The sequence below is a fragment of the Orcinus orca genome, chromosome 13 (assembly GCF_937001465.1).
Source record: "Orcinus orca chromosome 13, mOrcOrc1.1, whole genome shotgun sequence".
NCBI classification, from domain to species: Eukaryota; Metazoa; Chordata; class Mammalia; order Artiodactyla; family Delphinidae; genus Orcinus; species Orcinus orca.
Window position 1 is genome coordinate 18,957,031 of NC_064571.1, and position 72,089 is coordinate 19,029,119.

The following is a 72,089-nucleotide window of genomic DNA, read 5'->3' on the forward strand; positions in this document are numbered from 1 at the left end:
AAATGCATCTACAGTAAACCTAGAGGTAACATTATATTTAATTCTGGAAGACTGAATTATTTCTCCTAGGATTGTGAACAAAATGATGGTGTCTGCTCTCACCAGTCTTATTCAACGTAGTGCTAAGAGTATTAGTCAGTGGAATAAGCAAGAAATAAAAGATTTCCAGTTCAGAAGGAGAGAAATAAACCTGTCCCCATATGCTGATAGCATGCATAATTCTTGGAATAAAAAAATCTCAAGCAATCCATAACAATATTTCTAGAGCTAATAAGTGAGTTCAGCAAGGTTTCAGGATAAAAGTTAAACACAAAGCCATCAGTTGTATTTCTACATACTAGGAAAAAAACACATAGACAATGATATTCAAAATATAATACCATTTATAATAGGTCCCAAAATGAAATTCTTTGGTGTAAATCTAAAAACAAACAAACAAAGATAAAGCTTGTATAAGACTTGTATGCTGAAAACTATATAATGCTGATGAAGGAAATCAAAGAGGCTGAAAATAAATAAGGAAACATACCATGTTCATGGATTGGGAAAATTAATGTAGTAAACATGTTAATTCTCCCCAAATTGATATACTTCTTTGACACAATTCCTATCAAAATCCCAGCAGTCTTTGGTTGATATATAGTAGATTATCCTAAAATTTATTTGGAAAAGCCACAAAACTAATATAGTTAAAACAATTATTAAAAAATAATATAAAGGGAAGAATCAGTATACCCAATTTCAAGACTTGTGAGACAGCTATAATAATCAAGAAGAGGTGGAACTGGCAGAGAGAGAGACACATGGATCAATAGAACAGAATAGTGAGCTCAGAAATAGACCTGTATAAATATGTCCAACTGATGTTTGACAGAAGGGCAAAATAATTTTAGATACCATTTTTAACAAATGATACTCAGGCAATTGTACCTATATAGGCATTTTTAAAACCCTAAAATTTGACCTAAATACATAAAATTTTACTAAAAGTATATCATAGATTAAAATAATATTTACAAACCACATAGCTAACAAAATAGAAATATCAAGAACATATAACTCAAATCTCAATAGTAAAAAATGAAAAAGTCTGATAGAAAATTGGGCAAAAGATATGAAGATACATTCTACCCAACAGGATTTACAGATGGCAGTCAAGCACATTAGAATATGTTCAACATCATTAGCCACTAGGAAAATACAAATTAAAATCTCAATGAAATATCATGAAACATCTATCAGAATGACTAAAATAAAAAATAGTGATGGCACCAAATGCTAGCAATGATTCACAGAAACCAGATCACACATAATTTACTGAGTGGAATGTAAATTGTACAATCACTCTCAAAAACACTGTGGCAGTCTCTTAAAAACTAAATACATAACTACCATAGGACACAGCAATTTCACTCCTGGTAATTTATTCCAGATAAATGAAAACCTATGTCCACACAAAAAGCTGTATACAATGTTTATAGGAGCTTTATTCCTAACAGCGACAACAACAAAAACAAAAGCTCCTCAAAAGGTGAATGGGTAAATGAACTGTAATACATCCTTACCATGGAATACTATTCTGCAATAAAAATAAATGAAAGTATAGATACCCATAATAACCTGAATGAATCTCTGTAATATCACATTGTGTGAAACAAGCTAGTCCCCAGAGGTTATATATTGTATGATTCTATTTACAAAACATTCTTGAAATGACAAAATCATAGAAAAGACGATGGCTCTTGTCAGGGATTTAGGGCTGAAGAGAAGAGGATTTGGTTACAAAAGGACAACATGACAAATCCTTGTAGTAATGGAAATGTTCTTCATCTCGGCTGTATCAATGCCAATATCCTGGTTGTGATAATAGTTTGCAAGGCTTTACCGTGAAGAGAAAGTTGTAAAGTGCACATAAGATCTTTGTATTATTTCATTCAACTACATGTGAATCTATAATTATCTCTGAAAGAACAGTATAATTTTTTTAAAAAAAGTGTATTGGGAGGCAGAATTCAGATTGCAGTGGGTTAGAACTAAGGTGAGAGGAAACTGAAAATGGGGAAATATTATGTTGTCACCTAAGGAAAGCCTGATATTTATTGGTTAAATTTATATGCTTTGCTTTATCTCACATTACTTAAATGTAGTTATTCACCCTGATTCAGTGCTTAGTTCTGTATTATTCTCCAGATATTCTCCCTGAGTGAACTCATACATTCTCATGATTTTAACTGCTTATATGCTAATGATTTCCAAATTGACATTGTCGGCCCTTTCTCCTCTAACTTCCAATTCATGCAATCCATTGAATATCAGACATACTCATGTGGACGTTCTGCAGACACCTTACTCACAGCAGAATTCCTCACTTTTCCTCTCTTGCAATCTCTTTTTCAGTTAGTGTAACCACCATCCAACTGTTCAGCCTAATTAGTAACCTGGGAATTATTCCTGATTCCAGTACAGCTTTCAGACCCCTTGCCATTCAAACATAAAGTTTAGACACTTCATTTTCATGTTTATTTTTGCCTTGTTCATGTTCTCTTATTTCTCTCCTATAGGGTACTACTATTTTTCTGTAAATGGTTTATCTGCCTTGAGATTTTCCCACCTCAAATTAATCCTTTATACATCTCCCAGAGCTTTCTAAATTGCAAATTACCTATGTCATCCCCCACAACTCACAGAACAACACTTAAAATCCTTGTCAAAGTATAAAGCCCTTTATGATCTGGTCCCTTCTACCTCCCCAGTCCCATTCAGGTTTTCCTCTGCCTGGAACTTTATGCTCCAGTAACATTTAAATTGCAGGTAATCAACCTATATTATATTTCTTGTCTTTTGTTGTAATAAGCCTCTGCTAGCAATGCTCTATATCTGTCTCTACCCAACTCTCCCACAGAAACTATTGCCCACTCCTCTTCATCTGTCTACTTACTCTTCAAGATTTTTCTTTTATAAATTTATTTATTTATTTTATTTTTTGCTGTATTGGGTCTTCGTTGCCACACGTGGGCTTTCTCCAGTTGCGGCAAACATGGGGCTACTCTTCATTGCGGTGCATGGGTTTCTCATTGCAGTGGCTTCTCTTGTTGCAGAGCACGGGTTCTAGGTGTGTGGGCTTCAGTAGTTGTGGCACATGGGCTCTGTAGTTGTGGCTCTCAGGCTCTAGAGCGCAGGCTCAGTAGTTGTGGCATACAGCCTTTGTTGCTCCACAGCATGTGGGATCTTCCTGGACCAGGGCTTCAACCCGTGTCCCTTTCATTGGCAGGCAGATTCTTAACCACTGCACCACCAGGGAAGTCCCTACTTTTCAATATTTAAAGATCACATTAGGTGTTATTTCCTTTTCTTGTCCCTAAAAGATTGCAGAGTTGTTCCTCCACCTTTCCACAGAGCTCTATATACACGTTTATCATAACCTCTCATAGATACTATTTATGTATCTGGTTTTCCCAATAGACCAGGAGATTTTCAAGGACAGGAAGTATGTCCACAACTCTAGGATAATGATGTGAAGTGAATGTAGAACTTTTAAAAACTATTCCAGCTTTTATTTCATAAAGACAACCTTTTATAAACTCCCAGAGACCAAAGTATGAGGAAGATGCGAATTTATCATTCATTCATTCAACCAGCATGTACTGACTACCAACCACTGTGTCAGGGACCAGAATACAATGATGAAAAATCATGCTTTATGGCCTCAAGAAGCTTATGGTTAAGTGTAATGTCACTCTGAAAGATACCATGAAATGGAAAAGATATAATTCTAGAATAAGTTTCACAAGATCAAAATGATGATTGGGTAAGAAGGTATCAGTGATACTATGGAAAGCCAAAGACCCAAAAGTTAGAGGTAGGCCAAGAGTCAGATTCACCAAGAGAAAGAGTAATCGGGTTAAAAAATAAGTATCTGGAACGAGTGTAGTGGGAGGAATTGAAAGAGTTGAGTTCTAAGCAAAAGGATACAGTATGATGACTAAAGAAAAAAGTTTTCTGACATACATGGCTTGATTTTTATGGGTGGACTGAAATACAAGATGTAGGTGGTGCTAATTCTGAAGACGTAGGTGCTGACATTGTGACCTTAGAGGATCTTACCTGCACCCCACATCAGTGAGACTTGGCCCCCCTGAGTATAGAACATTTTGATCCCTATTGTTTGAACTATTTTTCTAATGGGGTGCAGTTTTCTCCCAAAATACAGATATCTCCCTATATACTGTCGATCTTGACTCTATTTACATTGTTAAAATAACAAACAAACAAAACACTTGGTCATCTCATTCCAGTACTAAGCCATCAGGAGGTTATATAGCTTCTTCTACAGAATAAGAGTATCAGAAACTTCCTTTTTCCTAGGATGAGGTCCTATTGAGCCCCCTCGTTAAGAGTGAATTCATTATACCAACAGGGTATAGTGGAGGAATCTTGTCCAAAGTACCTGCATCTCTTCAAGAAATGTCCATATCCATCCTTTTAAGCTTTTTTCTTTTTAAATGTAATTAGGAATTCTTACAGTGGCTCCTGTCTTACCCCACCTTCCAGGTAAACTACTTCTCCATAGAAGACTTTTTACATTTTCTTTGGAGAAGCTATTCTCTTCCAGAATTAGTAATGTTTCTCTGCTTATGTTGCTGCTTAGAAAGTTTGAGTTTCATGAGATATATACTTACTATAACAGAATAAAAGTGGTAAGAAAAAAATCAGAAAATAATAAAGAACCAGCCAATGATTGATGACCCCTGACCCTGCTCCCATGTTCAGAGTCTGGGAACTCTGCAAGTGACAGAATTCACTTGATGTTGTTTTATTCATTAATTCATTCATTTTCATTCAAGAAATATGTGTTAAGTACCTACTATATGGCAGACATTATTAGGTTCTGGATTCCCACCTCTGTAGATCTTTCAGTCTAGTGGGCTCTGACCTTCTGGCAACAAACTACCTCCTAATTCTCAAGTCATTCACATTCACAAGGGCATACAAAGGGGACCGCAGAACAACCTATCATTATCTAAGGAATGAGAGCACTTCTGGCTTTATCACTTCTCACTCTCTTGCCTTGATGTCCCAGGTTAGGTTTTTCCTGTCAAGATCCCCAGCACCTCACTCATTTAACCCAAATGGTCATTCCTTGGCCCCTGCATCCAGTGTACGAGGTAACCCAACCTGACACAAAAGCAGGTAGCATTAACAGTAACTAACAATAGACTACCAAATGTCCAATTAGGGTTGATAATCTCACTGCTTTGATTCCAGTATCAAATACACTTCAAAGTGAACTAGAACATCACAATGTCAAAAAAGCCTTAGCTCTTCCCCAGTCCCTGCCTTATTGGTCTGACACATCCTCCCTTGGTTTTCTGCTTTATACTTCAGTTCATCCTTAAAAGCAAGAGTGCTTTCCTGAACTTCAGCCCTTTTGCCTGTGGCCCTAATACTCTTCCAAGCTCTTGCTAATTTCAACCCCAGGAGGGCTACTGACTCTTCTTCACTTTCTTTCACTCACTTGCTAGATATTCCTTTCAGTAGACCAATCTCCTGAAACCCCACTATTCTGCCCACCACCTGCTTCCACCCATCTGATTTCAGGTACTTCCACCATATGTAGCCCTGCTGTTATGCCCATCCATGAGCTCTGCATTATGCCATGGCATACCTCCAACAACAATTATGATGCACAGATGGTTCAAGGGTGGGTTGAGATGTCCATTTTGTTTGTGATGTTTCTTTCCATAAGAGAGCAAAAAATTCAAAATTAAGCAGTGGTACAATGAATTGAAATAATTTACAGATATTTTTAATGCTGGAGAAAAAATAATGGTCCGATTAAATATTCCCCTAAGAAATCATTATTCTATTGAGTTCATCCAAATAGCAGTGTGTGATTTTAATTATTATAATGGAACATAATTGTCACTAAACTGAGGAGTTAATTATTCTGAAAATAATTGTGTCATTCTTCTACAAATAAAGTTATACAAAAATGTATTTTGTGCTTGAATAATACCAACACAGCCAATACATTTACTCATGTGAAACCTAAGCAATAGTCACTTGTGATTCACCCAATTTTCTCCCAAGAGTTGATTTTGCAATTTTAAACTTGCAAATTAGATGGTGGCTGCATTATTTCTCTAATGGGAGATACAAAATTCTTACAGAAGTGCTTCAGAATTGGCATTTGCCATCTCTCTTAAATTCCACCATCAGGTTGGAGCATTTTTATGGGTCTCATTGAAGCTGTCTAGTTGTTTGTCTTTTCTATTTCATAACTCTTGATCCATGGGATGATTTCCAGACAATACAGCAGAGACCAAAAGACATGAAATTATCAGACAACAAATTACTCTCAAATGAAGGCCAAAATTGTATCCCTAGAGAAAAATTGTGAATAATTTCTAGGGTTAAGATTGAATTAATGACTCTCATCAAATAAATTAAAAGAGTCTTAGGGAAAAATAATGGAGTAAAAATATTCGGTAGCTTAACTCTACCTACTTCTCTGGGAATCACTTCAATTATTTAAAGCATCATTGCATACCTTGTTTCTAGGTTTCTTTGTGTTGGTGTGACTTACTTGGCCCCAATACCACCACACATAAATTATTCTTCAGTTGTCAGTTAAGTGTCATAAGGTCAAGATAAGGAGAAGGGAGATACATAATCTGGAACTGGTCCCAACAAATGTGTCAAGGGTCAGAGAAACAGATGGACTGAGTGAGATTCAAGCTTTAGGGGAGGGAAGAGTCAGGTAAAGAGTAAGTGAATATAAAATACCCTTTGGGCTCCACTGATATCAGCATTTGCTATTACTGAAAAAAGACTAAAAATTCAGAATTTAAGCACAAGATGCAGAGAACTGCAAAGCAAGAAGAAACAAGGGGCCAGGGACTACTACATACCACTTCTTTAACACAACAAAGTTACAGACTTTCTTTTATACCCGATTATATTCTAAGATTTGCCTAGTGGTTAGCATGAAATGTGAGCCTCATGACACTCAGGTGGTAAAGATGAGAAAATATAGCATGCAACAGGGCACTGTGAGTAGCAAGAGAGAAGACAAAATTCAGGAAGAGGTTTGTCATGGAAACTCAGGAAGTAGAGTATTTTAAGAAAGAAGGAGAAGTCAACTATATCAAATGTTGTTCAGAATCAAGTGAACTGAGGAGAGAAAAATGCTTACTGAATTCAACAACCTATATGTCACTGGTGACTCTAACAAGACTTGATTTAGTGGAAAGATGAGGATAGAAATCAGGTTAGAAGGGCTGAGGGGTAAGTGGCATGAAATGGAGATAACTAGTATAGACATGGGGGAGTAAAAAATATGGGAAAAAGAAGAGTGGAATGTTGGTTTATTTCTGGTTTTCTATTGCTTGGAAGAGATCTAAGTGTGTTTAAAAATAACAATTCAGTTCAGATGATGTAGTTGTATATATAAGAGAAAGAGAAAAGATTAAGCAATAAGGCATGGTTCCTCAGCAGGCTAGCTTTCAAGGGAGCAAAACGTAGGTATAAGGATTGACCCTAGATTTGAGGAGGGGCAGTTCTTGGCTCTGTCATTAACTCTTCAGAAGAGCACCAGAGGTGAGTAATTCCATTCTCTCAGCTGAGACATGCTTCCCTCTTCCTGAAACACCAGCAGTATATTCAAGGTTTATTCCTAGGAGCCTTTTTTCAATTTGAGATGGGAATTACCTTATTTTTATGGTGATGAGAAACCTGTAACTCCACCTGTTGCCAGATAGAAGGGCAAACTTGAGATGAGCCTGAAAGTGTGCAGCACATGCATGATGGTGTGTCCCTAACCACCAATGACAGGTTGTGTTTATGTTGCTTATGTATCTTTATCCTGGAAGCAGGAGCCTGAACTACTTACTAATGGAGAATGAAGAAAACAAGGTCAAGCGACAGACTAAGTGTCATTTCTGAGATTCATGGGAAAAAAAAAAAAAACATTGGAATGAAATTTTTTCTTCCTTCATTATGGCACACATCACACCTTTGGCACAATTAGTGGCCCTGGGTTAGTTACTCCTCAAGAATCAAGTAAACTAAAAGAAGAGCCTATCAGTGGCCTAGAACAGGGATCCAGAAATGAAACTAAGCACACAGGCAAATTTTCCACACTTCCTGATTTGTAAATAAAGTTTTATTGAAACACAGCCATGTCCATAATTTATGTATTCTCCATAGCTGCATTTGTGACACAATGGCATAGTTGAGTAGTTGTGACAGAGACCATATGATTTTCATAGACTAAAATGTTTATTCAGCCTTTTTCATAAAAAGCTGGGGAGTTCTCTGGCCGTGAGGAAGTGGAGAGCCATACAATGCCCAAGATCTTTGGCAGAGAAGTAGGCAAGAGTTCCTACTTTGCTATGAGGAGAAGCTTTCAGACAGGTGTCATGGTTAGAATCCACAGATTCAACCAGGAGGGCTGGGGCTTAGAGATAGGGCCCAAGTTCTATAAGTGTTCAAATAGGTTGTGCTCCTCTCTTCTATTAGAGGGCTCAGTTTTCTGAGAAGGATGTGGGTTATGAGAAAGAGACAAAATCCAAGAATTAATACAGGAATCCAAGGCTAAAGTCGAAGCAGCATAGGGCTGGACCAAAGTCACTTTTAGAAAAGAGTCTGGTGGAACTGAACCTAAGGCAGAAGGGGCTGGGCAAAGTGAGATGGTCACTGTGTTGAAACAGGCAGACATCCAAGATCCTTAGGATCTGTTAGTTCTTCATAAATGAAAATGATAAAACATGACCTTGACTTCCTCAATATTAGTGATAATAATTGCTAACATTTGTCGAAAGCCAGGAATATACACATGAGATATATATCTATAGATATATAAAATTTCTTTATCCATGTGTCCATTGATGGATGCTTAGGTTGTTTGCATACCTTGGCTATCATGCTGCAATGAACATGGGAGTACAGATATCTCTTTGAGATTATGATTTCATTTCCTTTGGATGTATACCCAGAAGTGGGATTGCTGGGTTATATAATGCTTCAATTTTTAACTTTTGAGGAACTTCCATACTATTTTCCATAATGGTTGTACCAGTTTATATTCCCACCAACAGTTGAAAAGGATTCCCTTTTCTCCATATCCTCCCCAGCACTTGTCATCTCTTGTCTTTTTGATAATAGACGTCTTAAGAGATGTGTGATGATATCTTGTTCTGTTTTTATGGGTTCAGGACTTACATTCAAATCTTTAATCCATTTTGAATTGATTACTGTGAATGTTTTAAGGTAGAAGTCCAGTATAATTCTTTTATACGTGAATATCCAGTTTTCCCAACACCATTTATTGAAAAGATTATATATTTGTTCTTGGCTCTTTTGTAAAAAATTAATTGACTCCATTCTGTTCCATTGGTCTATGTGCCCTTTTTATGCCAGTGCCATAATACTTTGATTACTACAGATCTGTGATATAGATTAAAATTAGGAAGTGTGATGTCTCCAGCTTTATTCTCCTTTCTCAAGATTACTTTGACAATTCAGTGTCTTTTGTGGTTCCAGATGAATTTTAGAATTGTCTGCTTCTATTTATGTGGAAAATGCCATTGGAATTTTTATGGGGATTACATTTAATCTGAAGATCACTTTGGGTGATATGGACATTTTACCGTTATTAGTTGCCAATCAGTGAACATGGAATATCTTTACATTTATTTGTATCTTCTTCAGTTTATTTAGTCAGTGTTTTATAGTTCTCAGTGTACAGATCTTTCATCTCTCTGGTTAAATATAGTCTTAAGTATTTTACTCTTTTTTATCTCTTGTAATTGGGATTTATTTCTTAATTTTTCCTTTGAATACGTTGTTGATAGCATATAAAAATACAACTGATTTTGCATATTGCTTTTGTATTCTGCAATTTTACTTGACTTCTTTATTAATTTTAAAACTTTTTTGAGTAAAGTCTTTAGAGTTTTCTGTACATAAGATCATGCCATCTGTAAATGAAGATGATTTTATTTTCAATTTGTATTACTTTTATTTCTTTTTCTAGTCAAATTTCTCTGGCTAAGTACTATTTTGAATAAATGTGAAAAGAGTGAGCATCCTTGCCTTGTTCTTGATCTTTGAGGAAGACCATTTATCTTTTCTTTTTAACATCATTGAGTATGATATTAGCTGTGGGCTTATATATGGCCGTTATCATGTTGAGGTCTTTTCCTTCTACATATGGTTTGAGAGTTTTTATAATGAAAAGATGTTGAAGTTTGTCAAATGCTTTTTCTGCATCTACTGAGATGTTCATATATAATTTTCTATCTTTCATTTTACTATTATTTTACATGGTGTATCATATTGATTGTTTCTGCAAATGTTGCACCATCTTGCATACCTGGAGTGAATCTCACTTACTCATGGTGTATGATTCTTTCAATGTACTGTTAAATTTGGTTTGCTAATACTATGTTGAGAATTTTTGCATTTATGTTCCTCAGGAATTTTGGCCTGTAATTTTCCTTTCTTATAAGTGTCCTTGTCTGATTTTGGTATCAGGGGAATGTGAATGAGTTTGGAAGTGTTTCCTCCTCTTCTATTTTTTGGAAACACTTTAGAACGATTGGTATTAATTCTTGTTTAGAAGTTTAGTAGAATTCTCCAGTAAAATCATATGGTCCTGGGATTTTCTGTATTGAGAGGTTTTTGATTGATTCAATCTCCATACTAGTAATTGGTATGTTTCAATTTTCTATTTCTTCATTATTCAGTCTTGGTGAACTGGATGTTTCTAGGAATTTATCCACCTCTAGGTTTTCCAATTCATTGGTGTATAATTATTCATACAGTTTCTTATTATCTGTAATATTACTGTGTTACCAGTTGTAATGTTTCCTTTCATGTCTGATTTTATTTATTAGAGTCATCTTTTTTTTTCTTACTTAGTTTAGCTAAAGGTTGATCAATTTTTTCCCAAAAACAAACAAGCAAACAAACAAAAAACACCTACTCTCTGTTTAGTCTCTATTTTATTTATTTCCACTCTGATCTTTGTTATTTCTTTCTTTCTACTAACTTTGGGCTTCATTTGGTCTTTTTCTAGTTCTTAGAGGTGCAAATTTAGGGGTATGTATTTGATTTTTTTTCTTAGTGTAGATGCTTAATTGTATTAAATTTTCATTTTCATTTGACTCAAGATATTCTTTGATTTTTTTTTCTTTTGGCCTTTGATCCATTGGTTGTTCAAGATGTCATTCACAATATGTTTGTGAATTTTCCAGAATTCTTGTAATTGATTTAAAGTTTTGTAGCATTGGAAGGAAAAGATACTTGATATGATTTCAAACATCTAAAATTTATTAAAGTTCATGCCCCAACCTATGCCAAGAATCCAGGCAGGCCTGCTCTGCTCTGGGTGGAGCTCCACAAAAGAGCAGGGGTGGTGGAGGCTGGGGGAAGTGATCAGCTGTGAGGGACAAAGGAAACTTGCAACTGAGGTTGCATCTGAGCAAAGTGAGGGAAAGAATTGAGGGTGCCTGCACAGCAGCACATTGGTGACAGCACAGACATCTGTCTATGGCTGATACAAGCCAAGAGCCCACACAGGCCACACCCTTGCTTTGGCACTCCTCCCCACCTCAGCAAAAGGGTCCCAGTGCAGGGAGAGGGGAAAATAACACTCTTAAGGGGAACAGAGCCAGCTCAGACCTGACCAACAAGATTTAAGACCCAACTTGGGATAATACCCCAGCCCAGATACCCCAGGGCAGTGAGGGTCACTGAGTATAGGGGAAGTCCTGCATCACATCCAGCTCCAGCTCTAGCCACTCCAACTCCAATCCCACACCCTGCCAAGGTGATAACACACCTTGAGGAATGACGTGGCTTCCTCCAAGTCAAATCCAGCTCTCCCCCCAAGGGCACTGAGCACACCAAATCTGTATAAGGAAGTTCCCACATAAGAACGCCCCTTTAAGACTGCAATAGGTAAATGTTTCACGGAAATTCATAGAGTCAGAAAAAGCTAAACAAAAGGAAAAGGAAGAAAACCTGCTTGCAACTGAAAGAACAAGAGAAAACCCCTGAAAAAATAATGCAATGAAACAGAAATAAACAGTTTATCAGATAAAGGATTCAAAGCATTGAAAATAAAAATGTTAACTGAATTATGGAAAAGAATGGATAAACACAGTGAAAATTTTAGCAAGGATCTACAAAATATAAAGAAAAAGACCCAATCAAAAGAAAAGTATTCAATAGCTGAGATAAAAAATACACTAAAAGGGATAAATAGTAGAATAAGTGATAAAGAAGAACACATACGTGATCTGGAAGATAGAATAATGGAAATCACAGAACCAGAACAGCAAAAAAAAAAGCAGATTTAAAAAAAAATTGAAACCGTTTAAGAGATCTCTGAGGTAACATTAAGTGTAACAACATTCACATTATAGAGCTTCCAGAATGAGAAGCGAGAAGGGGATTGAAAATGTACTTGATGAAATTATGGCTGAAAACTTCCCAAAACTGAAGAAGGAAATAGATATCCAGGTACAGAAAGCACAGCGGGTTCCAAACAAGATGAGCCCAAACAGACTCATATAAGATATATCATAATTAAAATAACAAAAAGTTAAAGAGAGAATTATAAAGGCTGTAAGAGGGAAAAAAAAGATTAATCAATAAGAGAATCCCCATAAGGCTACCAGCTGATTTCTCTGCAGGAATTTTACAGGTCAGAAGGAAGTGGCATGCAATATTTAAAGTTGTAAAAGGAAAAAACTGTAACCTAGGATACTCTACCCAGCAAGACTATTATTTAGAATCAAAGGAGAGAAAAATAACTTATTAGACAAGCAAAAACTAAGATTTCATCAATACTAAACCTACCCTAAAACATATGCTAAAGGGCTTTCTCTAAGTGGAAAAATAGTAAGAATTTATAGGAAAGGGGAAGTCCCATTAGGAAAGGCAAATATAGTAAGGACTGAGGATGAACTACATAAATAAACCAGTAAAACAATTGAAAGACAAAAAAAATTGCAAAAGCAACTATAACCAAAATAAACAGTTAAGGGGTAAACATGAGGATGTAAAATATGACATAAAAATATAATTTATGAGGAGGAGAGTAAAATAAATGTAGATCTTTTAGAATATGTTGAAACTTAAATGATTACCAGTTTAATACAAGTATATACATTTATAGGTCAACATATATGAACCACATGGTAACCACAAACCAAAAACCTACAATAGTTACACAGAAATTAAAAAGAAATGGACCAAGCATACTACTAAAGAAAATCATCAAACCACAGGGGAAGAAACAAGAACAAGAAGAAATGAACAAAGAACTACAAAATCAACCAGAAAACAAGTAATAAAATGGCAAAAATATATACCTATCAATAATTACTTTAAATGTCAGTGGACTAAATTCTCCAATCAAAACACATAATGTGGCTGATTGGATTAAAAAAAAAAAAAGACCTTTCTATATGCTGCCTACAAGATACTCACTTCAGATCTAAGGACACACACATCCTGAACATGAGGGGATGCAAAAAGATGTTTCACACAAAATAAAACAAGAAGAAAGTGTGGGTAACAATTCTCTCATCAAAACAAGACTTTTTTTAAAAAAAGGCTATAAAAACACAAAGAAGAGCATTACATAATGATAAAGGAATTAATACAAGAAGAGGATATTATACTTGTTAACATACATGCACCCAACACAGGAGAACTTAAAAGTATAAAGAAAATACTAACAAACAAAAAGGGAGAAATTGAAAATAATATGATAGTAGTAGGAGATTTAAGACCCCACTTACATCAATGAACAGATCATACAGACAGAAAATCAATAAAGCAACAGTGTTCATAACTGACACATTAGACCAGTTGAACTTAATAGATATCTACAGGATATTCCATCCCAAAACAGAAGAATACATATTCTTTTCAAGTGTGCTTGGAATGTTCTCCAGGATAGGTCTTGTGCTAGACCACAAAACAATTCTTAACAAGTTTAAGAAGATAGAAATTATATCAAGTATTTTTTCTTACCACACCAGTATCAAACTGGCAATCAATTACAGAAAGAAATAGTGGGAAAAGAACAAACACATGAAGACTAATCAACATGCTACTAAAATAACAATGGGCCAATAAAATCAAAGAGGCAATCAGAAAATACCTCAAGACAAATGAAAATGAAACACAACATTCCAAAATCAGTGGGATGCAGCAAAAGCAGTTCTAAAAGGGAATTTTATACTGATACAGATCTTCCTCAAGAAACAAGAAAAATCTCAAATAAACAACCCAACCTACTACTTATAGGAATTAGCAAAAAGGACAGAACCCAAACTTTTCTTCCTAACAATGTGATCAGAACATTTTCTTACACCATATACAAAAATAAACTCAAAATGAATTAAGGGCCTAAATGTAAGATCAGAAACCATAAAAATCCTAGAAGACAACATAGGCAGAACTCTCACTGACATAAACCATAGCAATATTTTTTTAAGATCTGTCTCCTAAGGCAAAAGAAATAAAAGCAGAAATAAACAAATGAGATAATTAAACTTAAAAGGTTTTGCACAGCCAAGGAAACCACTGACAAAACAAAAAGACTACTTATGGAATGGGAGAAAATATTTGCAAATGATATGACCAAAAAGGGGTTAATATCCAAAATATATAAACAACTCATACAACTCAATATCAAAACAAACGAACAAACAAACAACTCAATCAAAAAATGGGCAGAGGACCTGAATACATATTTTTCCAAAGAAGACATAGAAACAGCTAACAGGCACATAAAAAGGTTCTCAAAATATATAATAATTAGAGAAATGTAAATCAAAACCATAATGAGTTATCACCTCACACCTGTCAAAATGGATATCCTAAAAAAGTCTTCAAATAAATTTTGAAGAGAATGTGGAGAAAATGGAACCCACCTCTACTGTTGATGGGAATGTAAATTGTTGTAGCCAATATTGAAAACAGAATGGAAGTTCCTCAAAAACTAAAAATAGAACTACCATATGATACAGCATTTCTACTCTTGGGTATATATAACCAGAAAAACAAAAACACTAATACAGAAAAGATACATGTACCCCAATACTCACAGCTACATTATTTACAATAGCCAAGAAATGGAAGCAACCCAAGTGTCAGTGAACACACAAATGGATAATGAAGAAATGGTAGAATACGTATTCTGTTGTTGTTGGATAGAATGTTCTGTAAATGTCTGTTAAATCCATTTATCTAATGTGTATTTTAAGTCCAACATTTTCCTTACTCATTTTCCATCTAGTTGATCTATCCATTGTTGAAAGTCTGATACTGAACCCATACTATTATTGTATTGCTGTCTATTTCTCTCTTTAGATCTGTTAATGTTTTCTTAAAATATTTAGGTTCTCCAATGTTGGGTGTTTAAATTTTACAATTGTTATATTCTTTTGTTGGCTTGACCCCTGTATTATTATATAATGACCTTCTTTGTCTATTGTTACAATTTTGGCTTAATGTCTATTTTGCCTGTTTAGTTACCCCTGCTTTATTTTTAATTTCCATTTTTATAGCATATCTTTTTCCATTCTTCACTTTCAGTCTATGTGTGTTCTTAAAACTGAAGTGAATTTCTTGTAGACAGCATATAGCTGGGTCCTTTTTTTTTTTTTTTAATCTTTTCAGGCATTCTATATATATATATATTTTTTTTTTTTTTTTTTTTTTTTTTTTTTTGGGTACACGGGCCTCTCACTGTTGTGACTTCTCCTGTTGCGGAGCACGGGCTCCGGACGCACAGGCTCAATGACCATGGCTCATGGGTCCAGCCGCTCCGCGGCATGTAGGATCTTCCCGGATCAGGGCATGAACCCGTGTCCCCTGCATTGGCAGGCAGACTCTCAACCACTATGCCGTGAGGGAAGCCCCCATTCTATATTTTTTGATTGAATAATTTAGTCCATTTATATTTAAAGTAATCATTGACAGGTATGGATTTACTATTTACATTTTGTTAATTGCTTCCTGGCTGTTTTGTAACTTGTTTGTTCCTTTTTTCCTCTCTTGCTCTCTTCCTTTATAATTTTAAGATTTTCTAAAGTGGTGCACTTTGATTCCTTCCTTTATATCTTTTGTATATCTAACTATAGATTTCAGTTTGTGATTATCATGAGGCTTACATAAAATATCTTACAACAGCTTGTTTTAAGCTGATAAGAATTCAAATGCATACAAAAGCTCTACACTTTTACACTCCCCACAATTTATGCTTTTTTTTTTTTTTTTTTTTCGGTACACGGGCCTCTCACTGTTGTGGCCTCTCCCATTGCAGAGCACAAGCTCTGGACGTTCAGGCTCAGCGGCCATGGCTCACGGGCCCAGCCGCTCTGTGGCATGTGGGATCTTCCTGGACCAGGACATGAACCCGTGTCCCCTGCATCTGCAGGCAGACTCTCAACCACTGAGCCACCAGGAAAGCCTTCCACATTTTATGTTTTTGATGTCAATTTACATCTTTTTATATAGTGTATCCATTAACAAATTATTGTAGTTATAGATATTTTAATACTTTGCTTTAAACCTTTATACTAAAGTCATAAATGATTTACACACCACCAATAAAATATAAGAGTATATGGATTTAACTATATATTTACCTTTGCCTGTGAGTTTTATATACTTTCATATATTTTCCTGATACTAATTAACATCCTTTTATTTTAGCTTGAAGAACTTCTTTTAACATTTCTTGTAAGGTTAATTTAATGGTGATTAACTCCTTCAGCTTTTGCTTGTCTGGAGAATTATCTCTCCTTCAGTTCTGAAGGATATTTTGCCAGATAGAGTATTCTTGATTGGCATTTTTTTTTTTCTTTCAAGACATTGAATATATCATCCCACTCCCTTCACCTCAAAGTTTTTGCTGAAAAATCCACTGATAGTCTTACTGAGGGGCCTTGTACATGACAAGTTGCTTTTCTCTTGCTGCTTTTAATATTCTATTCTTGTCTTTAACTTTTGGCAATTATAGTATATCTCCTTAGGTACCTCTTTGGATTCATCTTCTTTGGAACTACCTGGGATTTCTGGATCTGGATGTCTGTTTCATTTCCCAGGTTGAGGAATTTTTTAGCCATTACTTCTTTGAATAAGCATCCTGCCTCTCTCTTTCTCTCTCTCTCTCTCTCTCTCTCTCTCTCTCTCTCTCCTTCTTGACCACCTAAAATGCATGTTGGTCTGCTGATGGGACCAATAAGTCCCTTAAGCTATCTTCACTCTTTTTATTCTTCTTTTTCCCTCCTCTGATTGAACAAATCCCATTGTCCTGTCACTGATTCTTTCATTCACTCGATCAAGTCTGCTGTTGAACAACTTTATTAACTTTTTCAGTTCAATTATTATGTTCTGCAGCTCCGTGATTTCTGTTTGATACTTTATTTGTATTTTTCTGTCTCTGTCAAAATTCTCACTTTCCTCCTTCTTTGCCCTCCTGACTCAGTGAACATATTTATGACCATTTTAAAATCTCTATTTGGTAAATCCCTTATCTTTTTTTCACTGAGATCAATTTTGTAGAGGTTTATCTGTTCCTTTGAAATATATTCCCTTGTTTCTTCCTTTTTTCACTCTTTGTGTTAATTTCTGCACATTAGATAAAATAGCTACCTCTCCCAGTCTTGACAGACTGGTCTTGTGTAGGTGAACCTTGGCAATCTGCCCAGCCTGAGCTTCTGGTAGTCTTTCAAGTCTTTGCAATTGTCCAAACCACCATCTTTGTTCTTAGTGGCTCCCAGTATTTGAGGGTGTGCCAATCCCTGTCAGTGTCCAAAGTGGAGGATTACATTCAACACCCAGATGTAGGCTAATTAGAAGCCAGACCCTCAAGCAGCAGCCGGGAAAGTATGTGGTTAAGCCCGTTCCAGGAAGAAACTGGGAGAAGGGCATTTTTGCTTGCTCCCTCTGTGCTGAGCCTGAGCATAAGGCCATTAGGGAGGGGGTGCTCTTGTGCCTGTTTTAAAACTGCTTCTTTGTTTGCTTCTTTGTCCTTTGTTTGTCCTTTTGTACTTGTGAATGCAAACCCCTTTGGAATCAAAAGCCATAGTCCACAAAATTTGTGGTGCCAGATGTATATACAAGCTCCTTCCAGAGAGATGCTGACAACCTGGTTTTATCATTGGAGCTAGATGAAGGGAGAAGGCAAAGAAAGTGTCCATCAACTCCCTCTGCCTCTGGAGAGGATTGCAGCCAGACCATAGGTACATGCTAAATTAACAGTCTGGCCCTCAGGCAGCAAGTAATAAAATATGCAGTCAAATCCCTTTCATTGAAAGACCTGGAGATTAGCATTTTTGCCTGCTTCCTCTGTGCTAAGCCTTGGAGGGATAGTTACAGTGAGCGCTCATATGCGCATGCCTTTTAAGTTTGCTGTGGTCCTCTGGATCCCATGGATGTGAGTTATTTTGGCTTTCAGAGTTATGTGTTTGTGGGCCCTGCTTTCTGCATAGGGGCCTTAAAAGTTGAGACACTATATGTGTGGTCCAAATCCTTCATTCCTCAGGGAGAACCTGAAAGTTAGGAATTCCCTCCTGATAGTATGGCACTATACCAGAGGTGGAGTTTATAAAGGGAGTATGTCTCAGCTTTTCCTACCCATTTTTAAATGGGTATTTTCTTAATCACCCAATGTAGAGGAGTCACTCAGCTAATTTCTGGATTTCTTTCAGAGAGAATTGCTACACGCATAGCTACAAATTTAGTGCATTTTTGAAAGGCAGGAAGTTCAGGAGCTTCCTCTACTGCTATCTCGGTTCCTCCCTTCTAGAGATATTTTTTTATACTTTACTTTTGAACAATCATCAATGCATTGGGTTCCAAGTACCCTCCTAAAAATATGAACTTTTCTTCTGGCTTTCAATACCATAGCTTAATAGATCTCATTCACATCTTGATATGTATTTTTCTAAACCAGCTACTTTATGTTTTAACTTCTCATGATCCACATATAAGTCTCTCCCTTTCTGTGTTTTCCAACACGTTGGTTTATCTCCCCTGGACACCTTCTCTTCACCTCCTTGAGTCCCACCATTGTTCTCACCATCCATTTGCCTTGTGATGCTCAGTGATGAAGCTGTTGTTATTCTCTTTGGATTAAGAGAGAGATTTAAATCATTGAATATCAGCTAAACTAATGATAAAGCCAATTGACAAATGAATAGTTCCAGGATTTGGGCATTTATATGGAATTTCTACTATGTGTCAGCTATAAATTTGATTACATTATTTTATATTATTTTGACTTTTATTTAAATATTTACTGATCCATGACTGTTTACCAAATACTGTTCTTTGAGCATGCTGGTATGCATCAGTGAACTAGATGGACAACATTACTCTTGTTCTACCTATAAATATAAAAATGATGTGGATCACCATGTCAAGCGTCACTTCTCCCCCTGGAACTCAAGATTTATGATGTTCTCACATTTGAGAGGAATATTTAACAACCTCTTTTAAATCAATGGAGTTTTGTCTTAAATTCCACATTTTGGGTTTAGAGGTTTTACAATGTTCTCATTGGCCTGGGTGCCATGGTAGAATCCCTGAAGTGCAGAAAGCAGCATAACCAAACTTCTTGGACTTTGTCCAAGGGAAGTATTAATAAACTTTAGGAAAAAGTTTTTCTTGACCCTCTTATTACTGTTTAATCCTTAAATGTCTTAATGACATTGCAGGTCATAAATGATTCCCCAGGAGATTTGTATTCATTGCAGGTTGAGAAAGAGATTGTTGGAGTTGTGATAACATTAAATACTCTTTAGAGGTTCTGTAACATGATAGAGAAGATGACATAATGTAAGAATCCTGAGCTTTGGCAACAGACCAAATTGTATTTGAGTGCTGGTCTTTAAGTCATTAGCTGTATGATTTTGAAAAAGCACTTAATATTTTGGGTATACTTGTCTTCATCTGAAGAATAAGGACAAACAATAACTGCATTTCAGGTGTGCTGTTAAAATTACACAGAATGAAAGTGATTGCAATATATTGCTGCTTTGTATTTTGAAATCCCTCTCATTTGCGATCAAATGTTTCCAACTATGAAGAAAAGGTGGTTACAGAGGAAGAAACAATAAAATCATAGAAAGCATCAATGTAAATAATGGTAATAGTGTTAAGTGGTAGATAAGTTAAGGTAAGGCCAGCTGTAACAGATAAATTCCCAGAAATCTTAGTGGTTCACCATAATAAAACTCAATTTCTTGCTCAACTAACAACCCAATGAATATGTTCAGTCTGTAGCTTTCCACATGGCGACTTAAGGGCCTAATTTCTTTCCATCTCATGGTCCCACCATCTTTTAGAGCATCTGAGTCATTTACTTCTAGCCAGCGAGCAGAAAAGAATGAGGATGGTGTGGTAGGTCTTTTAGGCCAGGTCTGAAAGGGACACCCATCATTTCCACCACATTTCAATAGCCTCTGTCACATGATCACCCCAAACAGAATGATTGGGAAATACAATCAACCCCTATGCCCAGGAAGAAAGGGAAATAAGTGTGGTAAGCAGTTAATTTCTGCCAAAAATGGTAAATACTGATCACCAGGGGAATTTGGTTATGAGAGAGGCATGCCAACATTATGTGCTTAATTATTAAATTTAGGAAAAATTGTGCTGTTTGTTGGGATCTTAAAAGAAAGAAAGACCTTGTGGAGACAGAAGAGAAACAAAATTGGATAAAAAATACACAGAACTTGAAATGGTGTGCATTCTTTTAACCGCAAGAGTAAAGGTAACCAAAAATCCATAAGAAATCTGATCAAATAGAATTTAAGTATTCATTCAAAGCTTTAACTTATAATATTGACATTCTAATAAAAATAAATCCATGCACACAAGTAAAAATTAACTAGTTGTAAGGCCTGATATTACTAAGTTAGTTTCACCTGCGAGAAATTCTGGATAGAAAGATAAGAATTGAGGGGTTTATTTCAAAATTTTTTTGATAAAAGGATTGTGTCATGTTGAGGAAAATTAAATCTTAAGGTTTAAAAGTTACTAAAAGTTAAATGAATATCAAATTCTTCAGGCAATTTTTGGTACCACTCACTTTGAGCTTGGTAAATATTCAATGATATGACATACCACCTTATTTTTCCTGAGTCTACTCTGGGATAGCTCTGGGGAAGGAAATCCCCTATAATAGAAAACTTGACCTAGGAAATTTACACTCAGATTTCCTGTGGTTCAGAGCAGTCTAGACAGTCTGCTTCTTGGGTTGCTTTTCCTACGTTATCAGTGTCCTGGAAGGTTGAGAGCAAGAGCAACAAGTTCACAAAAATGAAAAGGAAGTTACATGTCAGGAATTCTTCCTCATCTTGATTCTTTCTTCTTGCTCAGAGGGTTTTACTTTTCTCCTAACACTGGAGGTTTGGGGGATATTAAACTGTCTCTGTTGCTTATTTCTTTTTCATGTCCGTGATTATTTTTATCTATAATGAATAAGAAAGTTGCCTTGTTTTAGGAAGAACCTGGGTTTGACCCAAGTCTCCCTTGATCCCAAAGAAAGAATTAGAGGAAGATTTCATTTGGCAGAGGTAATCCCTTTCCTTGGTGTTCCAATCTCTGGCCATAATGCCCTGAATGAAACACCTAATTTTCTTCAGCTTTTTTAGTCTCCAATCTCTCTCCCCTGCCTATTTAAGTATTATATCAAAGATTACAACTTTGCCAAAGAAGTAAAAAAATCAGTGAGAAACTCAAGTAAGGTAAAGACAAACATGGATGAATTCCTGAGTGGGGAAAGCTTTGGAGCCCACAAATAATCAAGATGAGCAAAACTTATGGACTAAATCCAGCCTGCTTGGTGTTTTGTACAACTAAGGATGCAGCCACACCTATCTATTTAGGCATTGTCAGTGGCGGCTTTCTCACCACAACAGAGGTGAATCATTTTGACAGAGAACATATGATGTGGCCTCCTAGATTAATTTTTTAGTCTTGGACTAAAATATTTACTATCTAGCTCTTTGGAGAAAAATATTGTTGATCCCTGAACTAGATTGTCATAGATCAGGGGTCCCTAAAGCCCGGGCCACCGACTGGTAGCAGTCATTGGCATGTTAGGAACCTGGCTGCACAGCAGGAGGTGAGCAGTGGGAGAGGGAGCAAAGCTTCATCTGCTGTTCCCCATTGCTCCCCATCACTCCCCATTGCTCGAATTACTGCCTGAACCAACCCCCCCACATAAATTCGTCCATGGAAAAATTGTCTTCCACGAAACTGGTCCGTGGTACCAAAAAGGTTGGGGATGGCTGTCACAGATGGAATTGAAGAATAATCCAGGTATAAAATAATAGAAGCTTTATGGCAGAGAGGGAAATTTGAGCATGCAGTCTATCTTTATAGTAAGTAAACAGAAAAAAGTACACATATATATATATATATTATATATATATATAAAAGTACACAAATATATATATATATATATACATGTGTGTATATACACATGTATGCATATGTATATCTATATAGTTGTGTTTCCCTTTAGTTATTTCATTTATATATTATATGCATATATATGTATATTACGTATACATGTATATATAAAAGTATATTCAAATATAAATTCATATATATGAAATGAACATCTGCTCTTTGAGAATAGTGATCTTATGTTTTATTATTTTTTTAATCCTTTCCAGTACTTAAAGTAGGTCTAATGTAGGAAGTAACAATATTTCTGGCTAACCAAATGCACTTAACTTCAAAAAACTTTATGACTACCCATATCTCTATCTCTAGGCACTTATCTTTGTTCTTAGTTTGGGAAAATATTGACTAGAGGACATTTGAATATTTAATAGAGGACGTTCTCTATTCTTCTTCAGGGTCACTAAACTGGAACGTGTCTTGAGAATTAAATGGACTTTAATTAAAGCTTAAATATAACAAGAATGTTTGCCACTTTTCATATTTTTCTTGTGGCCAGGCTTCAGTGATAATGAGACTAAGGTCATGGACCTGATCCCCATGTGGGTCACTTAACTCTGATCTATTCCAAGTTTAAAAATATTATGAAGCTTCTACAATGTGCCAGGCACTGTGCAATTCATTAAGACTATAAAACTGAATAAGACACAGCTACTTTCTTCAAGGATCTTAGAGCCTGGTGGAAAAGATTGGATAAATCTGGTGCATTAAATGACTGAAGTTATAAGTAATGTTATATGAGATATAGAAAAATTGCTGCAAATATTCAAGAAGGAAAGAGTAGGAAGAATTATGAAAAAATTTATGGAAGAGACTGTATTTGCAGTGTGCCTCAAAGGCAGATACTATTTCATTTTTAGGTAGGAAGATGAGGCAGGGAGCTTTGTAAGTAGAAAGTAGCTGAAAAAAAATGTGATATATTTAGTAAACACCACCAGATTCCAAGTTTCTCAGTGTATGGGCTATACATATGAGAGTAATGAGATTAAATGTTTATGAAAGCTTTGTGGAGATGTTTAGGGAACTATGGAGAATTCCACAATTTGCATGTTGGTTTTAAAGTGCAGGTAGAATCTCCACTGAATTTATCTGGTAGGACTGGAATTGGAAGAGAGATAAGGGATGAACAGACAGACCTGAAAGTCTTCTACATAGAAGTTGTTTACACAGATATTATTGTGATGGACCCAATATCCAGAGATGCATGTACAGAAAGAGAAGTGATGAGTTCTTACAATAGAACCTTGGGTCATGAATATGTTTGAGAAAAAGTGAAGTCATCTTTGTAAACAGTTAGTGAAAGAGCCCAAGAAATAATATGGATCTCCAGGATAGTTTCATGTCCAGGGAGGAAGAACACATTTCAGGCAATCTTATCACAAATAGCAGTAAAGAAGCCTGGGAATATGCATAAAAGCTTCCATTGTAAAACATGCAGCCAAGATAGCATAGTAAATGACAGTAAAATTAATAAAAAGGTAGAAATGTCACCCTAAGGATTAACCAGAAGTCAGAGGCTTAAGAATTTTAGGAGCATCCAGAGCCAGCTAAGTGTTACTGGTTTTGTTTCAAGAGAACAGATTTGGATCAATCATTCTAAACCAGTCACAGCAAATGGGAAAAACTAACCCAATCATGTACACTCTTTCAGGAAGAAAACATGTAGTAGACAGCATGAAGCTTTTAAAAAGGAGATCAGATGGCTTTATTTAAATTTTAATTAAGTCCATTTATGTCTCAAGATCAGATGGCTTGAATTTTCAATGCATGTAAATGTCCTGGACAGAGAGGCTTTTCAGAGGAGCTGATATGTTTAGTCTCTCATCCTTATCAGGTTTATCCCACTTAGATGGCTCTGATTATCCTAGTTCTGTAATTTCTACAATTAAGAGCATAGGGATAACTCCTCACATTGGGTTTCATGGCCATCATGCAATGTTTTGATGATAAATTGACCCATTTGTTTAGCTTGCAGAATAGAGGGTAAAATTTGCTGACTAGAATATTCCAGTTCACGTCACATAATATATTAGTAAATTGGCATTCTGATTTATACAAACTATTAATCTCTGGATATATTGTTGAATATGAGTGTCTGGATCTGCCTTCATGAGAACCAGACATGAAAAGTAATACACTACCCAACTGATTTCCATTGATTTATTCAGAGCTAGGGATACTACTCTTGTGCTACTGCTGCTGAGTTAATAGCACTGTTTTGGTTACTCAACGCTGTTTAACAAACCATCCTAAACTTCAGTAGCTTAGAACAACAATTTATTACTTCTCAGAAATCTGCAGTCTGGGCTGGACGCTGCTGGGCAGTTCTACTCCAAGTGGTACCTGATAGGGTTGGCAGTGTAGGCTTGTGTCTTCATTCACGTGTCTAGGATGGTTAGAACTAGGAGGGACCAGATCAGCATCTCTCTCTTCTTCATGTAGTCTCTCTACATGTCTGACTTGCACTTTCTCAGAGTAGGTTGAGTCTCAGCTTAGCTGAACATCTTATGTGGAAGCCAGTTTCCAAAGGAGAGGAAGCAGGAGTTGGCAGTTATTTTAAAAGCTAGGAGAAACTGGCACAACATCCCTTCTGCTACATGTTATTTGTGAAAGTAAGTCAGATCCAAGGGGAGGTGAAATAGACTCCAGCTTTAATGTGAGGAGTGACATGCACATCTAAGAAAGAAGGAATTGATGGCTGTCATCTCATATACACAGGGCAACAGGCATGTAATAGACACTCAATAAATGTTGAATAAATGTGAATAAATGAGTCAGTGGCTTGCAACAAAAGAACTCTTCTACTTAGAAGAAGGTCTAATATTCCTTTTTGGAATTTATATATGTCTCAAAGGAGTCTTATTTTTGTATTAAATAGAGTTGAAAATTTAATTTTTCTGAATGACAGTATATTCTTTGGCTATTTGTAAAAAAAAGAAAGAAAGAAAGAAAGAAAGAAAGAAAGAAAGAAAGAAAGAAAGAAAGAAAGAAAGAAAGAAAGAAAGAAAATCAAGAGAGACCTTCAGAATAACTCTGAAAGTAAAACATTAATAATAATAGTAGTAATAACTAATACATATAGTGCTTTCTATGTGCTAGGAATTATTATAACTCTTTTATGTTTAATAATTATAAAAATCCTACTTTATGGATGTGGAAACCAAAGCACAGAATAGTGAAGTCAAAATCACTTTGCTGGTAAGTGACAGAGTCTACATTCAAACCTAGCTCTGAACCACTATGTTGTGCCATCTCTCCTACCTAAAGGAAATAATAGATTTTACACTGGAATAAATTATTTTCCTTTCCATTCATCCTCATCATCTTTCTATCCTTGACTCCTAGCTTCTCTGTCTTCAGTAAAAGTAGAATTTTAATTATTGTATAATGGTGAGAATAGTGATAAATTATCTTTACATGGTACTTTGAAATACATGAATACATGTTTACTAATTATACCTCTCTACATAACTGGGAGTAGTTGACTGGGGAATAGGACCCAATTAGCTGATTAATGTATGCCAACTTTCAACACACCCACCTTAGAGAACAAAGGAGGAAGAATGGAATATATCAATGAGAAATTGTTAGGATTTAGGTAGTGAAATAAGTTTATAGGAAGATTGGTATTAATACATTTCATTTAGGACTTCTGATGTTCATTTCTTCAAACAACACACAGGAAATCTAAACAGAATCAGACCCAGAAAACCCCTGGGAAGATTTTCATTTGTTGAAGATGTCTTCCTCAACTCTGAATTCATATCATAACTATACAAGTAGTTACTTTTACTAACATGTCCAGTCAAATCAAACAGTTATTTTACTAAGTGTTTTGTTTTTATATATAAGAAAATTTTGGAAAACAACCAAGTGCTTAGATTTGATTAAGGAACATAGATTTTAACTTTATACCATGGGTTTGAATTCTAAATCCTGCCTTCTCTCTAATTGGTTAAGTGAATTTAAGAGTACTAGTTAATATCTCAAAGACTTTCTCCCTCTATAAAATAAACAAAACTGTACTTATCTCATTGTGCCTTAAAGAAAGTTAGGAAAGAGAACTCATTTAAATATCTATTTCTATGCCTGGCATATGTAGTGTGAGTACTTTATAAATGGCCATTTCCTTAATTTAATTTCAAATTATTACTTATAAAATTACTTGCTACTAACATATTTTGAAATTTGAATATTTTGAAACCTTTTGTGTTAGAATTTTTTTTTTTTTTTTTTTTTGGCGGTACGCGGGCCTCTCACTGTGGTGGCCTCTCCCACTGCAGAGCACAGGCTCCAGACGCGCAGGCCCAGCGGCCATGGCTCACGGGCCCAGCCACTCTGCGGCATGTGGGATCTTCCCGGACCGGGGCACGAAACCGTGTCCCCTGCATCGGCAGGCGGACTCTCAACCACTGCACCAACAGGGAAGCCCTAGACTTTTTTTTTATGTATGTAGTTGGTCATAATGATAGTAATACCATATTTTATGTAGGTTTTGCAGTTTAAAATATGATTTTATATTTCCTGGAATTTTTGCAACATACTTTTAAAAAGCAATAATTGATATCCCTATTTTCAGATGGCAAATATGGAGCCATGAGATTTAGTTGCTTGCCCAGGATTCAGGTCTTTCTCTAGGACTCAACCACGTATAAGGTAGACATAACCTTTAAGAGTGCTTTGAAAGGAAAACCTCTTATGATGAATGTGATATTGAGAAATTTTACCAAAGTGTGGTTTGAATCCCAGCTCAATCCTCAAGCTACTGTCTCATCTGTTTCCTTTCTCCAAATTATAAAATTCTTAAAAGTTCTCTCTACTAGACTACCTCCACGGCCTCCTCCTCCTTCCCTCTTTACTTTGTGCTGATCTGTTCCTATCCGCATCACAGCAAAAAACATCTGATATAGAAATTTAATTTCCAATTATTCCATTCTGGCAGGACTTTCCTTAGTCTCAATCTTCCTTGATTTTTCTATTGCAATTAACACTAAAGATCACTTCCTCCCTGTGCTTGCTTGTTCTCTGACTGCTCTCTCCCTTTCCACGGAAAAATATACAGGTAGTCTTGATGGCTTTTCCTTCTATTGTATTCTTTTCTTGATTGAATTCATCCATGCATTGCTTCTACTCTGATTCTTATATTGATGACAAAAAAATCTACACCTTTTGTCAAACCTTCTTATGTAGCTTCACTTCCATAGTTTTAAATGTTTCTTGCCCACTGCCACCAGGGTGGCCAACTGAAAGAGAGATTTAAAACCGACTCAGAAATTTTAGTGATTCTACAAGGGCAGTACTGAAGGCCCAAGGAGAGGTGAGCATATGTGAAAGGCATGGAGATGACTCCTATTTTGACTAAAGAATAAAAGGCATGAAGGCAAGAAGTTGGAGATAAATTTACCAGGAAGTTGGAGTGAGATTATGATGCCATTCCAAAGATTTTGGACTTGCTACTGCAAGAAACTGATAGAAAGTACCTCTCCTTTCCCCTTTCTTTCCTACTTTCTAACCTTGTAATTCTGCTTTTAAATCTACCAAACTATTTGAATATACGGTGGCAGCACTTAATAAGAATGAACCTGTAGCCCGTTAGTTCTGTTCTTTAATTATGTCCCACGTAATTTAGAATTATTCTGCATTGTACCATACTTACCTTTCAACTCCTGATCTCTTGTCTCGTTTCCTGTCTTTGACCTTGTATCAGAAATGCAATGCAAGCATTGGACTTGGGCTGGACGTGCTCAAGTGCATGCTTTTATTAGGACATTAGACCACCCTTTGTTGACCTCAGTATACATGGGAACTAAATAATCACCTATGCTTTTTCTAATTTTCTAATTCCCTGGGAGCAAATGCATTTTGATGTCATGTGAATCAGACAAAACAAAGTGCTTGGCTGAACTAAAAATGTTCTGTTTCCCACATATGTAAGCACAGTATCTCTTGAAAATCACTTCTTGAGTAAGGCCAAAGAACATTTTACCTGCAAATCTATCAGGTCTTTACTCAAAAATCTGTGTAATGCATATGGTGGAGTCAGATTCTGTGAGACTCTGAATTTGCCCTGACCTTAGTTTCATCTCATTCAGATGCAAACAAAAAGTCTGTAATGAGAAAACTCATTTGCAAGGAGCTTTGTGATCCAGAGGTGTCGGAGCAAGGGGAGAACTGAATGTTATTACTGATTCCAAACTTAGTCCTCTCTCCCTCCCAGTCCTTTGAATCCAGTACTAATTTCCAGCAAACTCAAGATTTGAAGCCTCATTATCTATTCAGGCAAACTTTTCACCTGGCTATCATCCGTTTGAGGGCCTGACATGCCTTTATTGAATGAGATATTTTGCTTTAGGCAAATAAAAATGTCTGAAAGATTTAAATAGAACATTAAATTAGTTTCAACTGCTTTCTTCAATGCCACCAGAATCTTGGAGAAAACAGCGAAACGACCGATCTAGTTCTGCCTTTTGCAAAATGCATCTGTGTATACAGACAATTCTGATTATCCTCCTGATGAATTAACCCTCTGGATTACTAAGCTGCCTTGTCCTAAAGCTAAACAAGAGTGTTTCTTGGCTCTTGTTACCCTCATAGTAACTCTTTTCATTAATAGGAAAAGTTACTATTTTAACAAGTATTTGTTGAACAACACATATCAGGAAATGGACCAGGACTGAGTTTCTACCATACAGCTCTCACTCTGCCAGGGTTAGGGAAAGATGCTCTGCTAAAAATGCTGCTTTCTAACTGGATAGAAATTAGACATATCATGGGGACATAATAATACATAGAAACCACCAGCTTAAATCCAAGACCAAAAGAAATTGGTGTTAAACAGAGGTGCAGCAGAGTGCTGTGGTAAGTACTTAGAAAGGAATAATCAGTTCTGTACAGGGGCTATGAAAAACCTTTAGAGACAAGGAGCATTTGAGCTGGTTTATGAAGGCCATATGGAATCTTAAAAGTAGGCAGATGGGACAAGTGTTCCTGATTGGGGAAAGAAAAGTCCAGAAGCATGAAAAAACCTGCCACATGCAGGGATTCCCCCTCTGCAGCCAGAATATCCCTCACTGAGGGAAGTAGTGAGGAAAGAAGCTGCAAAGGTGGATCCCAGAGTGATCTGTTTCAGTGGATGGTGGACATTTGCAGATTAGGGACTTAAACATGAGGCAAAGCAACTCTGAAACTTTATCTCCAAGAATCCTCACAATGGCTGATATCACTTGTGATGAGAGAAAACAAAAATATCATTTCACTTGATATTCTATTCCCTAAGGGACAGTGTATTAACTGGGAGACAAAATATTGGCCAGAATTAAAGTCTATTTAGGGAATGTACATATTTTGCTGGCCCTACTTCTGATTTGAAATCGAGAACAACTTAAATTATAATAGTTATTATTTGTGGTGCCCTCTCTCTCTAGAGAGAGAGAGACAATGTGTGTGTATATATGTATATATAGAGAGAGAAAGAGAGAGGTATCATTTATTGAAGAGTCACTGTGGGCCAGGTACTTTATATTGCTCTCATTTGAATGCTAACAATTACTCTGCAAATTAAAATTATTATCCCAATTTTCAGGGGAGAAAATGGAGTAAATGTTTAGAAAGTTTAAGCGTGTTGCTCAGGACACAAAACTATTTTGTGATGGAGCTACAATCTAAACAAGAGAGCCTCTGATATATTGATAGAAGTCTTCCCATTACACATGATGTTTGCAGAAATAAGTGGTGCTGAATAGTTTTGATGTTTCAGGTTGTTAAGTTATAAGTCTACAAATATCAAAACTTTCTAAAGTTTTAATTTTTTCAAGAAAATTCTTTGAAAATGTGCTATCTTTTACTTGGCCTTCTATAGTAGAGTTTTGAACATAACAATCCTTTTCTTCATGAATTCTCAGGAACCTTTTAGTGGACAAATATATCAAACAATAGCTCCCTCCAATCTTCCTTATTGTTCTTTCTTATGATCCTCTACTAAGGCCTCTTCTATTGCTCATGAAAGAACAATGTTCCTCAAATCATTATCTTCTCACTCTTCTCTTATTGGTCTACACACACTCCTTGTATAATATTATAGTCTCACAGTTTCAATTCTCCCCTGTGGTAGCCTGAACAATGGCTTAATATCCGAACCTGTTAATATGTTACCTTACATAGTAAAAAGGACTTTTCTGATATGAGTTAGTTAAAGATCTTGAAATAGGGAGCTCATCCTGGATAATCTGAGTGGCCAAATGTAATTACAAGGGACCCATGGGAGACAAGAGGGTCAGAGAGAAAGAAGATGTAAGGACAGAATCATAGATAAGAAAGGAGAATAAATGCTATGCTGCTGGCTTTGAAGATGATAAAAGGGGCCACAAGCTAAGGAATGTAGGCAGCCTCTCTAGAAGCTGGAAAAGGGAAAGAAATGGATCCTCCTTTACAGCCTCCAGAAGGAATGCAGGCCTGGCAACACCTTGATTTTAGCTCAGTAAAACTGACTGTGAATTTCTGACCTCCAGAACAGTAAGACAATAAATTCATGTGGTTTTAAAACACTAAGTCTGTGGTGATTTGTCGCAGCAGCAATTGGAAACAAATATAGTTCCCATATACTAAGAACTTTCAAGTCTTTGAGTCTCGTTCACATCTCTCTCCTGAACTTCAGAATTTAATATAAAACTACTTGCTGATTATCTCAACCCAAACATCCCACAAATGCATAGTCACACTGAATCCAGCCATCACTGCCACACACCCACTGAATTAGCTAGAAACCTTAGAAATCCTCTTTGACTTCTTCTTTGCCAATACTCAGAGCCAAGTTTTGACTCAAAGCTGGTCTTAATCTACCCTAACATAAACTAGTGAAAGATTAAGCCACAGCTTTGCTTCATAGAACAAATCATAATTTTAGCATGACATTCATTCAAAGCTTGCTTGCCATTTATCTACCAAAATGTTAAAATGTCTCAATAAGGCATGGATAGTCTCTAGCTATAAGATGTAATTCATTGGTGAACTTTGAAATATGAGCTGGCTCCAATGGGGGGAAAAGAAAAACATAGAGATATAGACTAAATGTAGAGAAAAAACAGAGTGGTAAATGTAATTTTCTAAAAGAATCTTTCCGCATGGTGACTAAATGAACTTACATTCAAGAAATGTCAGTCAAATCCACACATCACACTTCAGCTCATACCTAGGGAATCATATTCAGTTCTTGATGACACAATTTTTTGAGTGATACCAGAATAACTGGGTATTTAGAGGAGAATGACCAGAAAGGAGGAGAAGGAAATCATAAAATTTTTATATGAGGAATGAAAGAAAAAATAAAAAAGATTCAATGGGTCTAGAATATTAAAGTGTTGACATGGCATGAACTCAGAGGTTCAAACTAAAACAAAAATCTGTAAATGCATTTTGGCTGTCCAATAGTTGAGGATGGAAAGACTACCAATAGTAGTTAAATATTCATTATCATCCATATGGAATGACTTATATGGAAAAAGAGGAAGCCTGGCATTTTTATTAGCAATTAAGATTAAGCTGAATAACCATTTGGTACCAAAGCTATTGAGAGGAAATACTATGCAGTAGGAACAAATGGGCTATAAAGTGTAAAAAAGAAGGCCTTGATTTGCATTCTGATTTTGCAACTGCTTCATTGGCATGTGAACATATGGAAGCCATTTTACATCTCAGAGCCTCATTTTTCTTCTCTATAAATTATAAATAATTTCTTTAAAATCAGTGAGTTTTTGTAAGGATAAGTTAAATAATACATGAAAGCATTTAGTAAACTGCCTGTCACACAGATCAAATTTCAATAAATGGTGGTATTACTAGAAGAAGGAGCATTCAAACACTGGATAATACATTAGTCTAGATGACCTTTAAGATATTTCTAAAAGTATGTTTCCAACAAAGTAGATCACTAGAAAAAATTTTTCTCTAGAAATAACTGTGAAATGCTGAAGAAATATAACTAATATACTTTAAAATGTAGATCTGAGGAAATAGGAAAACTAGGGAAATATCCAAGGACCAGCACTCAAAGGAGAATGGAAACCAGAGTGGTTAGGCTAAAGCTTTGGCTACCCTAAGAACATATGCCCATCTCACTAACCATGAGGTTTAGTTTATATGGCCTCAAAATGACAGGAGATAAATATTAGGCTTGTGTGAAATGAGGAGATAGAAATAGGGTCTGATAAGTCAGAATCCTTGATGCATTGAATGAGAAATACATTCTCCACATAAGAGAGAGGAAAAGGAAGATTGAAGATCTTAACTCAGACTCTAATATGGAAAGACAAAATAAAGACATTCTCTCCAGAGAAGTTATAAACCCAGGCCTGACATCACTCAGGCAAGTGCATGATACATGACCTACCCCACTGAGTTGTCACATAAAAGGAGACCTAAGCAAGCTAGGCAGAAACAAAGACAAATCCATCAGGTCACATTTGATCTAGAACATTTAAGATTCTCCAAGGTAAGTACCATCCAAAATGAGTTCAAATTACAAAATTAAAAACCCATAAACAAATCACCATACATGGTTAGGCAAAGACCATACTGAGTAAAATTAAATTTGAGAAAAAAAATCACTGATAATTAGATACAAAATATAAAATAATTATGTTTACAATGATTTAATAACTAAAATAAGGAAGTAAAATATGAGGGGAAAATCCACAGTTAAATACATAGGCATACTTGAAAAAGCACCTATTAGAACTTCTAGAAATAAAAACTAAGGTCTTTGACATTTTAAAACATCAATGAATTCTTTAAATATTGCATTAGCACAGCTGAAAATAGATTTAGTAAACTGGATATTAAATTTAAAGAATGTACCCAGAATAAGCCACAGAAAGATAAAACAAGGAAAATAAAAATTATATTAAGAAGTACAGAGAACATAAGAAGGTTTAAAATATATAACTTTGAGAAAAAAGAATAAGAATAAGGAGAATATAGAAATATCATATTTGAAAAAGGCTGAGCCTTTTTCCAAATTTATGGAAAATAAAAATACTCAAGTTCAAGAAGCACAAAATGCTCAAATAAAACAAATACAACTAGATCCACATTTAGGCATGTTGTAATGAAACTGCAGAACATTATTTAAAAAAAGAAGATTTTTCAAAGGTGAAAGAAAGAAAACGTGATGTATTCGTGTTTTTAACTTGACATGTAACATAACCACAAACGTAGTGGCTTAATACAACACACATTGTCTCAAGGTTTCTATGGTTAGGGGGTCTGGGCAAAGCCTAACTATATCCTTTGGTTAGGTCTCAGAAGGATGCAATTAAGTTGTCAGCTAGGCAGTTTTCTCACCTGTATCTTGGGGTTCTCTTTCACGCTCATTCATATTGTGTGTAGAATTCAGTTGTACACGGTTGTAACACTGAGGCCCTCAGCTCCAAGAGGACTGCCCTCACCATACACGGTTCACAAATGAATTTTTTGCTCTTTAAGGCCAATGGAAGAGCATCTCTCTCTTCAGGAAGGTCCCAGTATATCTTTTGTGGACTTTCACCTCATTAAATCAGTCTCACACAGGATTAATCTCACTTTTATTTACTTTAAAATCAACACACTTGTCACCTTAATCATGTTTGCAAAATCCCTTCAACTTTGCCATGTAATGTAATCTAATCTTCAGAGTGTTACCCCATCTTAGTCACAGAACCTATAAAACCCAAGAGGAGGGGATTATACAATGTGTGTACATCAGGGGTGGGAATCTTGGAGAATTTTTCTGGAATGGAGTTACAAGTATACTAATGGTAGTTCAACAGCAACCACAGAAGCTATAAGACAATAAAATTCTATTTCAAAATATTGAGAGAAAATAACTCAATATAAATTTACCCGGGGAAAACTAAGTTTTCACCTAATCATCCTCACTAAAGTAACTCATAAAAATGTATATTGAGAAGGAAATGAAACACTGAAGGAGGAACTAAAAGACTAGAAGCAAAGGTAAGCAACAAAATTATAAAATGTATGGGTAAATCCAAAACACTTTTGACTAGACAATAACATGTAAGACAGGATGGAGATGATTAAAATAAAATCCAAATTTCTGAGTTCAGGATGAAGAAGCGATATTGACTAAATTTAGTATCCTTGAAACAGGAATAAAGACACAGACTTACTAGAGAATGGACTTGAGGCTATGGGGAGGGGGAAGGGTAAACGGTGAAAAAGCAATAAAGAGGCATGGACATGTATACACTACCAAACGTAAGGTAGATACCTAGTGGGAAGCAGCCGCATAGCACAGGGAGATCAGCTCGGTGCTTTGTGACCGCCTGGAGGGGTGGGATAGGGAGGGTGGGAGGGAGGGTGACGCAAGCAGGAAGAGATATGGGAACATATGTATATATATAACTGATTCATTTTGTTGTGAAGCTGAAACTAACATACCATTGTAAAGCAATTATGCTCCAATAAAGATGTTTAAAAAAAAAAAAAAGATTTGGGCTCCCTGAGCTCAGAGCTCCTCAGCTGTGATGCAAATCCTCTGCAAGCATGGCATTCACATGGGCCCCTCTGTCTTTCCCCTGTGAACTTGGGGGTGGCAAGAGGAAACCAACATGAACATGAACATGAACCTCATGCTGCTTGCTGTGCCGTAAGTAATAAAGTCCTTTGTCTCTGGAAAAAAAAAAAAAAAAAAAATGACATATACATGTTAAAACTGTAGATGTATTCACTAAAATAATAGAATTTTATTGCAATAGTTGTAAATAAGTAGAAGCAGAAAAATAAGGGAGAGGACATAAATAATCCTGAGGAAGGCATTCAACGAAGAGGTAGGAAATGAGTCATAGAAGAAACCACACACACAGAACCTACAACATCATATACAACACCTGGAACCAGCTTGCTGACTGATACACAGGAGCTCTGTAAAAACAAAAGTAAGTAGATGTAGATTCTTGGCCAGGTATAGGTCTAAATTTTTTGGTAAAAATCCATCCTGTAGGAATAGTCATCAGATGCTTAAAAGAAGCAGCTTCTTAACAACTGTACCATATTTATATACCTCCCTTCAAGCTGCGGGCCCCAAGGCAAATTCCAGGAATAGGAAAGTCTTGGAAATTCACACCAGGTGTCCACCCACAGCTCTCTCTGATCAGAAGAATTCAGATAGCAATTAACACCAATAGCAGCAGTAAGGAAGGAAGACATCCCAGACATTCTAGAAATGCTCCCACCTCATGTCACTCACTCCACTCTGCCAGAGAAACCCGTGGAAGGAATGACAGATGATAAGAAGTGGGGGACCCTCATGGACCAAAAGTATGTCCTTAAGTCTTTGAACTTTCTCTAAGGATGGCTTTTTAGGTGGCTTTATACTCTAGAGATTAACGTACTAAGTGAAGGAAATCAGACAAAGAGAAATATCATATGATATCACTGACATGTGGAATCTAAAAAAAAAAAAAAGGATACAAATGAACTTATTTACAAAACAGAAAAATACCCACAGACTTCAAAAACAAACTTATGGTTACCAAACGGGAAATGTGGTGGGGGAGGGATACATTAGGAGTTTAGGATTAACATATACAAACTACTGTATATAAAATTGATAATTAACAAGGAACTACCTTATAGCACAGGAAACTCTACTCAATACTCTGTAATAACCTACATGGTAAAAGAATCTGAGAAAGAATGGAGATATATATATATATATATATATATATATATAAAAAACTGAATCACTTCTGTACACCTGAAACTAACACAACATTTTAAATCAACTATACTTCAATATAAAATAAAAATTAAATTTAAAAACATATCTAAAGACGCTTTCAGTTTCATTGTTTTAAAATTCACCTAAGACTATTTACTCTTAAAAGTCCCCAAATAAAATGCATGCCCTATACCCAGAATACAGATAAACCTCCCCAGCCCTCCACCTGAGGTTTTCTTTCTCTACTGTTTTCTAGATAAATTTATTTATCTATTTATAGCCATATTCATATATAATGATATAACCATATGTCTTTATATACATATATACATAAACATATATATATATATATAGCTACATTCATATTTATATCATTTATATCTATTTATAAATTCTTTCTATTCCTATCTTCTCACTCAAACCAGAATCATTGATTTACTTGCAGGGTCCGTTTAACTAAATATTTTTTCTCTTCCCTGTTCCCAACCTTTTGTCCATTCCTTAAAGGCAGGACAGTCTCTGCCCAAGGCTTAAACAGATAATTTTCTCTTTAGCCAAGGAAACTGGAGAGTCAGTTGCCGCACAATGTAATCAGCTATTAAAGGGTTAGGTGTCCCCTTTTCATCACAGGAGTTGATATTTTGCTACCTGCTACCTCCAAGGGACCATTAGATAGAAGTTTCCCCAGTAACTGCTGTAGGGTCTACAGGATTTCACAGGAGATGAAATTATTTACCTGATGATAAATCAATACCCTTTTCAAAGGGTTTCTTATTCATTCAGCAAAGCAAAGGTGACTTTTTCTTTCATCTTTCTATTTTCCTTTCAAATCTTCTTGCTCACAGCTAGCTTGGTTTTTAAAACGACATGGAGGCATGTGCATGAGATTTTACATGTGTGTGTATGATATGTAAGAGCGTGTGCATGTGTATGTGTGTGCATGTGTGTGTGTGTAATTGTGTGTGAGTGGAGAATACTATGTGTGCTGTGTGTTTCTGAATATTTGAGTATATTTTCTGGCCCAGAAATACATCCCAAATGTGCTGTTGCTCCCTTATACTCTACACTGCCAGGTGATGTTTTGTCAAATATTCTCAGCTATCCACCACCACAATGAACACATGCAAAGAAAAATCTTTGCTTTCCAAGGGACTCTTGGCAAAGGAAGGTCATGGTAGGATACTGCTGGCTTGTACACTTTTCTGGCATCACAATATAAGGTCATGTCATAAAGGATCATTGATGCCTTACACTATGTCTCTAAACTGGATTGCTATCACATAACCTGAAGTTAGAGGACATATGATGATGCTTACCTGCCCCGGGTTTCCTGTTTTTTTTGGGGGGGGGCAGAATAAAAAGGGGAAAAATAATCTATGTTATGTTTCCTCCTCTTTGTGTAAGTTCTTTAATCTAACTCTTCCCTTCCAAAGATGTTCATATTCCCACCACCACCCAAATCTAGGCCCACTTATCTGCCTGACTGTTTGGTAGCCACCTTTTCTTCCAACTTCCCTCCAATCCATCACGTCTGTGTTGAACACATAATAATATAATGTTCTAAAATAGCACTGAGTGCTCACAGAACAGCATACATACTCCTTTGCCTAAAATTCAAGGCCCTCCACAATCCAGCCCCAAGACCACTCATCTAGCTCTGTCCATCAGTACATAAGTGATCCTCAGCTGTGGCTGCACATAAGAGCCATCCAGGGTCCCCAGCCTAGAGCAAGTATATCAGAATATCTGCAGAAGATAGGGAGACCAACCATCCCTCTCTTTCAAAGACTGAGGGTTTTTCTGGGATTCAGAATTTTCAGTGCTAAAATCGAGAAAGTCTTGGGCAAACTGATGAGACTGGTGGACCTGAGCCTTTCTATCAGAATGTTTCCCTGTTGTTTATGAAGCTCATCAAAAGGATGTTTGCATGCTCCCTGTGTTCAACCAGCTTCTCCTCACCTTCATCAGTTGACTCTGTCCTAAACTGATCTTTTCTCTGAGTCTTCTCATGTTGTTCAACTTCTCATGACAGTGTTCTCTCTCTACCTGGGTTAAATGCAAGCTTTCTCCACAGTTAGTAACAGAGTACAAAAGCCCTATACTTCATATTTGATGCTTCTGCTTTGCTGTCAATTAGCCTCCACAGGAGAGATAAAAGCCCTGCTCTCCAACACCAACAAAGGACATCAAAAACCTCCATACATAGAGGTTCAACTTTCACCACTGAGAAGTCCTTTAAAAAATAATAGTTAACATTCCAGTTGAAAGCTTCATACTTGGCATCAATCCACTATGTAGAGTCTTCACTCTGAACAATGAACAAAATATTTCTTCTATACTGAATGACTAGACAGTTATGCTGGTGGCTATTTCAAAACAAAATGACATATTTCAAAGTAATTTGCTTTCTTTATCCATAGAAACTACTAGAAACATTTAAATTTAGTCCTTTTGAAAAGTCTATTTCTAAATACCTCACTACAAATACTTGCTGTATATGAAAATATATTTTTCTATTTATGTATCCATGTCTTGACATCTCTCTATCTACATATAGTAGGCATAATAGAGATCATGTGAGTGTATGTATTTTTGCATTTTCTCCCCATTTTTTCTTACTCCTCCACCTTTCGCTATTTATTTTGCCAGTTTTCCAACTAAATGTCTCCACTAAGAAAGAACACAGAACAAAGTGAGAATAAAATACATTATTTTTTCACTCTCAAAATTTCAAACATATATTTGAACTCACAAAAAAAGTATTTGAAGTGTCCATACATTTTTAAGTTTTATTTTAATTGAATGAAGGAGTCTTTAAATTCTCTGTTGCTTTACAATTTTCAAAAGTTTCACACACATGATTTCATATAATCCCATAATAACCTTTTTTTAACTCCTGTATCCCTATATTGCCCCTCCTCCCTTCCCTCTGTCCACTGGTAACCATTAGTTTGTTCTCTATATCTGTCTCATTCTTTTTTGTTTTATTCACTAGTTTGTTGTATTTTTTAGATTCCATGTATAAGTGATATCATACATTACTGGTCTTTCTCTGTCTGACTTATTTCACTTAGCATAATGCCCTCCAAGTCTATTCATGTTGCTGCAAGTGGCAAAATTTCATTTTTTTATGGCTGAGTAGTATTCCATTGCATATATATACCATATCTTTTTTATCCATTCATCTGTTGTTGGACTTTAGGTTGCTTCCATGTCTTGGCTATTGTAAATAATGCTACTATGAACATTGGGGTTCATGTATCTTTTCAAGTTAGTGTTTTTGTTTTTTTTGGATATATGCCCAGGAGTGGAATTGCTGGGTCACATGGTAGGTTTCTCAAAAAAAACCTAAATATAGAAATGTCCATACCTTTTGTATTTGAAGAGTTTAACACCTCAAGAGGCACTGAGTCCTTGCATTATGGGGTTGGGGCAAAAAGACAATGAAATTTAAACAACTACTACTGATGTAATTTCATTCATATTCATAACATGGTGAAATATTTAAGATATACAAATACATATTATGTAGAAGAAAAGAGGGGGAATAAATAAAAGGAATATATATACCAGACCAAATTTGCAAAGAGTGTTTGTTTTTCTGTTTCTGAATAAAATCACAATGCCTTGAACATATTGTTTGATTAATATATGTCAATAATAAAAGCAATAATGAGACCCATATAGAAAAATTCATCTCTGCTGTTTCTAGAATGTTGAGTTTGAAACTTAAAACTTGCCCTGTTTTAAATTATTAAAAATTATCTCCATGTGCTAAACCTATTAACACTTGTATTTTGTTTAACTCTCACAACAATCCCATGAATTACTCATTATTTACATATCTTATACAGAGATAAACTCAAACCCATAGAGGTTATATAATTTGCCAGGGGTCAAAGACTAAGAAAGTTGTAAAAATCAGACACAGACTCACATTCTTGGGCTCAGAGAGTCAAGTTCTCTTCACAACACCACATGATCTCTTGCAACTCTTCTTGAACTCATATATTTCCAGCTCTGTCTTCTTTGGATCCTAGTAAGAGCAGAAGCAAATATCCCTGGTAATTTGCAAAATGGTTTGCTGGTTAGAAACAATGTTGTGGGGAATTCCATGACAGCGAACAGGGAACCTAGTACATCTACACGGAGAGTCGTTACATAAAGCATACAGGGAAGATAAATCCATATTCTTGCATAGTGCAAAGTTTACTATTTATTCTAGTGAAAATACTTTCTCTTCCATGAAAAAAAGAGGTTTCATTGACCTGCCACGAGTTGCCCGTTAAGTGCCTTGAGACATGAGACTTTATTGTGATGTAACATTAATTTTTGCTGCTGGCAGTTGAAGTACTCAGCAGTGGCACTTACCTGATTAGCCTAGTGAGAAATCCATGTTTTGAGGTGGAGCACAGGCTCTGGACGCGCAGGCTCAGAGGCCATGGCTCGCGGGCCCAGCCGCTCCGTGGCATGTGGGATCTTTCTGGACTGGGGCACGAACCCGTGTCCCCTGCATCGGCAGGTGGACTCTCAACAACTGCGCCACCAGGGAAGCCCTAACAGAGCCATTTTTATTCATGAATCCATTGAGCAAATGTGGAGTGCAGAGAATAGTGGCTGAATAATACCAACAGAGACAATTATCTTGTTCACATGATTACTGAAAGCCGTGATAATCATGGGAAGCATCCCCTTAAGGCACAAATATCGTTACATTCTGGACAATTTTAAGCAATGTATCCATGAATCTCTTACCAAAACTCCCTTGTCAATGATATTACAACATTTTCTTTAATTTCAAGTCTCTGACCATCTTTGCAAAACATTATCTACCCCTACTACCCATGGAAGTGATATGTATCCATATCACAATGACCTCTTCTTTAAATAAAGGTGGTTATCATATTTGGCACTTGTGTTAGTCCCAATAGGAGGATTACCATCTCTACTTTTGTACAGGGGTATCCCTGAATGGGACTACAAGAGAGAAACAATCCATGTTTGGCTGATGCCAACACATTAGATTGAATCTACTGTAAATAAAGCTTAATTGTTTTCCTCAGTTAATTGATAATATGAGAACTCTTTTTGCATCATAGTTTGGCTAGAAGTGACAGTACAGTCACTTCTAGGACATGTTGGGAGTGTTAGTCATCTGATAAAGCAACTTTTTTCAGCCTTTAGACACACTAGGACCCAATCCTGTATATTTCATTTCCTATTGATAGTGATGTCCTCCTAAGCACATTCAAATTTTGTGGCCTACATGTTCATGATAGCAACTCAGGTAGCCTATATGGTGACTTGACCCACTGTATCAGCTGGAGTTCAATAAGAGAGAACAAGTAAGAGATATATGTATATCCATGCATGCATACGTATGTGTATATATATATATATATATATATATATATACATACATACATATACACACATACATGTGTACATATGTACATGCATATATAGAGAGACAGAGTAGCAGAGAATAGAGACTGGATTATATATTTGTATTTATTGTTTATATATTATATTACATTTATGTATATAAAGGGAGAGATACACATACACACACACAAACACACTGACATATATAAAGAGTGAGAAATCTGTTACAAGGAATTGCCTTACATATGGTATGGACTGTCTACACAAAAGGAAAACCACAAGGCTGGAAATCTACTGTCTGCTTTGTGAATGGCTAGGAAGAGATTTATATAAAATATATATAATATTATTTGCAGTCTCATTTTTTTCAGATATCCAGGCTGCCCTTCTTTCTAGGGCTTCTGAATACCCAAGAATAGGGTGAAGAGCCAATTGCATTGCAGTTGTGGTGACTGAAGTCTGTCTACCATTTCTGAGAAGCAGATTTTTCATCATGATAATGTTCAAGTAGAACTTTAATGTATTGTCCAACTGATTCAGTCCTAGGGACATCGTGATCAGTAGCCACTGCCAAAGTTACTTGTTTGCCAAACCATTTTGATGATCACTCCAGCCTCACTGCTTATGGAGTAATTAACTACTCCTAACTTGTTTCCTGGCTGCTTCCATTCCAGGACACAATCAGTCCCATTGCCATCAGAGAGCCGAGTTCAACAGCAACACCTTCCACCTATTCTCTTGCCTTATTGCGGAGTCTCTTTGCTACAGAGCTTTACAAACACACTGATGCATTCGTAACATGACATTTCTCATAGTCATAATAAATGGATGTTTTTATTACTGTCTTTATGGATATATTTAAACATAACTGAGTACATGATAAGCTCATTCCATCTTTTAAACCTCTATTAGCTTTTATATTTTTCCTTCTATAAAACTAAGGAATTTGGGACTTTTCAACTTCATTTAACATAAACCACTCTTAGGTCTAGTTTTTAATAAACAAATTCCAAGCATTTGTCAGTCTAAATGAGAAAACTTTTATTCTTTTGGGCTTGACTATCTGTTTCCTTTGGGTCAAACTGAGGTATATCTGTAGTTATATAGATGGCAGGATGGAACACAGAGCAAAATTGCTATTCCCTTGCAAAATAGCTGATTACACGGTTTTCAAATGAAGTGGGAAGAGTCTCATCAGCCCAGGGGGAAAACATGGCTGCTAGTGCTCTCTGGTAACATTCTGTAAAATTTGGGGGTTCAGAATATTCAAAGTCAACTAAGTCATTTCAAATTCCCACATTAGAATTTTTTAGGTTTAACTTTTTTTCCTGTCAATACCTATATTTTTACTCAAAACCTAGCAAAGATCTGAATTCTGCCTGTGCTTTTTCATCAGCTTCACCACCAGTCTCTGGATTTGACTCTTAATTGTATATATCCAATAGCTAAAAGAAATATAAGATACTTTTCAGGGTAGTTGTAGAAACTTCTTGGTTCTTTGACCAGGATTTGATAACTTGCCTCTATCATTGTCTTGCCTTATGCTTTCCAGTTCAGTTGGAAGCAATGGCCCATCCCACTGTCATTAACTCTTCACACCCTTCAACAATTCCATCTAAAATCATATCCTCTGCCTTCTATAGATATGTTATATCTTTCCCAGGAACAAAAGGCCATAATTTAATAACTCTTTTGCCGTTAAGTGTTACAGACTACCAGCGTTCCAATCTCTCCTGCCAACTAGACCACCCCTACCTTCAACCCAACCAGGTGAGATAAACAATCCCAACTCCCACTGCCTTATCTGAAGGCATTCTGCTATTGGTTATTGTAACTTTCAAGGTTCTTAGCAGCAAATGCCATAATCTCCTGAAGCTCTATTAAGCAGAAAGGGGTTTATTACAATTATCTTACAGATTTCCTAGTAGTCCAGATGTTAGATGATAGGGACAGGAAAAAAAAGCTTTTAGCAAAACAGGACTCAACAAAAACCCATAGTCACTTTTGTTCTATGATGACACCCATGCCACCTAATTGCCTCCAAAGAGTCAGTCTCCATGCTTGTGGTTGCCCCTTCATATTGCTGACTTCCCCTTTCCAAGTCTTATATAGTGCATTTTCTTAGTGGAATTTAGGCCACACACAAAATCCATGCTGAAAATTTTTAGCTTTCTAACCTCTACAAGGTAAGATACACTAAAGGAGATTTAGAGTTGGCATTAAGCCAATAGGCACAATCTAGGTAAAGTGATTTGCAAGCAGAAATCTGTCAGTCAGTCACACTGTATTAACATTAGTAAACATTATTGAAATGAATTAAACTCCTTTGAGAAGTCCTCCCAATACCATACGTGGTTAAATTTAATTTATCACTCTTCTATGTGCTATCTTTTATTATTTTCCAACACTTCTATATGTGTAAGTCTGGCATTTTTCTTGACCCCTTTAAATTAATGTAAACTATTTAAAGACTGTGTGATGGACTTCTTTTATGCCCCACGCCTGTATCCTGGGCACATTCAGTAACGTGCTAGGAGGAGCATAACTATGACCGCAGACATCTAAGTTGAAATCCTGACTCATTTATGTTAGTAAATGTGTCATCTTGAGTAAGTACTCACTTCTCTGATTTTAGATAGTGTTCCCTTACAAAATGGCAAATTTTCAATAAGACAATATTTTTAAAGCAATTAGTATAGTCATAAGAATTACAAAATATTGTATTAGCAGGCCAGAGAATGGGCCGATAGAGAAAAAAATTGTTTTAGTTTTTTTCATTCTTTTCCCTCCTCCTATGCTAGAGAAATGCCATATTTTTCCAATCATAACCTAAGATATAATATTACTTGGAAATATTGAGAGGTGCCACCCTTAACTGGTAGGTTTTGTTTGAGTAAACTCTAAACTGTCCAATTGTTCATGGAGAGGACTGTACATACCCTTTGATTTGTGAAGATTTAAAGAAAATGTAGCATCCTTCTGGGAGAGATAGTCATCAGACAGAAAAGCAGAAGATAGTTTTCCAGGTGTGAAAGTAGACACAAGCATGAATCCTGATCCAGTACTTTGAGGCTGAGACTGGATATATGAACTTAAATAGCTGATTATCAAGAGCTGTCATCCTGGGAACACAAAGAAAGATGATCTTTACACTAGAGGGTCCTTCTCATTTAAAAACTGCCTTTCTGGGACTTCCCTGGTGGTGCAGTTGTAAAGAATCCACCTTCCAATGCAGGGGACACAGATTTGAGCCCTGGTCCAGGAAGATCCCACATGCCGCGGAGCAACTAAGCATGTGCCGCAACTACTGAGTCTGCACTCTACAGCCCGTGGGCCACAACTACTGAAGTCTGAGTGCCTAGAGCCCGTGCTCTGCAACAAAAGAAGCCACCACAATGAGAAGCCCGTGCACTGCAATGAAGAGTAGCCCCTGCTCGTTGCAACTAAATAAAGCCCACATGCAGCAGGGAAGACCCAACACAGCCAAAAATATAAATATATAAATAAATAAATTTATAAAATAAATAAATAAAAATTAAAAAAATAAAAACTGTCTTTCTGCCACAGAAATCTGAAGGAATAGAAACACCATCAGAGCAGAGGGCTGGCATCATCCATCAGACTAAAGCAACAGTCATCAACTGTTACATACTATAACAGCGAGAAACCAGCAACTGGACTCAATCATGCTAAATCTCCTTTAGACTGAAAAATTCCCTAGAATTATCTGATAATTAAATAGAAAATGAAGGAGATACTGAAATCCCTGATATTAAACAGGTGGGAGACTGCAAAATTTATTTGAAAAAATTAGAAATGTGAGTGGGCTGATACCCTCAAGCCTGTGGAGCAATTCATACTATTCATTTACACTTAGTCTGCCTCTCTTTCTCTTCCACAATTTCTGTCTTATCGCCAATAAATAATTGCGCTTCAGATGTGTCATCAAATATTGAAGGGTAATGCTAATAAATATGCTATAATTTTACAATATTCTGAAAATTTTTCTGCTTTTTCCTTTGGGAGGGGGGAAATAGGAATAAATTTACTTATATTGGGAAAAGCCATTTATTTTGCAACTGTTCTTTAACATCTTCCTAGCTCAAACCTGTGGTTATTTCTTTGTGTATTAGTTATTTGAAATATTTTAGAAATATCAACAAAATAAAAAAAAATGGACTTTAGAGGCCGACTATTTCACCTCACGTTGTGCTCAACATCTAGCACTTTTGCGTAACTGATGGGGTTGGGGTGATTTAACAAAAAAGGCTATTGGCAGTTTTCAGAGTCCTTTAGCAAGCTGTTGAAGAAACCAAAAGAGATCATAAAACCTTAATGAATTTTATATACAAAATTAGGATATTGCCTCCTTCTCAGACTCAATGGATTGTCCAGTGGATTTGCATATATAAATAAGTCATTTGTAAATATCCATCTATTCAGTGATCTCTCTCCCACTGCTTGAACTCACAGAGCTTATTACTTGCACTGTTCATTAGGTGAAAAACATTCTAAGTGCCTTGAGACACTGTGTTATAAAACCTTGATTGCTTCTCTCCTAATATAATAAATTCTTTTAGGAAGGCCAGTACCTGAATCAGAAAACTAAATTTGGGGAAAACAAAATATAATATACTGTCCACTGCAATAGTCTACCACAATGGGGATATAAAAAAGCAGTGTGAAAATTCCGTAGTAGTCAAACTAGAGATGTAATTATTGTTGACTGCCGTGTCCATCAATTCCTTTTTTCTTGTTCTTCTTTCTTGTGTGACTCATCTTCTGGCTAGGAAGAACTCTACCCCTGTTTCTTCTTGGGTTTATTACATGGCAGTTTTCTTCACTGCTATTTCATGGTTTCATACTGATTCTAAACCAAGGCTGTATGGTGATTTTATCAACTAGATACTCTTAATACTATTATTAGAGCAATTAGGGCTGATCCTGCTAGAATCATTCTCTGGCCTCTGAATTCAAAAAATGTTTGTGACATCTGTTTATATCATCTTTAATTTCTTTCATCAGTGTCTTATCATTTTCTGCATATGGGTCTTTTGTCTCGTTAAGTAGGTTTATTCCTAAGTATTTTATTCTTTTTGTTGTGACGGTAAATGGGAATGTTTCCTTAATTTCTCTTCCAGATTTTTCATCATCAGTGTATAGGATTGCAAGAGATTTCTATGCATTAATTTTGTATCCTGCTACTTTACCAAATTCATTGATTAGCTCTAGTAGTTTCCTGGCAGCATCTTTAGGATTCCCTATGTATAGTATCATGTCATCTGTAAACAGTGACAGTTTTACTTCTTCGTTTCTTATTTGGATTCCTTTCATTTATTTGTCTTCTCAGATTGCTGTGGCTAAAACTTCCAAAATTATGTTGAATAATAGTGGTGAGAGTGGGCAATCTTGTCTTCTTTCTGATCTTAGTGGAAATGGTTTCAGTTTTTCACCATTTGGAACGATGCTGACTGTGGGTTTGTCATATATGGCCTTTATTATGTTTAGATAGATTCGCTCTATGCCTACTTTCTAGAGGTTTTTAATCATAAATGGGTGTTGAATTTTGTGAAAAATCTTTTCTGCATCTATTGAGATGATCATATGGTTTTTATCCTTCAATTTGTTAATATGGTGTATCACATTGATTGATTTGCGTATATTGAAGAATCATTGCATTCCTGGGATAAACCCCACTTGGTCATGGTGTATGATCCTTTTAATGTGCTGTTGGATTCTGTTTGCTAGTATTCTATTGAGGATTTTTGCATCTATGTTCATCAGAGATATTGGCCTGTAGTTTTCTTATTTTGTGACATATTTGTCTGGTTTTGCTATCAGGGTGATGGTGGCCTCATAGAAAGAGTTTGGGAGTGTTACTCCCTCTGCTATATTTTGGAAGAATTTAAAAGGACAGGTGTTAGCTCTTCTCAAAATGTTTGATAGAATTTGCCTGTAAAGCCATCTGGTCCTGGGTTTTTGTTTGTTGGAGGATTTTTAATCACAGCCTCAATTTCAGTGCTTGTGATTAGTCTGTTTATATTTCTTCCTCGTTCAGTTTCAGAAGGTTGTACTTTTCTAAGAATTTGTCCATTACTTCCTGGTTGTCGATTTTATTGGCATATAGTTGCTTGTAGTAATTTCTCATGATCCTTTGTATTTCTGCAGTGTCAGTTGTTACTTCTCCTTTTTCATTTCTAATTCTATTGATTTGAGTCTTCTCCCTTTTTTTCTTGATGAGTCTGGCAAATGTTTTATCAATTTTGTTTATCTTCTCAAAGAACCAGCTTTTAGTTTTATTGATCTTTGCTACTGTTTCATTTATTTATTTTTCATTTATTTCTGATCTGATTTTATGATTTCTTTCTTTCTGCTAATTTTCGGCCTTTTTTGTTCTTCTTTCTCTAATTGCTTTAGGTGTAAGGTTAGATTGCTTATTTCAGATGTTTCTTGAGGTAGGATTGTATTGCTGTATACTTCCCTCTTAGAACTGCTTTTGCTGCATCTCATAGGTTTTTGGGTCATCGTATTTTCACTGTCATTTGTTCCTAGGTATTTTTTGATTTCCTCTTTCATTTCTTCAGTGATCTCTTGGTTATTTAGTAGTGTATTATTTAGTCTCTATGTGTTTGTATTTTTACAGATTTTTTCCTGTAATTCATATATAGTCTTATAGTGTTGTGGTTGGAAAAGGTACTTGATATGATTTCAATTTTCTTAAATTTACCAAGGCTTGATTTGTGACCCAAGGTATGATCTATCCTGGAAAATGTTCTATGAGCACTTGAGAAGAAAGTGTATCCTGTTGTTTTTGTATGGAATGTCCTATAAATATCAATTAAGTCCATCTTGTTTAATGTATCATTTAAAGCTTGTGTTTCCTTATTTATTTTCATTTTGTACGATCTGTCCATTGATGAAAGTGGGGTGTTAAAGTCCCCTACTATGAATGTGTTACTGTTGATTTCCCTTTTTATGGTTTTTAGCATTTGCCTTATGTATTGAGGTGCTCCTATGTTGGGTGCATAAATAATTACAATTGTCATATCTTCTTCTTGGATTGATCCCTTCATCATTATGTAGTGTCTTTCTTTGTCTCTTGTAATAGTCTTTATTTTAAAGTGTATTTTGTCTGATATGAGAATTGCTACTCCAGCTTTCTTTTGATTTCCATTTTCATGGACTACCTTTTTCCATCCCCTCACTTTCAGTCTGTATGTTTCCCTAGGTCTGAAATGGGTCTCTTGTAGATGGCATATATAGGGGTCTTGTTTTTGGACCCATTCACTCAGTCTATGTCTTTTGGTTGGAGCATTTAATCCATTTACATTTAAGGTAGTTATTGATATGTATGTTCCTATTATCATTTTCTTAATTGTTTTGGTTTTGTTTTTGTAGGTCTTTCCTATCCCTTTTGTTTCCTTCCTAGAGAAGTTCCTTTAATGTTTGTTGTAAAGCTGGTTTGGTGGTGCTGAATTCTCTTAACTTTAGCTTGCCTGTAAAGCTTTTAATCTCTCTGTCAAATCTGAATGAGATGCTTGTTGGGTAGAGTAATTTTGGTTGTAGGTTTTTCCCTTTCATCACTTTAAACATATCCTGCCACTCTTTTCTGGCTTGCAGAGTTTCTGCTGTAAGATCAGCTGTTAACCTTATGGAGATTCCCTTGTATGTTATTTGTTTCTTTTCCCATGCTGCTTTTAATATTTTTCCTTTGTATTTAATTTTTCATAGTTTGATTAATATGTGTCTTGGCGTGTTTCTCTTTGGGTTTATCCTGTATGGTACTCTGCACTTCCTGGACTTGATCGACTATTTTCTTTCCCATGTTAGGGAAGTTTTTGATTATAATCTCTTCAAATATTTTCTCAGACACTTTCTTTTTCTCTTCTTCTTCTGGGACCACTATTATTCGAATGTTGGTGCATTTAATGTTGTCCCAGAGGTCTCTGAGACTGTCCTCAATTATTTTCATTATTTTTTCTTTATTCTGCTCCCTGGCAGTTATTTCTATCATTTTATCTTCCAGGTCACATAACCGTTCTTCTGCCTCCATTATTCTGCTATTGATTCCTTCTAGAGTACTTTTAATTTCATTTAATGTGTTGTTCGTCACTGTTTGTTTGCTCTTTAGTTCATCTAGGTTCTTGTTAAATGTTTTTGTATTTTCTCCATTCTGTTTCTGAGATTTTGGATCATCTTTCCTATCATTACTCTGAATTCTTTTTCAGGTCAGTTGCCTATTTCATCTTCATTTGATCTTGTAGGTTTTTACCTTGCTCCTTCATCTGTAACATATTTTTTTTATCATTTATTTATTTATTTATTTTTGATGGGTGGTGCTCTATTCCTGTCTTACTGGTTGTTTGGCCTGAGACTTCCAGCACTGGAGTTTGCAGGCAGTTGGATAGAGTTGGGTCTTTGTGCTGAGATGAGGACCTCTGGAAAGCCTCATTCTGATTAATATTCCCTGGGATCTGAGGCTCTGTGTTAGTCCAGTGGTTTGGACTGGGAGTTTCCACCACAGGAACTTGGGCCCAACCTCCAGCCTGGGAACCAAGATCCCGCAAGCTTCATGACATGGTAAAAAAAAAAAAAAAAGAGCAGTACAATATCAAAGAATAAAAAACAAAATTAGATAGATAAAAATATATTAGGAAAAATAAAGCTATAATTGAAACAACTGCAACAAGATAAAATAAAACCACAACAGAAAAAAGAAAAAAAAAAAGTAGGGGGGAACAAGCCAAAAGTAGAGAACAATAACAAAGTATATAGAATATAATAAAATTAGAAAATTAAAAGATTTATTAGGAAAAATATAAAAGTATCAACAACAATGAATCAACAAGGTAAAACAGAACCCCAGTCTAAAAGAGGAAAAAAGAAAAAAATACAAAGCTTTGGCTATGTGGGCGGAGTTTAGGGAGGAGTGGTACTTTGGCAGAGGTGAGGTTTAGGGTAGGGCAGTACCTAGGTGGGTGGTGTGGTGACATTTGAGCCTGGAGCGGGGCCTAGGCTCAAGACCCACATAGCTGTAAAAGGCCCTGGGGGTGGGGCCTAGGCAGGCGACATTCAAGCATGGGGCAGGGCCTCTGCTTAGGACCTGTGCAGAAGGGGAGAGGCAGCGTGTGGAAAGGAGGGCCTCTGGAGTGTGGAGTTCCAGAGTTTGGAGGTAGGACCCTGAGTGAGGGTGTGTGGATGGAGTTTAGGCCCAGCTTGTTGGAGGGTGTCTCCCAGTGTAGATGTAGGGCCCTGGGTGGGGTTTTAGGGGCAGGGCTTGGGCTCTGCACGGCAGGAGGGAGGCTTCAAGAGCAGAGGCTTAGGCTTGGGAGCCCAACAGGCTTCCTGGTGCCTAAGTGGACAGGGAAAGCACTGGCCGAGTTCCCTTCCATTCCTTCGCCCCCTCACCACTATCTCCCCCAGGGTCTCCCCTGTTGCTGCTGCACCCCTAACTGTGGATTGGTCCCACTGGGTGTAGGAACTCCTCTCCTCACCCACCTACTCCTCAGGGGTTCTGGTCTCAGAGGTCCAGCCTTTACTTTTGCTCCCCCTTCCCTCCCTCCCACTCGCTCAGGACCTACGTGGCTGGAGGGGACCTAGGTGGACAGAGGATCAGGCCTGGGATCTCAGCAGGTTCCTGGGGGCCCAAGTGAGCAGGGGAAACCTGGCCATGCTCCCTTTTGATCCTCTGCCCTCCCAATGTTTCCCCAATTTCCCCCTTCAGGCATGGGATACCCTCCCCTCCCCCATCCACCCCACAGGGACGCCAGTCCTGTCTCGCTTCAACTTCTCCTCTGCCTTTACTCTCCCCATGCCCCACGTCCTACCCGGTCCCTGGGGGTTCCTCCCAACCCCTTAGGTGTCCGTGGTCCCCCACTGGTGCCTCGTAGGTGCTCTAGTTGTGGGGAGATGAGAATTCTGCATCCTCCGAGTATGCCATCTTGACTCTGCCTACCAAAACGGCTCAGTCTTGATCTTTCTCTAAACCTTATCCTGTTTTTAATTTTCCATCCACAAACCTACAGGTCCTTTTCCTGGCACCCCCATCCATGTTCCACATACCCTTTAGCTCTTCCTCTCCATTCCCATGACATGCCTCTTGAATATAATTTGTCCACCAAGTCTTCCAACAACATGACTACCAGGCTCATCCTGTTAAGGAACAGCCCTTGTTGTGACATTTTGCCCCAAAAATGATTTGAGAGCTCCTTTTTGCCCACAGGGTAAACTTCAAACAAAGACCTTTCTTAGTCTAACCCCTGTTGAGTTTTCCACCCTCAACTTCTGCTCTCCTCCCACAAACCCTATGGTCAGCCATACTATTTCAAATTCTCTAAGCATGTTCATGCCATTAAGATTTGAAAATACTGCACATTCTGTCCAATCACTTTTGCCCCCTTTCTGCATAATGCATTGTTTTGTCCTTCCAGATCCAGCTCAAATGTGCTGTGATCTCTTAGTTTCTCTTTGCTTCTTCCCGGGAACAACTGATCCCTCCTTCTGCTGTGTTCCAGGGGAACCTCCATAATTCCAAACTTCTCCAGGAGAATTTTGCCCTAATTTCTACTTTGGCACTGAACAGGTACGCTATAATCATTTATCCCTATTAAACAGTGCCTCAGGTGAGAACACTGCTTCACTTACCTTTGTATCACCAAAATTTATCAGAGGGTGTGGCAAATGGGAAGTCTCCCAAAATACTTGGTAAATGAATGAGAGATCACTGGTCTGATATACCACCCTGTACCTGAAGAGCTTTTCTCCTGTGGATCAATAGGTGTGGTCATACATAGTATGAACTGTCATCAGAGTCCTGGGAGAGTTATGTGACCCAGACAGGCATCATTTCTGTGGAGTAGACAAGAGATACAGTGCTGATTCAGATGGACAAAGTTGTCACATGCATTGAGAAGAGTACCTGCTGGTGTCAACATATGTACTGAACATGCAAAGTTTTCTTTTGTGTAAAAGCTGGTCAATCAACTGGCAGAAACTTCTCTCACAGGCTCTTGCACAATCGAACCATCCTTCTCATGCCCCTTCAACAGATCTTCTCACCTCTCTTACATAGGATTGGACTCCTCTCTACTAGACTCACACCAGGAGCTTGTTTTCTCATCCCCATCTGGTTAGCCTACTGAATTAATCCTCTACCGTCCTCAGTCCCTGCCCTTTTTTCTCCTTCCATTCCCTCTCTTCTCCAACTTTCAAATAAAATTCTCCTTTCTTTCTTTCACAACTTATTTTGGAAGTTTATTAAACACAGCACCCAAATAATCAGCAAGTGGAAAACAGATTCCCTTTTTTTCCACATTGTATGTAGATGACTTATTTTCAAAACATATTGAGTGAGAATAAATACTTGTTTTTTCCCCCTTAAAGCAACAAATAAAAGGAAGTAAAACAAATTGTGTTTCTGTATTAAACCAGGTTGAAAGTTCATATTCCATCATGACAGCTTTACCTAAGGTCAGTCATAAATACAGAGACCCCTTCTGATCTCCTGTCACTGAGCACCTCCCTGTGCAGACAAGCTCAGCCCTCTCTAAGCAAAGCCTAGTTTCCATCCAAACAAATAAAACTCAATATGTGCCATTACATATTGAGTCTTATTTAAGTCTTTAAAGCTTCCAAGAGCCCCAGTTTATATGCAAATACTTCTCAAATGGGTTTTACCTTCATTGTGTCATACCTTAAAAGATAGTTAATACTTTAGTTCACAATCCTCTGAATGTAAAATCTGTTTAAAAAATGAGATAAGAAAAGGCATCTACCTGGCATTTAGATGTGGGCAGGAGTGTTGTTAAGTTGGGTTAAAGTGTCTCGGAAACTTGAACAACTTCACTGTTTCACTAAAGGATGAATTTGAACATAATTTTTTTTTTTGTAGTTGACAACTGGTAAGTGTGTTTTCCTCTTCCTCTCCCTGCCTTCCCACCACATCTTCCATTTGCTGAAAATTTAGAAGTCCTAGAAATCATATTTATGTTGCTCTAAGCATTTGATAATTATTTGGGCCAGTTCTGTTTGTGAGGGAATTACAATTCTTAAGGCGATGGCACGGGTCTGGTTAGTGTATAAAATCTGGGAAATTTTCTCATTATTTCAAAATAGCTGGTGTTTTCTCTTCCTCAATTCCAAAGTAATTTGAACATGTATCAATTAAGTCCCCATGAACATAGCAGTGAAGGTCTCAATTGAACAGAATGATTGTCCTAATTCTTTGTATTTTTATAGGCCTGGTATAGAATGCCAGGATCTCTGGGGCTGGATATATTTCAGAAAATAAACAAGCTACTAAAGAGAAATTTCTTGACAGGATTGCAGAATGACTCATTTGTTTTAGGCCAAGACAAAAAGCACATCATCCAAATAATGCCTCATTTCTCTTCCCCTCCCCCCCCAAAAAAGTAATTAGCTGCCATAACCTCATCTTTTCTAGAGCACACTGGACACAGCAAAAAATTAGAATATCTGCAGAGGAACTCAAGAGAGTGATCAACATTAATGTGTCAGAAGGTTAGCCCATTTTGTTTCTAACTATATTTTAAAAATGCTGGAAATAAAAAGGAGAAATGTCTTACTGTTGTATTATGTCCACTTACTCAAATTTCACAAAGATTCAGAGGAGAGTGATAAACAGAGAAAATCAAAATCTAGTTTTATTACTTATTAGAATTTAAGTGTGAACAATTAAATGTAACCTATTTGAATTTCAGTTTCTTAGATTGTATTGTGTGATGCTAAAAATGTGACCAATTCCTGATAGGTAACAGCAAGATACTTCTCAGAGCTTGGGGATGAGTTAACCCTCTGAGAATCTAATAAGGAAGTAGCAAAAGCCAGATCTAAATGATAATTAATTGATAGATTGTAACTAATTGATAAAATTTTACATATAGGTCTAAGACTCATATGTAAAAATGGCAATATACCACTGGATGTTTTTTTTGTGTTAAATGACTTGATTCCTCATAAAGCTTGGTTCTCTAGACCAAGAATTTTAGATGCTCAACAAAGCTTAGTTACATTATTTCCCCTTCCTGTGCAGTAGTCTTAGGAAACCATGATAGCATTAAGACATCAACAGTACATTGGTATTGATATGTCAATAGAATGTGGTATTTGAAAGTGAAAAGACAAGAGAGGAAAAAGTGGTAAACAGTTTTTGCGACAGCCCTGAAGAAGACATCCCCAATGCCTGATGAGCCTCAGGCTATTGTAGCCAAGGTCATCTAACAAGCATCCAATCATGCCCTAACTATATATTTACTACATAAAGTTTGTATTATAATTTTGCTTTTCATGTAGGTTTTTGAGTGATCTTGAATATTCTAAGCTTTTTGGTAATTGTATTTCATAAACTAAACTTGTGGTTTGGATTTCAAACTAATTCTTTAGACTTTTCAACTTTGGTTGACATGAGACAGACCATAGAGCAATAAACACTTGCATATGTTCTTAAAATTTGGAGCATCTGAGTCTACTCCATTCAGGACCAAACCCCTATCATGGTCTCCTAACCAAAATACTGCATTTCACCTCAGTATCATAGCTGTCAAAGTATAACAGATATACCACAACAAAAATTTTTGGATGAAAATTTTAATTTTAAGGCTTCTCTGATGGCGCAGTGGTTCATAATCCACCTGCCAATGCAGGGGACATGGGTTTGAGCTCTGGCCCAGAAAGATTTCACATGGCGCAGAGCAACTAAGCCCGTGCATCACAACTACTGAACCTGAGCTCTAGAGCCCACAAGCCACAACTACTGAAGCCTGCACTCCTAGAGCCTGTGCTCTGCAACAAGAGAAGCCACGGCAATGAGAAGCCCACGCACCACAGCGAAGAGTAGCCCCCGCTCACTGCAACTAGAGAAAGCCTGTGCACAGCCAGAAAGACCCAACACAGCCAAAAATAAATAAATAAATAGATTAATTAATTAAAAACCCTTATTTTTAGATAATTATGGATTCACATGCAGTGGGAATAAATAATACAGAGAAATCTGGCATACTCTTTAAACAGTTTCCCCAATGAAAACATTTTCAAAACCTATAATATCAAATGCGATGCTGACATTGATATGATCAAGATACAGAATACTCACATTACCACAAGAATCCCTTTTGTTGCTCTTTTATAGCCTTACATATTTCTCTTTCATCCTCATTGTCTGCTTAACCCATGGTAACTACTAATCAGCTCTTCATTTCTATAATTTTGACATTTCTAGAATGTTATATAAATGGCATCATACAGTATGTAGCCTGTAGCATACAGTGACACCCAAAGGAGGAACTCCTCAGTACTGCTCAGTTGGAGTGGGAATTCTGACTCCTCACTAGACCTCCACTCATATCTTCTTGGTTGAAAATGCTGGAATGTCTCTTGACTGCTCCCTTCATGGCCTCCATTGACCATGGTAGAAGGGGAGAGGTGTATTCCTGCATACCACTGGAAGTGATGAAAGTCCTGACTCTCCATTAGGTGACTCTGATCTTCTAACATGAGCCCAGAGGAGTAGAAGGGGTTGCCTTACTACTGACATTTGCAGGTGGAAATCCATATTCACTATGTGGGCTCCAATGACACTGCCAGGAGTGCCTTGTTCCTACCCAGTGGGGATGAAGATGCTGAGTCCCTTTTCAAAATTCTCTGCCAGCTCCTTAGTGGGGTATTGAGGCACTTATTAGACTCACAAAGATGGAAGGCTAAGCTCCCTACTTTGGTTTGTCTGGTATGGGTGTGAGAGGGCCTACAGTTTTATCTGTTTGGTTGGAGTAGAGAGATTTTTCTTTTTTTTAACATCTTTATTGGAGTATAATTGCTTTACAGTGGTGTGTTAGTTTCTGCTTTATAACAAAGTGAATCAGCTATACATATATCCCCATATCTCTTCCCTCTTGCGTCTCCCTCCCTCCCACCCTCCCTATCCCACCCCTCTAGGTGGTCAGAAAGCAGGGAGCTAATTTCCCTGTGCTATGTGGCTGCTTCCCACTAGCTATCTATTTTACATTTAGTAGTGTATATATGTCCATGCCACTCTCTCACTTTGTCCCAGCTTACCCTTCCCCCTCTCCGTATCCTCAAGTCCATTCTCTAGCAGGTCTGCATCTTTATTCCCGTCTTGCCCCTAGGTTCTTCATGGAGTAGAGTGATTTTTGTGTGAAAGTTTCATACTTGCTAGACTGCCATTTTCTTGGAGCAAGCTTTTATCTGGGCTGTTTGTTTGTCTATGCCCACTGGAATCTCTGGGTTTCCAGCTTCTTCAGCTCCATTTTGGGATTTTAAAAAAACCCAGGAACTCAACACCGTGTTGTTCTCTGTGTCCTGAGGTCCAAAGCTTGTCTTCTTTGCTCAAACATGTTTTATAAATAATGCCTGGGGTTTTTAGTAGTCCCATCCAAGTTTTTTGTTTTAATAAGTATGTGAAAATATCATTCAGCCCAGAGTAAAGCATAAGTGAACATTAGTAAAGTTAATATTTGGATTTACATAAACTCTACAACTATATATCCTAATATTCTTCCAGATACAATTCAGTCCCCACAATTGAATAATGACTTCCTCAAATACTCAAACCCCCTGATTTACCCCTCCTTGAACTCACAACACTTAATTTTTATTCTACTTGTTTAGTCAAACCTATATGTGCTCAGACATAACATGCCATAGAGGAAATAAACCACCATTCATTTACTAATTTTGATAAATTAGGCAAGTTTACTCAATCTTCCCAAGAGTCAAGTTCTTCATCTGTAAAATATTGATAATAACAACCAGAAAGTGACAGGAATGGGACTCTACCCCTGCCTAAGTCTAAAACTCTATCATAAAATATCTTGAAGAATTGACAGGTTGGATCCAAAGCTGGAGGGGATGAGTTTTCTCTATAAGGCTAATTTTGTAGACACATAGTTTTAGAATATACTTTTTATTATAGCTATTGATGTTGATTTTAAGCACTACATATTACAGTAGGGTTGTTCCAAGGTTACCATTACCCTGAGAGGCAGTTTAGAATCGTGACTAATCCTAGGGGTTTTGGAGCTGTGGTCGCTGGAAAGATGTCCACATTCTAATGTGTGGAACATGTGAATATGTTACTTTACAGAAAGCAAAAGGAGCTTTGTTGATATACTTAAACTAAGGATCTTGAGATGGGGAGATTATTCTGGATTATTCAGTGTGCCCAGTGTAACCAATAGGGTTCTTATAAGTAAAAGAGTGACGAAGAAGAGTCAGAATTAGAGAGCGATTTTAAAATGCAGTGCTGCTGGTTTTGAAGATAGAAGAAGGAACCACAAGCCAAGGAATGTAAATGACCTCTAAAAGCTGGAAACAGCAAGAAAGTGAACTTTCCTTGAAAACATCTAGAAAGAATTCAGCCCTGCCCACATTTTGATTTTAGCCCAGGAAGATCCATTTTGGATTTATGACCTCCAGAAGTGTAAGATAATAAATTTCTGTTGCTTTAAGACACTAAATTTGTGGTAATTTGTTATAGCCACTATAGGAATCTAATACGGGAGCCACATGCTCACTCTATATTCTAGCTCTGCCATTTATAATATACCTAGCCTTGAACAAGGAATTTAATTTTTGTGCCTTAGCTGCTTCATTTTTAAAAGGGAGTATGCATAGTTCCTACCTCATAGAAAGAAATTAACATATATAAAGCTATCAAAACAATATTAGGTAAATAGTAAGTGCTCAGTAAGTCAACTATTAGTAGTATAGTAGTAATAACTATTCCGATATACCAAGGATGTGATTAAAAAGACAATGAGCACTTTGCAAAAATGATATCACCTACATACTTTCCTGCATCCTGTTTTGATTTTACGAGTAGATAGATAGATAGATAGATAGATAGATAGATAGATAGATATCTACATACATACATTCATACATATACATGTATGGATATATAAATATCTCAAGAATCAAGGCAACAGTAAACAAAAAATAATGCAGGACAGTGCTTATATCCAAAGAGGAGGCTAGATGTTGAGATGGAGGAGGAATCTAAAGAAAGTCTCCAACAATAGAGAAATATTCTAGTCCTTAAGTTGGGTGTTAAGTTCATGGGTGTTTACTTCATTTTTATGCTTAGTAACTTACATGCACAATTCATACATACTTCTTTTGTGTCAAATGCTAAAGAATACATTTTTTCCAAAGACTACTAATAAAACTTGAAAAACTTCTCAGATCTTTACTCATTGTAATTCAGTTAGGATAACTCTATTATGCTGTGGTAATGAACAACTCCAAAAATCTCAGTGGCTTAACAAAACAGATGTTTATTTCTTATTCATACTACATTTTCAACATAGATCAGTGGGCAGCTCTGCTTGTGTAATTCCTCACACCCTCAAACTGACCAAGGCTTCATTTTGCCAAGTGATTTTGATTCATTGAAGCAGTGCAAAAGGGAAGAGAGGCAAATTGGGCACTTGCTTTTAGTGTTCACTCCCAGAAAGGATACATGTCACTTCTGCACATATCTTATTGGCCAAAATAAATCACATGGCCATGTCCATATTAAAAAAGAATACAGATGTATAATTTTTGCATGTAACTATAAAGTAAAAAAACCACAAATGTTTTGTGAAGAGCATTGATGGTTCTCATAGTCTATCCTTCCAGGCACCAAATATTTGGCCCTTCCTTCATCCATATGCAGATTTAAACACAGGCTCTATCTAATATATATGGTATGTGAATAGTTTTTTGCATACACAGGGCAACAAATAGCAGTATTGTGAAATTCAAATAGCTGTTCTAGGAAATATACAAGAGATATTAAAATAATGGTTAATGACCCTGCCTTGAAAATTAAGATCGCTGACATAGGGAAGGCATTGCTCCTGGTATCAGGGGTGAAGAAAAGGTAATAGGTTATCTTACAGGGCCTGGAAAAGATAACCTATGAAAATTCTAGGGTGAAATACTAACTGGTAGTTAACTGTGTAAGTTGGTATCAGTGTGAAAAAACTAGATTCGATTTTAAACTGATAGGTCAGTGTGACAATATACTTCAATTCATGCCCAAGAGTCTATTTTAAATCATATTCATTAAATATATACATGGAAGTATAATTTAAGTCACTGTAGTACCATACTATAGGACAAATGCCCACGTTTTTAAATGTTTTATAACTTAAAATGATTCAAGATTTGCCCCTTCCAGTAGAAAGTCAAACACAATTTTAAAGGAAGAATATTTATAACAATACGAAATAGAATGCAGCTATCCTGAAACTTAGCCTGACAAATTTCTGTAGTTGTAGAGCCAACCTCAAAGATTCTCTCCCTTATTACTTTATTCTCCTGCTGATGGCTCTCCGGACATTCTGATAAATCACAATACAAAGCTGCTCTAAAAAGCTGGACAGGAGCCTTCTTCCTGGCCTTTCTCCCCAGTATAACAAATCATTCTTAGGTGGTTTGGGGAAGCTACATATTAATTTGCTCTGTGGAACAGAGAGGATGGTGGAAGCAGAGAGCTGGAAAAATGTGTTAACAATGTGTAAAGCTACATGAGCCAATACTGAAGTCAGAAGAAAGGAGAGAGAATAGGTCTTTAAAGGAGTTTGTGGTAAGCCTGCAACCCTTATACCCACTTTCCAATCTCTGTCTCCAATATCTTGTTGTCAACATTCTTTGCTTAAGTTGCCATCTTAGGCTTCTGGGAAATGCCTATCCTTGAAGTGATTCAAACAAATGTAATACATCTCTCATCGAGGTTGTTTTGATTTCATGTTACTGCTTTTCTTTAAGACAATCTCTGATTGCTTTATTCATTATAATTCTTTTCACATGCACAGTATCTGTATTACAAAAACAATATAACATTAAAGAACATTTTGAAGCAAGAATTATCCATAATTCTATCACTCTGAAACAGCTATTTTGATTTCATGTATTCTCATGCATACTTTGTCCAAATGTATACCTGTTTTTTATAGTTGTAATTCTAGAACACAATTTTGCTTACTGTTTGTTCTTAATGCTACATACTAAGCATATTTTTGCATCGCTCTACATGTGTTTCATGAATATTTTAATAGCTGCATAAAGTTCCCTAAAGTTGATATACCATAATTTATCTTTCCCTAGTTTGGGAATTTTGCTTGAAGTTTGTTTTTCCCTACTGTACATAACAGACAAAAACGAACATTTTGTGCATTGTTAACTTTTCCTAAACATTTCTACATTCAGCCATTATCTTGTTTTGTATAACATTACATGAACACAAGAGCTTGGTTAAGCACAAACATACATATTACACAAAGACCTTTATCAGCGAGATTTCCTAAAGCTAGAATTTGCATTAGTTACTATCAACTCCTGTTTGGTAACTGAAGCCCAATGATGTTAACTGTTGTTATCTGGTATAACTAACCATATTTAAAAATGAGAAAAATGGAAATAAAGAATGTTTTTTTTAATAAATTTATTTATTTATTCATTTTATTTATTTATTTTTGGCTGCATTATGTCTTTGCTAGCACATGGGTTTTCTCTAGCTGCTGAGAGTGGGGGCTACTCTTTGTTGTGGTGTGCAGGCTTCTCATTACAGTGGCTTCTCTTGTTGCATAGCACAGGCTCTAGGCCTACGGGCTTCAGTAGTTGGGGCTCGCGGGTTCTAGAGCACAGGCTCAGTAGTTGTGGCACATGGGCTTAGTTGCTCCGCAGCATGTGGGATCTTCCCAGACCAGGGCTTGAACCTGTGTCCCCTGCATTAGCAGGTGGATTCTTAACCACTGCGCCACGAGGGAAGCCCAACAATGGTCATTTGATACACAAAAGTTACATCAACAAGTTAGAAGAGAAGGTGATTCTACCCCACCTTTATACACCATATTGGACCCTCTTGCCTCCTATTTCTGGGTCATTACTAACCAAACTATTGTCTTAAAAGCTACAATTTGGAACTATTAATGGATACTGTTTGTATTGAGGGGTGTAGGCTACTCAATAAATGCTATTACAGCTGAATAAATATACTTTCTGGATCCAAGTATCTTCACAAATTTTTTTCAGATAATTTCCCCAAATGTAATGACATGGAACTATGATTGATTCATTTGATGTATGAATTGAATTATTGATTTGCCAATACATCTTTTTTGAGGACCAGCTAGGTATCTAATCATGTACAACAGAAACGGGATGCCATACATGCAGCAGATCTCACACAAACCACACTCTCCTATGCATTGAAAAAAAAGGGTCCAGTGCATGCTAGAAGAGAAACCACATATTTCATCACAAGATACTGGACAGTCACATGATTTCTAGGGACTTACACTATACATGTATTCACCCCAGATAAAACCATACAAATTAAAGAAGATACAGAAGTAAGTAAGGGGGTCACAGACTGAATGTCTTCAGAGTATTGCAAGTAATAAAAAACTAGTGAAGCTGGTGAATATAAGACAATATGAAGTAGTGGGATTCATCATGAACTGGACCAGACATACCACACCCAAGTCATTTAACTCTAAAATGTCATAAAATAAAGTTCAAGCCAATCAAAACAAATTTGAGGACCAGATGAACCTAGCAGGCCATGGTATGCAACCACTGAAATGTATGTTAAATGATATGATAAGGACCGCTGGTATCACAAAAGGTAAAATGTGAACTGGGAATAGTCAAGTGAGATGTCTCAGGAGATGCAGGACATAAACTGGATTCTGCTGCAGGCCAGGTTCCCTTGAAAGCCAACTCTGAGATGGAGGTTAATATGCAGGAATTTTATTATGGAGTGCACTTGGAATTAATGCTTGAGGAATTGTAGTGGAAGAAGCAGGACTGGAAAGATGGAGAAATTGAGCTACAAAGAGCCTCCACTAACCCTTAGGCTGTTATGGAGCTGAGATGATCCTTTACAGTTGTCACAATTTGGAGTGAGAGAGCTGTACTTTATACCCCCATGTTAATAAGTCACTGGATGTGGGCCATCCCAGGAAAAGGTGACATGGGTCTCCTCAGCTGAGATAATTCTTGAGGAGGCTAACACCTGCGAGTTGTCTTTAGTGGAATGCTAGGGTGCTAATGTCTTCATTTCTGAAGGGAGATCTTAGTGCACCATGGCAGCTACCATATCCTCTTTGGGCAAAAGTAAAATCATCCCAAGCTACTCATCTCTTCCTACACTGCAACTCCCTACTGTATTAGTCATGATAGAGAAACAGAACCAATAGGAGATATAGATGATATAGATATAGATATGAATATGGATATAGTTATAGATTTATATTTTTATAGTTATAAAAGCATACCTCATTTTATTGTGCTTCACTTTACTGTGCTTTGTAGATACTGCATATTTTTACAAATTGAAGGTTTGTGGCAACTCTGCACCAAACAAGTTTATCAACTCCATTTTTCCAACCACATTTGCTCACTTTGTATCTCAGGGTCACATTTTGGAAATTCTCACAATATTTCAAACTTTCTCATTATTATTATATTTGTTATGGTGATTTTTGATGTAAACTACTGTGATTCACTGAAGGCCTAGATGATGGTTAGCATTTTTTAGCAAGAAAGTATTTTTAATTAATGTATGTACATTTTTTTAGACATAATGCTATTATACACTTAATAGACTACAATATAGTGTAAACAAAAATTTTATATGCAGTGAAAAAGCCAACAAATTTTTGTGAACCACTCTGTTGTGATATTTGCTTTATTGTGGTAGTCTGGAACCAAAAACCCCAATATCTCCGAGCTATGCCTGTGTGTGTGTGTGTGTGTGTGTGTGTAATATTACTCAGTCATAAATAAGAATGAAATTTTTACATTTGCCATTTCCAACAACATGGATGGACCTAGAGGGTATTATGCTTAGTGAAATAAGTCAGGCAGAGAAAGACAAATACTGCACATTATCACTTACATGTGGAATCTAATAAAATAAATGAATAACTATAACAAAACAGACTCACAGATACAGAGAACAAAGTAGTGGTTATCAGTGGGGAGAGCAAAGGGGGAGGGGCAAATAGGGTTATGGGATTAAGACAAAAACTATCAATACTATGTATAAAATAAGCTACAAGACTATATTGTAAAGCACATGGACTATAGCCAATATTTATAATAACTGTAAATGGAGTATAATCTATAAAAATATTGAATCACTATGTCCTATACCTGAAACAAACATGATTGCAAATCAACCATAATTCAATAAAAAATAAAATAAAAATTTCTGGTAATTTGTCACTGAGGTAATGTTAATGCTGTAGTCACTCAGCAAAGGTTTATTGAGCACATCCTTGATATGCTATGGGTGGCGTGAAGGAGAAGCACAAGACTTGGTTACTACCCTCCAGGGAGGTCATGGTCTTGGGGAGATGAGGCTTTCTTCAACACTATGATGAAGAGCAGGTCACCTCTGATGAACAGGCTGAATGTAGAGAAGGCTTGCTGAGGTTAGCTAAGGGAGCACAGAGTAGATGGAATTGGAGCACAACCTTAAGAGACAGTTACCATTTAGGAAGAGGCACAAAAGAGAAGAAACAAAAAAACCGAGATGAGAAGAAGGCAGACAATATCAAAATGTCTCCCTTCAGCACAGAAAAATCAGAAAACAGCTGAGGAAGGGTTATAGGTGGTGCCTGGTAACACAGGTCTGGGGAAGCCACCACTTCGTATGCCATGCCCTCTTTTCATGAAGAATTCCCATTGCTCTGGCCCAATGAGTTAAATGATTATACGTAAATGAGAAATTTTTAATTTAGAGAACATATGTTACCTTTGGTTAATTCTAGGACAGTTAGGACAAAAAGCAATGTACCGGGTAATCTGAGCTAGTCCCAAAAGAAATTTTAATCTTGGGCAAGTCAACTAACATTTCTGATTGACTGTGCCTCATTTCTCCATTTCTTCCTTATGCTACTCTGAAATCTCTTCATGCTGAAGGACTCTACACATTTAGAACTGACTCATTAAAGGATACATCTTTGTTTATATCTTTTTCCAAATGAGTGCTAGCTGGCAGAGACTGAGATTTATTTAACTCAGCAAGATATGGGGTTACAGAAACATATCATGGATTAAAATTTACTGAGATTCCTTCTTTCTATGCAACCCTCCTTGACCACATAGCTGGCCAGCACTCTAGCTGATAAAACAGTCTCTCTGTCCTCCATGTGCTCAGTTGTATTTTCTTCCTCCCCTCTAGGTCCTTAAAAATCACCCTTTCCCCACCTTCTCTGCCCTCTTTTTCTCTTGGAACTGACTTTAATCATTTAAATATACACAAACAGTAAAATATCATTCTCCTTCAAAGGGTCTGCTCTCTTAATTTAGCTCAGGATAGAAACTTGCACCAGTTTCTGTATCTTTATTTCCAAGCATAGGACCAAGTCTTCTGCATTTTAGGAGATTAGCTAAAGCACACGTTTTTGTGTTAAATTTCTGCATTCAAATCCAAGTTCTGCTATTTACTACCTACAGAACCTTGAGCAAGTCACTGATATGAAACAAACAAAACCAGTTACTGCAAAGTGTTGATTTAAAAACTACTTACATAATGAATGTAGGATATTCAGCATATATTATGCACATGGTGGATACATAATAAATGAATATGCTGTTATAAAACACTCACAGTGTTCATATTATTCTGAAGGTTTTTAAGGGGTGAGATGAGTAGACAGGAGCATAGATGTTTTATTACCTAGAAGACTTGTATCCACAGGTTCACTGTCTGCCAAGCTCCTTGCTACCAACCCCAATAGGAGGTGGAAATGAAAGTGTTTTCAAAAGTTAAAAGCAACGCACAAATGTAGGTAGAAAGCTGGAACTATTCTCATCTCTACAAATATCTCCTTTCTGATCTATTGCCCAGCAGTTCCCTTCTCAGCTTCCTTCACCCCATCTAGACTGGAACTGTAATAAGTAAGATTTGAAAGCACAAATGTGAAGGAGCAAAGCTCCCAGTATGGTGGAATTTAATAATGCAGCAAGTCCTTTTTGAATAGGAAATAACTCTTAAAAGTTTCTTTTCATGTAATTCCAAGCTCAGTTCAGTGAGATCCTCTTTAAATCTCTTGAATTTATGTCTTGCTTCTCCTTACAGGCTCGCTAGGCTTGTGGTATTTGGGCTTCTAGAGCATGGCTGGGAGATTACAGTCCTCTGTGTCCCCACAGATTATATGACCAATAGATAGCCTGAAGAGAGGGTAGAATAAATGCATACAATACAGTCATCCCTCAGTATTTGTGGGGAATTGGTTCTTGGCCCGCTGCAGATACCAGAATCCTCAGATGCTCAAGTCCCTTATATAAAATGGTGTTGTACAGTTGGCTCTCCCTGTGTGAGGATGTGGAACCCGTGGATACAGAGGGATGACTGTAATTAAAAAAATGAAACTCCTCATTTATCTAGTGGATCTTTTCTAATAGCAAAGTTTATTCAGTATTTTGGACCAGATACTAATTACATATATTATCCCATTTAATTCTATATCACCGTGAGAAAGCTACTCTTATTATCCTTGTTTTACGGATGAGGAAACTGAGTCTTACAGTGGTTTAACAATTTGCTGCTTGTCTTACAGTTGCTAAATGGTGGAACCAGGATTGAATCAAAGCAAAAATTAAAAACATCCTTGTTCTTTCCCTTGAGTGGGAACAAAAAGAGCTGACTACATAGGTGTTTGGCATAAGAAAATCTTATTTTTATTACATATTTTCAATCAAATAGGGGATTACTTACAGTTAGCTTTGAAAGGAACTGCACTGAGCTTCCACTAGACATATGAACCTCTGAGTAAATAACAAACCAGATTCTATCCAGATGCCATGTTTAATTATGGGAAGAATAGGGGCCTTAAAAACCCATAGCCTATGGCTTTATGGATGGCGAAGGGGCCACTGCCACAGGGTATCACCTGGGAGTACAATTTGTTTCCCTGATAATGTTACCAGGATCAAATCCTAATGTTAAATATGATTGTGGACTATTGTAAGGCTAAGAAACATTCATTTCTTCACATCCGTATAGCATTTGGGGCATACCCTGTTGAAACATATCAAGCCATGTTTTACTGAACTAATAAATAAAGGATGAGCAAGATCTCTCCAGGTTATCTCTGGGAGAGGGCTACTGGCCCAGAGTCCAAGGAACCATAGCTTAAAGGGTGATTCCTGAATGGGAAAGGAAGCTAGATCAAATGAGTTCCATAGTCTTCTGTAATTAAGAGAGTTTATCCTTCTATAAATGACTCAGTCTAGAAATAAGCTGAGCCTTAGACAGACGGTGTGCTCAGAGCAACTTGCTTGAATTTCTGTATAAATCTACATTCTCCTTGTCCTTTATATATCTGGAATAATGTTACCTTTGCTTAACCTGTATAATCAGCATTTCTTATATTGTCAAAAATAGGAGTTAGCATCATGAAGTGGACAATTGCTTTGTGCTGGAGTCCTTTTTATATTCCAATCCTCACAATATACCTTCATTAACTGTATTATACAAATAAAGGAAAAGGTACATAACCTATTGTGGAAATCATCTTGCAATATATATGTTTATCAAATCATCACATGTACAGCTTAAACTTACACAATGTTACATGTCAATTATATCTCAGTAAGTTGGGGGAATTTTTTAAAATCACGTAAAAACATGAAAAAACTGAGACACAAGAATTTTTTAATGATTTTTTGCATAACATTGACAGTGATTCTCAACGTTTGATGTGTATGTGTGTGTGTGTGTGTGTGTGTGTGTGTGTGTGTGTGTATCATCTAGGTATATTTTTCCCTATGGGCCATTTTATGACTGGCAGTGGTTCTCAAACTTTGAGTATATATACAATAACCTAGAAATATTTTTAAAATATACATATATAAGCCCTTTGACCAACATATCTTGGGGTGAGGAAAGAGGAATTAAGGAAGTATACATATTTTGAAAACAACAAAAAATGGCACACGTCAATACTGATCCAGGGCAGAGATGAGATTCCCTGTACTCTGACATGACACCTCTAAATAAAAAGATAGGAAGAAAAAAAAAATTGAGACTATATTGCAGGTAACCATAAAAAGTTGGCAATGAAATATGTGGTAAGGGTTTTGGAGTGGACTCTTTTTCCGAAGCTTCAAACACAAGCCAGATCACCAAACACCACATGGAGGGAGCGTGGATTGAATGGCTATATCAAGGTGGGAGCCTTCTCAGACTACCATTTAGCTTGAGGATTGTGTACAGTGGGAATGAGAGAATAAAACTGGATCACTTGGAGGACCTGAGAATTCCTCCCATAACTCGCTGACGGACCCTTAACCTTCAGTAGAGATTGAGGCAAACTTCTGGCCCTAGATGTTCAAACTTAAAATCTACCCTTTAAATTTTAATCAAATCACAAGAGGAACCTGGCAGAAGAGGGTGAACTGAACTACACTCTCTCATCCTTGTAGCAAAATAATCCTTTACAAAGCCCAGCAGTCTTTATTCTATGGTTCATTTGTTAGTGAATTTCACAAATAATTTTATTTAAATATTCACAATTCCCCATGTTTAAAGCAATTCATAAAATGTTCACTAATGCAAGTGTTTCCTTCAGCAAACTGTTTAGCTATCTTTCATTTAAATATTTTTAATTAGCGATGTGGAGCTAGTGGAAAATCCATAAATCCTTGTCTAGATGTTTCCCCAAGGGCCAGGATTTCTGTGTCTGGGTGTCCCTCTCTTCCTATCTCTCTAAACTGACAGAGACAGGAAGGCAAGACTGACATCTTCACAGGAATTAAGTCAGCATTGCCTGTGAGATCAGAGGTAGCTCTTTGTTGTTCTTGGAAGCTTACACCTAAAAGCTCTCCACACCTCTTCCCTAACAGCCCACCTCAGAATCCAGAGATCATTACTGAGTGCCTACTAAGCTAGGATTTCTCACAAGCATTATGTAATTTAATTTTTATAACAATACTCTGAGGTACCCATTATAATTCTCATTTTGTTTCCTAACATCTTTAATGGAGTACATTTGATTTACATTGTTGTGTTAGTTTCTGCTGTATAACAAACTGAATCAGCTATACGTATACATATATCCCCATATCCCCTCCCTCTTGCATCTGCCTCCTATCCTCCCTATTCCACTCCTATAGATGGTCACAAAACACTGAGCTGGTCTACCTGTGCTATGCACCTGCTTCCCACTAGCTATCTATTTTACGTGTGGTAGTGTATATATGTCAATGCTACTCTCTCACTTTATCCCAGCTTACCCTTCCCTCTCCCTGTGTCCTCAAGTCCATTCTCTAGGTCAACAACTTTATTCCTGTACTGCCCTTAGGTTCTTGAGAACCCGCTTTTTTTTTTTTTTTAGATTCTATATATATATATATTACCATACAGTATTTTTTTTATATTTCTAACTTATTTCAATCTGTATGACAGACTCTAGGTCCATCCACCACACTACAAATTCCGTTTCTTTTTATGGCTAAGTATTATTCCATTGTATATATGTACCACATCTTCATTATAAATTCATCAGCCAATGGACACTTAGGTTGCTTCCATGTCCTGGTTATTGTAAATAGTTTGGCAATGAATACTGTGGTACATGACTCTTTTTGTATTAAGGTTTTCTCAGGGTATATGCCCAGTAGTTGTATTTTTGGGTCATATGGTAGTTCTATTTTTAGTTTTTTAAGGAACCAGAATACTGTTCTCCATGGTGGCTGTATCAATTTATATTCCCACCAACAGTGCAAGAGGGTTCCCTTTTCTCCACACTCTCTCCAGCATTTATTGTTTCTAGATTTTTTGAGAATGGCCATTCTGACTGGTGTAAGGTGATACCTCATTGTAGTTTTGATTTGCATCTCTCTAATGATTAGTTATGTTGAACATCCTTTCATGTGTTTCTTAGCATTCTGTATATCTTCTTTGGAGAAATATTTGTTTAGGTCTTCTGCCCATTTTTGGATTGGGTTTTTTTGTTTTTTTTTTTTTTTGGTACTGAGCTGTATGAGCTGCTTGTATGTTTTGGAGATTAATCCTTTTTCTGTTGCTTCATTTGCAAATATTTTCTCCCATTCTGAGGGTTGTCTTTTTCTCTTTTTTATGGTTTCCTTTGCTGTGCAAAACCTTTTAAGTTCCAATAGTTCCCATTTGTTTATTTTTGCTTTTATTTCCATTTCTCTAGGAGGTGGATCAAAAACAATTTTGCTGTGATTTTTGCCATGGAGTGTTCTGCCTATGTTTTCCTCTAAGAGTTTTAGGGTTTCTGGCCTTACATTTAGGTTTTTAATCCATTTTGAATTTACTTTTGTGTATGGCATTAGAGAGTGTTCTAATATCATTTTTTTTACATGTAGCTGTCTAATTTTCCCAGCATCACTTATTGAGGAGGCTGTCTTTTCAGCATTGTATACTCTTGCCTTCTTTATCAAAGATAAGGTGACCATATGTGCATTGGTTTATCTCTAGGCTATCTATTCTGTTCCATTGATCTATATTTCTGTTTTTGTGCCAGTACCATACAGTCTTGATTACTGTATCTTTGTAGTATAGCCTAAAGTCAGGGAGCCTTATTCCTCCAGCCTCATTTTTCTTTCTCAAGATTGTTTTGGCTACTTGAGGTCTTTTGTGTTTCCATACAAATTGTGAAACTTTTTGTTCTAGTTCTGTGAAAAATGCCATTGGTAGTTTGATAGAGATTGCATTGAATTTGTAGATTATTTGGATAGTATAGTCATTTTTACAATGTTGATACTTCCAGTCCAAGATCATGGTATATCTCTACATCTGTTTGTATGATCTTTAATTTCTTGCATCAGTACCTTATAGTTTTCTGCATACAGGTCTTTTGTCTCCTTAGGTAAGTTTATCCCTAGGTATTTTATTCTTTTTGTTGCAATGGTAAATGGGAGTGTTTCCTTAATTTCTCTTTCAGATTTGTCATCATTCATGTATAGGAATGCAAGAGATTTCTGTGCATTAATTTTGTAACCTGCTACTTTACCAAATTCATTGATAAGCTCTAGTAGTTTTCTAGTAGCGTCTTTAGGATTCTCTATATATAGTATCATGTCATCTGCGCAGAGTGACTGTTTTACTTCTTTTCCAATTTGGAGTCCTTTTATTTCTTTATCTTCTCTGATTTCTGAGGCTAAAACTTCCAAAACTATGTTGAGTAATAGTGGTGAGAGTGGACAACCTTGTCTTGTTTCTGATCTTACTGGAAATGGTTTCAGTTTTTCACCTTTGAGAATGATGTTGGCTGTGGATTTATCATATATGGCCTTCATTATATTGAGGTAAGTAACTCTTTGCCTACTTTATGAAGAGTTTTTATCATAAATGTGTGTTGAATTTTGTTGAAAACTTTTTCTGCATCTATTGGGATGATCATATGGTTTTTATCCTTCAGTGTGTTAATATGGGATATCATACTAATTGATTTCCATATATTGAAGAATCCTTGCATTCCAGGGATAAAACCCACTTGATCATGGTGTATGATCCTTTGAATGTGTTGCTGGATTCTGTTTGGTAGTGTTTTGTTGAGGATTTTTGCATCTATGTTCGTCAGAGATATTGGCCTGTAATTTTCTTATTTTGTGACATCTTTGTCTGGTTTTGCTATCAGGATGATGGTGGTCTCTTAAAATGAGTTTGGGAGGTTCCTCCCTCTGCTATATTTTGGAAGAGTTTGAGAAGAATAGGTATTAGCTCTTCTCTAAATGTTTGATAGAATTCACCTGTGAAGCCATCTGGTCTGGGCTTTTGTTTCTTGGAAGATTTGTAATCACAGTTTCAATTTCAGTGCTTGTGATTGGTCTGTTCATATTTTCTATTTCTTCCTGGTTCAGTCTCAGGGGGTTGTGCTTTTCTAAGAATTTGTCCATTTCTTCCAGGTTGTCCATTTTATTGACATGTAGTTGCTTGTAGTAATCTCTCATGGTACTTTGTATTCCTGCAGTGTCAGTTGTTACTTCTTTTTCATTTCTAATTCTGTTGATCTGAGTCTTCTTCCATTTTTTCTTGATGAGTCTGACTAATTATCAATTTTGTTTATCTTCTTAAACAACCAGCTTTTAGTTTTATTAATCTTTGCTATCATTTTCTTCATTTCATTTTCATTTATTTCTCATCTGATCCTTATCATTTCTTTCCTTCTGCTAACTTTGGTGTCTTTTTGTTCTTCTCTCTATAATTGCTTTAGGTGCAAGGTTAGGTTGTTTATTTGAGATTTTTCTTCTTTCTGGAGGTAGTATTACATTGCTATAAACCTCCCTCTTAGAACTGCTTTTGCTGCATCCCATAGGTTTTAGGTTGTCATGATTTCATTGTCATTTGTTTCTAGATATTTTTTGTTTTCTTCTTTGATTTCTCCAGTGATCTCTTGGTTATTTAGGAGGATATTGTTTGATCTCCATGTGTTTGTATCTTGTACAGTTTTCTTTTTCCCTGTAATTGTTATCTAAT